The 58,690-nt window shown below is 49.0% G+C and overlaps 1 protein-coding gene and 1 long non-coding RNA gene across 3 annotated transcripts; both read left to right on the forward strand.

Annotated features, from left to right (window-relative positions):
* Window positions 1–5,917: 5,917 nt before the first annotated feature.
* LOC140399846 (uncharacterized) lies at window positions 5,918–16,131 on the forward strand. The gene is made up of 2 exons (XR_011937900.1): window positions 5,918–7,176; window positions 13,630–16,131. It is a non-coding gene; the product is annotated as an uncharacterized lncRNA (long non-coding RNA).
* A 7,509-nt stretch (window positions 16,132–23,640) lies between these two features.
* On the forward strand, window positions 23,641–45,657 carry LOC140399847 (phospholipase A and acyltransferase 3-like). 2 transcript variants are annotated; one of them, XM_072489308.1, is made up of 5 exons: window positions 23,641–23,801; window positions 24,628–24,733; window positions 37,790–38,058; window positions 44,322–44,441; window positions 45,471–45,657. In XM_072489308.1, exons 1-4 carry the CDS (start codon window positions 23,793–23,795, stop codon window positions 44,394–44,396), a joined length of 459 nt encoding a protein of 152 aa, XP_072345409.1. In that variant the 5' UTR covers window positions 23,641–23,792; the 3' UTR covers window positions 44,397–44,441; window positions 45,471–45,657. The 2 variants fall into 2 exon arrangements, with proteins under 2 accessions (XP_072345409.1, XP_072345408.1); XM_072489307.1 differs by lacking the exon at window positions 44,322–44,441.
* The last annotated feature ends 13,033 nt before the right edge of the window (window positions 45,658–58,690 follow it).

Below are 58,690 nucleotides of genomic sequence, written 5' to 3' on the forward strand. Positions count from 1 at the left end.
GCTGCAGGCGATTGAGGGGCTAAAGGAGGCGCAGAAGACCCAAGAGATGGAGCTCCATGGAGTGAAGGCAAAAGCTGCCGAGAATGAGGATGAAATACAGGGCCTGGTGGTGAAGACAGAGACACACGAGGCACTGCATAAGAGGTGTATGGAGAGGCTGGTAGCCCTGGAAAATAGCTCGAGGAGGAAGAACCTAAGAGTTTTGGGTCTTCCCGAAGGTGCAGAGGGAGCGGACGTCGGGGCATATGTGAGCATGATGCTTCATTCCTTAATGGGACCGGAGGCCCCGACGGGCCCCTTGGAAGTGGAGGGAGCATATCGAGTCCTTGCGAGAAGACCGAAGGCGGGAGAAATACCTCGAGCTATAGTGGTGAGGTTTCACCGCTATAAAGACAGGGAGATGGTCCTGAGATGGGAGAAAAAGACACGGAGTTGCAGGTGGGAGAATGCGGTGATCCGCATGTACCAGGATTGGAGTGCGGAGGTGGCGAGAAGGAGGGCGAGTTTCAATCGGGCCAAGGCGGTGCTCCATAGAAAGAAAGTTAAATTTGGTATGCTGCAGCCGGCGAGACTGTGGGTTACACATCAAGGGAAACACCACTACTTCGAGACGGCAGAAGAGGCGTGGACATTCATTGAAGAGGAGAAGCTGGACTAGACTGGAGAGAGAAAGAACTTTTGTAATAAAGCAGTGGTGTGATTGCATGGGACTGGGAATCGGAAGGGGGGGGGAAATTTTCTCTTTCCCCTTGATGGGGGGGGGGTATGGTGAACTGTGGGCGCCGGGGGGGAAGGAGAGAGGGAGCTGCGTCATAGGGGCGGGGCCGAGTGGGAAGCGCGGGCTTTGCTCCCGCGCTATGGTAATTGTGGCGGGAAAAGGGGGCGCAGGAAGGAGGGGGCCTTACACAATGGGAGGCTGAGGATAAACGGGGGAAGCCGAGGTCAGCCAGATTTTGCTGACTTCTGGAAGCAACATGGGGGGAGCAATCACGCTAGAGGAAGATCTAGCCGGGGGGGGGGGGGGGGGGGGGGGTAACTGGGTTGCTGCTGTTAAGGGGAAGGGGGAGCTGCTACGGGATGGGATGGTCGGGACGGGAGGACACTGTCGGGGGGATAAGCGGGTGCGTGGGAACCGGGTGAGGAGCTGGTCTAAAAAAGGGGATGGCTAGTCGACGAGGGGGGGCTGGGGGTAAAGAGCCTCCCAACCCGGTTGATCACGTGGAACGTGAGAGGGCTGAATGGGCCGATTAAGAGGGCAAGGGTACTTGCGCACCTAAAGAAATTAAAGACAGATGTGGTCATGCTGCAGGAGACGCATCTGAAACTGGCGGATCAGGTCAGATTACGAAAAGGATGAGTGGGATGCGAAAAATAGAGGGGTGGCAATATTAGTGGGGAAACGGGTATTGTTTGAGGCGAGGACCATAGTGGCGGACTGTGGGGGTAGATACGTGATGGTGATTGGCAGATTGCAAGGTGAGGCGGTGGTTCTGGTGAACGTATATGCCCCGAACTGGGATGATGCCAACTTCATGAAGCGTATGCTGGGGTGTATCCCAGACCTGGAGGCGGGAAAGTTGGTAATGGGGGGAGACTTCAACACGGTGCTGGATCCAGGGCTGGACCGGTCCAGGTCTCGGACCGGGAGGAGGCCGGCAGCGGCCAAGGTGCTTAAGGACTTCATGGAGCAGATGGGAGGAGTAGATCCCTGGAGATTTACTAGGCCTAGGAGTAAAGAGTTCTCCTTCTTCTCCCATGTCCACAAGGTGTATTCTCGGATAGACTTCTTTGTCCTGGGAAGGGCGCTGATCCCGAAGGTGGCCGGGACGGAGTACTCGGCCAAAGCCATTTCGGACCATGCCCCACATTGGGTAGGTCTGGAAGTAGGAGAGGAAAAGGAACAGCACCCACTGTGGAGATTAGATATGGGATTGTTGGCGGACGAGGGTGTGTGTGTAAGGGTAAGGAGATGTATCGAAAGGTATCTGGAGATTAATGACGACGGAGAGGTTCAGGTGGGAGTGGTCTGGTAAGCACTGAAGGCGGTGGTCAGAGGTGAACTGATTTCCATAAGGGCCCATAAGGGGAAACAAGAGAGCAAAGAGAGGGAGAGATTGTTGAGAGAAATTTTGAGGGTGGATAGGCAGTATGCGGTGGCTCCAGATGAAGAACTATACAGGGAAAGACGAAGGTTGCACACGGAATTTGATTTGTTGACCACGGGCAAGGCGGAGGCACAATGGAGGAAGGCACAGGGAGTGCAGTATGAGTACGGAGAGAAGGCGAGGGAGATTGGAGGGGTTAGGGACGAGGAGGGTGAGACGGAACGGGGAGCGGAGAGGGTGAACGGGGTGTTTAAGGCATTTTACGAGAGGCTGTATAAGGCTCAGCCCCCGGAAGGGAAGGAGGGAATGATGCACTTCCTAGACCAGTTGGAATTTCCGAAGGTCGAGGAGCAGGAGAGGACAGGACTGGGAGCACAGATTGAGGTGGAGGAGGTGGTAAAAGGGATTGGGAACATGCAGGCAGGGAAGCCCCGGGACCGGATGGGTTCCCGGTGGAATTTTACAGGAAATACGTGGACCTGCTGGCCCCGCTTCTGACAAGAACCTTTAATGAGGCTAGGGAAAGGGGGACGTTGCCCCGACGATGTCGGAGGCGACGATATCGCTGCTCTTGAAAAGGGACAAAGACCCGCTGCAGTGCGGGTCTTACAGGCCTATTTCCCTCCTGAATGTAGATGCCAAGCTTTTGGCCAAGGTGATGGCGACGAGGATGGAGGATTGTGTCCCGGGGGTGGTTCACGAGGATCAAACGGGGTTTGTTAAGGGGAGACAATTGAACACTAACATACGGAGGCTGCTGGGTGTGATGTTGATGCCCCCGCCGGAGGGGGAGGCGGAGATAGTGGTGGCGATGGATGCAGAGAAAGCATTTGATAGAGTGGAGTGGGATTACCTGTGGGAAGTGTTGAGGAGATTTGGATTTGGAGAGGGGTTTATTGGATGGGGTCAGCTTCTATACAGGGCCCGGTGGCAAGTGTGACTACAAATAGGCAGAGATCTGACCACTTCCGTCTATACAGAGGGACAAGACAGGGATGTCCTCTGTCCCCGTTACTGTTTGCGTTGGCAATTGAGCCACTGGCCATAGCGCTGAGGGGCTCTAGGAAGTGGAGGGGAGTACTTGGGGGAGGAGAAGAGCACCGGGTATCACTATACGCGGATGATTTGTTGTTGTATGTCGCGGACCCAGTGGAGGGGATGCCCGAGATAATGCAGACACTCAGGGAGTTTGGGGAATTTTCAGGATATAAACTGAGTATGGGGAAGAGTGAGCTGTTTGTGATGCACCCTGGGGAACAGGGCAGGGGAATAGATGATTTGCCGTTGAGGAGAGTAACAAGGGATTTTCGGTACCTAGGGATCCAGATGGCCAGGAACTGGGGAACCTTGCATAAGCTTAATTTAGTAAGATTGGTGGAGCAGATGGAAGAGGACTTTAGGAGATGGGACATGGTGCCCCTGTCACTGGCGAGTAGGGTGCAGGCGGTCAAAATGGTGGTCCTTCCGCGGTTTCTTTTTGTGTTCCAGTGCCTCCCTGTGATGATTACAAAGGCCTTTTTCAAGAAAGTGGATAAGAGCATTATGAGTTTTGTGTGGGCTGGGAAGACCCCAAGAGTGAAGAGGGGGTTTCTGCAGCGTAGCAGGGATAGGGGGGACTGGCACTGCCAAGCTTAAGTGACTATTATTGGGCCGCCAACATATCAATGGTATGCAAGTGGATGGGGGAAGGGGAGGGAGCGGCGTGGAAAAGACTAGAGATGGCGTCCTGTAGGGGAACCAGCCTAAAAGCATTAGCGACGGCGCCTTTACCGTTCTCCCCGAAGAAATACACCACAAGTCCAGTGGTGGTGGCAACGCTGAAAATATGGGGGCAGTGGAGACGGCATAAGGGAGTGACGGGTGCCTCGGTGAGGTCCCCGATAAGGAACAACCACAGGTTTGTCCCGGGGCAGATAGATGGGGGATTTAAAGCTTGGCAGAAAGCAGGGATTGTGAAATTGAAGGAGTTGTTCCTAGGAGGGACGTTTGCGAGTCTGGGAGCACTGACAGAAAAATATGGGTTGCCACCGGGGAATGCATTTCGATATATGCAACTGAGGGCTTTTGCGAGGCAACAGGTGAGGGAATTTCCACGGCTCCCGGCGCAAGAGATTCAGGACAGAGTGATTTCGGGGACATGGGTGGGGGATGGTAGGATGTCAGATATATATAGGGAAATGAGAGACGAGGGGGAGACGATGGTGGAGGAGCTGAAGGGAAAATGGGAAGAGGAGCTAGGGGAAGAGATTGAGGAGGGGCTGTGGGCCGATGCCCTGAGCAGGGTAAACTCTTTGTCCTCATGCGCCAGGCTCAGCCTGATACAATTCAAGGTTCTACATAGGGCGCACATGACTGGAGCAAGGTTAAGTAGATTTTTTGGAGTGGAGGATAGGTGCGGGAGATGCGCGGGAAGCCCAGCGAACCACACCCACATGTTTTGGTCATGCCCGGTACTGCATGGGTTCTGGCTGGGGGTGGCAAATGTGCTTTCAAGGGTGGTGGGGGTCCGGGTCGAGCCAGGCTGGGGGTTGGCGATATTTGGGGTTGCGGACGAGCCGGGAGTGCAGGAGGCGAGAGAGGCTGATGTTTTAGCCTTTGCGTCCCTAGTAGCCCGGCGAAGGATATTACTTATGTGGAAAGAAGCTAAACCCCCGGGCGTGGAGACCAGGATAAACGACATGGTGGGGTTTATAAAATTGGAGCAGATAAAATACGCACTAAGAAGTTCGGCTCAAGGGGTCACCAGGCGGTGGCAACCATTCCTCGACTATCTCGCAGAACGATAAGGGAAATGGGAAAGGTAGCAGCAGCAACCCAGTGGGGAGGGGGGAGGGGAGGGCCCTTCCGGGCCCTCAGGGGTTTTGTACAGGTGTTTGTATATGAGTTATTTATATTGGTTTTTGTGACTTTATTATTTTGGATATTGGCTAGTTTTTATTTTTGTTGCTGGCAGTTGCCGTCTAGTTAATATATTATTTATTCTTTTAAAAAAAACGGTCATCATTATTATTTATATTGTTTCAAAGTTGCAAAAGGGGAAAATTTTGTACTGTCTTTAAAATATATTTAAAAAAAAATAAAAAATAAATGGGTGTGTATATAAATATCTGTCGTGAGTACCTTTAAGAAATGGGTGTTTATAAATGGGTGTGTACATAAATATCTGTAGTGAGAGTACCTTTAAGAAATGGGTGTTTATCAGTGATGTCAGAGAGTGGGTGGAGCTGGGCAGTCTGTCAGCTTTTTACTTTTGTTTTAGGCTGTTTGCTGCAGGGTGTGTTTTAGTTTCGTTTTCAGAGCTGGATAGCTGCAGTCACAGCCAGAAGGGATATTAGTCTCTCTCTCCCTGTAATCTAAAAACTGTAAATCAATCCTTTGGTGATTTAAAACTAATAACTGCTCTCAGTAGTGACTTTAACCTGGATGTGCTTCTGTTAAAAGTTATTTTTTAAGTCTTATGGATAGAACATAGAATAGTACAGCACAGTGTAGGCCCTTCGGTCCACGATGTTGTGCCGACCATTTATCCTAATCTAAGTTCAATATAACCTACACGACTAGAGGCTTTTGGCAGTAACTTCATTTGAAGCCTACTTGTGACAATAAGCGATTTTCATTTCATTTAATTTAATTTCAATTTACTGCTGTCCATGTGCCTGTCCAAGAGTCGCTTAAATGTCCCTATTGCCTCAGACTCCACCACCTCTGCTGGCAGTGCATTCCACACACCCACCACTCTCTGTGTAAAGAACCTGCCTCTGACATCTCCCCTATACCTTCCTCCAATCACCTTAAAATTATGTCCCCTCGTGACAGCCATTTCCACCCTGGGGAAAAGTCTCTGGCTATCCACTCTATCCATGCCTCTCATCACCTTGTACACCTCTATCAAGTCACCTCTCTGCCTTCTTCGCTCCAGTGAGAAAAGCCTCAGCTCCCTCAACCTTTCTTCATAAGACATGCCCTCCAGTCCAGGCAGAATCCTGGTAAATCTCCTCTGCACCCTCTCCAAAGCATCCGCATCCTTCCTATGAGGTGACCAGAACTGGACACAATATTCCAAGTGTGGTCTAACTAGGGTTTTATAAAGCTGCAGCAAAACCTCGCGGCTCTTAAACTCAATCCCCCTGTTAATGAAAGCCAACACACTATATGCCTTCTTAACAACCTATCAACCTGGGTGGCAACCTGAGAGATCTATATACGTGGACCCCAAGATCCCTCTGTTCCTCCACACTTCCAAGAAGCCAGCATTCAAATTCGACCTTCCAAAATGAATCACTCCACATTTATCAAGGTTGAACTCCATCTGCCACTGTGATATGGTACGAATTAAGAAATGGCATGATGGGAAAACTGGTCAATGGGAAGACTGGTCAAAAGGTTTGAGACAATACCAGATAGACTGAAACTACTCATTCCAGCTCCCCAGGCCCAGGTAAAGAATGCTGCCCTAACCATTTTCAGAGCTGTATGGCCGTAGGCCAACTCTGCATAACTTGAAGTCTGAAAAGATCAGCGAAGGTCGAGCCATTCCAAAACACCGGACCTCAGCAACTCCTGATAAAACTAACTCGTCATAACCCAGGGCCGGAGGAATTTAAAACAAGATAAGTTCAGGAAGAAACAAGTCTATTCCGACCTTTCAATGTTCCCTCCGAGGACTAAATAATGGTATGAGTGATATGACCAAACATGGTCTGGTCTTTGCTTCCGTTTGTATTTCCGATCAAACTCCTGACCATACTGTTGTCACATAATCTTGATAAAGATAATGTATAAATATTAACTTAATTCTCCGCAAAGCGCGGAACTTATGAAAGACTGAGCAGTTTTTTTGACTGCCCTCTTGCTTCAAGTTTCAGCCATTACTGCAAGCAGTTGTTTTCGAAAATGAAGCTTGTTATTCTGTCTTAACGAGTGTGTTGAATTTTTCTCTCACAGAAGCGAAAATATTGACTTTCACAATTTGGCGCAAGCGAGCAGTTACCAATATCCTGAGTGAATTCTGTGGGGGACTGAAGAAGTGATCGGGCCAGACCCGGAGGAAAGAGACAGACACCGGCACAAGGTAAGATTAACCTTGGTCTCTCTCTCTCTTTCTCGGATTAGTGGTTCGACCCCTCATCCCTGACGGAAGCAACTAAAGAGGTGACGGTGCTCGAATCTAAATTGTACTTATTAAATTGTTAGTAGAGTACTGCGGGTCAGGGACCCCAATTAGGTCAGGGACCTCTTGCTTGTTTTACAGGTTTAAATTTGGGTCAGGGATCTCGATACAATTTGGGTCAGGGACCCTGAAATTTGATTTGGTACAAGGTTTTTTTTTTTTGAATGCCAGGGGCACATTTTATTGACATTATGGGACAGAGTTTAGACAAATACGGGGGGAATTCCCCTCTATTTTTCATGTGTTCTGAAAACCCTTCTCACGAACGTAATTTCCGAAAATTATCTGCAGCGCTGAACAATAAATTGGGTAACGATATTTGGCCACTAGGGGGCACTTGGAACTACGATAATTGCATTTCTGCTGAGAAAATCATTTGGCAGAGAAACGCCGGTTTTAAGTGGAAGTTTTTAATCTCAGAGTGGAGGAAGCAGTCCAGTAAGCGCCACGAACAATCACTATTAATGAGTTGGAGAGATAATGCCCGTAGAAAAGGGATTGATGATTGTGTGGATGGTAAAGCAAAGAATTGGGAGACTTTAAAATTGGAATGTGAACTTCGGGATAGAAAGCATAAACAACAGGGCGAAAATAAAAAATCTCCAACCAATAGGCAGAGAGGGCTAGCCAAGCAGACTAAACGAAAGGAGGATCCTCCCAGTTGCTCTGGCATGCCGATGTTTCCCGATTCAGGCAATGCGGAAGAGGAGGAGGATTTGACCCCTGGACCCCACCCTCATCCTGCACACCCTGACCCTACAATTCCACTGTCCCAAGTCCAGACTCCCCCTTATGGTCCCACTGCCAATGAAACTCCTGATAACGCATCCCCCGTAGCAACACGCACTCGGTCACATACGCAAGCCGTTACTATGGAACAACCCTTCACCTCTGTTAATCAGGCTTTTTTTGATTTATCACTCCAACCTAAGGAGGAGGAAACCTTTCCGCCACCACCTCCCCCTGCAAATTATCCCATTAGGAGTTTTATTAACCCCTACGCTGGTGATAATGACGACCCATTCATTGAGGTGTGGCGGGCTTTTAAACCCCACGAGCTATGTTTGACCATGGCCCAATGTCCCTCCTGCAAAGAGGACCCAGAGGGGTTCACTGAGTTTTTGAGGAGAACTGCGACCATGTACGGTGCTCCCGCACGTGATCAATATTCTCTGATTTATTCATCCCTTCCCCAGAATTAGGGGAAAGATGGAAAAATTAATTAGGACTTCATGGGGACACGTGGATGGCCTTCAGCGCCGCACACCAAACGGAGGACGATCCGCGCACTTTAATGTTCCCCGCACTAAAACGGGCTCTCTGTAAACCTGTGGACTTCGCCAAACTCCTTGAATGTACCCCCACTTCTAAGGAAGATGGTCCAGAATTTTTTGACCGCTTTTGTGGCGTGTACACTCTTTACTCCGGGGACATTGCTTTCAATGCAGGCACACAGTCTCCCCAATTTAATGCACTATTAATGCAGGTTTTGCCTGACCGCGTAGCATCCAGTATTAAAACTGATAACATGGACTGGTCTGACAATTCTAAACCTCACATGAAACGTGCTGTATCTTATTATTGGAGCAATGGCCGTAATCGTGAGACCTGTTACAAAGACACTTCGCCCAAAATTAAATCCAAATTCATCCAACGTCCCTCTCAAAGAAGAGCTCCTAAAGGTCAGAACTCAGACAGATTCCCGTTACTATCGCCCAGATTGCACGGACCCTCCTGAATTTGGTTACCGCCCACAGGCTCCTTACCCATTCACTCCACACACGGAGGATATCGACAGCGCTCCTGCGCGTCGTCCTCCTGCCAAATATAATGTCACTTGCTTCAACTGTCAACGTACAGGCCACTACGCTAGGGATTGTCCAGCACCCCGACGACAAGGTAGATTTCAACCCCGTCGGCAGACACCCTTTACTACCTCTAACCCCTACTGACTAGCCAGATCAAACTTTCCGGTCCTCTCAACAGACCACTCTGATGAGCCCACCGCTACGATTTACATAGAGGGCGTGCCTATCCCCTTCCTGATTGACACCGGCACGACTCATTCTACGCTAGACTGGACATTAATTCAGAAGCATAGATTTCCCCTTTCTGATAAGCATGTGGAACGTGCTGGTTTCATGGGAGAAGGTGCTGTTTATCCGCTAACGAAGCCGCTCTCTGTTCAATTTGAGGGCCGGGAATGTTGCATCCCTTTCACAGTTACCCGCGTCCTCGGTGTCAACCTGGCCGGACGTGACTTGCTGTGTCCCTTGCAGGTGGAAATTGTTTGCCTTGATAGCGGCATTACTGTATCAGCTATCCCGCAGGCCCAGCTTCGAAATGTTCCCCTTTTCACTGCTCCACAGTGGTGGTCGGTTGATTTTGATCCCTCACACTTTTCACCTCCCTTAGATATTCCCGATCCACATGTCACTCTTTGCTACGATCATACAGGATGCTCGCCTGATTTAGAGAGCATTTACCAAGTTACCCTCGGTTCTCTGCAATCCGTTTCCTTTGTTGGCCTCGCTAAGGGAAAAGAAGGGTCTGCCTTTCTTGTCAATTTACCCCATGGCCTCTGGCATCAGTCGGGACTTGTGTCACCCCACGTGACCCTTTCTGTGAACGAAGGCTACAGTGCCAAGTCCTTGGGATTTCTGGCAGCTGCACTACGAGGACAAGCTGATCCTTTCTTTAATGGAAGTCAAATCCTACCTGCAGGCACTTTAGAATATTTTCAACGCCCATTTGTCCTCATTGGCACACTGCACTACCATCGTTCAGTCCAATCAACGACTTCAGAACTACCCGCAGATTTATGGGCGGCCTCCAAACACGAAGTTGGTCTCACTAATGTCCCTCCCGTTGTTATTAAAGTTAAACCTGACATGCCCTTGCCCTCGATTTCACAGTACCCTTTGCGCCCCGAGGCTGAAGAAGGAGTCTCGGTCATGATTCAATCGTTCCTTCAACAGGGAATTGTGGTACCATGCCAATCGCCCTGTAACACCCCAATTCTTCCAGTTCCTAAGATAGGAAGACCATCCGAATGGCGTTTGGTCCAAGACCTCCGACGTATTAATCAGATAGTGGAACCCTTACATCCTATTGTCCCAAACCCGGCGACAATCCTGAGTAATGTCCCACCGGAAGCGACTGTTTTCACCCTTGTTGATTTACAACATGCCTTTTTTGCGATACCCCTTGCCCCTGAATCACAGTATTTGTTTGCCTTTACATTTAAGGGCAACCAGTACACCTGGACTAGGCTCCCATAGGGCTTCATTCATTCTCCAACCCTTTTCTCACAGGCACTGCACTCCCAGTTAGCGACATTAGCACCCCCTGGTGGCTCCACCATCATCCAATATGTTGATGACTTACTCCTTGCCAGCCCTGACTTCAACGCTAACCAGCGTGACACCATTTACCTGCTCATCCGTCTCCATTCATGGGGATATGTGATCCCGCCCACTAAAGTTCATAAAGGCCAACGGTAGGTCAAATTTTTGGGTGTCCTAATAAGTGCAACTGATCGCTCCCTTACTCAGGAACGCATTACTCCTATACTGCGGACCCCATTTCCTACATCGGCCAAGCAGGTGCGAGCCTTTTTAGGATTGGTGAACTTTTGCAGACAATGGATTCCGAATGTTACTGTCCATACTAAAGATTTAACTCCGTACTCCTCTCAAAATGCTCCTCTGAAGTTTGAACTCCCCGATTCAGCAAAGCAATCTTTTGTTACTCTCAAAGACGCCCTGGCTACCGCCCCAGCGCTAGGACGACCTGTCTATGACAGACCCTTTCAGTTGTACGTTAATGTTCTTGATGAATGTGCCACTGGTGTTCTTACACAAGAACACGGTGACCGGCGTCGCCCGGTCGCCTACTATTCTACGAAATTGGATCCTGTAGCTTGCGGTCTACCTCCCTGCACCCAAATTCTTACAGCTGTACATTTGTTAGCACAGGCGGCCCCGAATCTGACCCTTCACCAGCCAGTACAAGGGCACACCTCGCACTCTATTGTGGCTCTCCTAACGTCTCAGCAAACCCAGCATCTGACTCAAGCCCGCTTGAGCCGCTATGAGGTTTCACTATTGCAAAACCCCTACCTCTCTTTTCATGGGGCTTGCCATCATACTTGCCTTCATTGGCCGGGGCATTGAGTATAAGAATTGTCAAGTCATGTTGCAGCTGTATAGAACCTTAGTTAGGCCACACTTGGAGTATAGTGTTCAATTCTGGTCGCCACACTACCAGAAGGATGTGGAGGCTTTAGAGAGGGTGCAGAAGAGATTTACCAGAATGTTGCCTGGTATGGAGGGCATTAGCTATGAGGAGCGATTGAATAAACTCGGTTTGTTCTCACTGGAACGAAGGAGGTTGAGGGGAGACCTGATAGAGGTCTACAAAATTATGAGGGGCATAGACAGAGTGGATAGTCAGAGGCTTTTCCCCAGGGTAGAGGGGTCAATTACTAGGGGGCATAGGTTTAAGGTGAGAGGGGCAAGGTTTAGAGTAGATGTACGAGGCAAGTTTTTTACGCAGAGGGTAGTGGGTGCCTGGAACTCGCTACCGGAGGAGGTAGTGGAAGCAGGGACGATAGGGACATTTAAGGGGCATCTTGACAAATATATGAATAGGATGGGAATAGAAGGATACGGACCCAGGAAGTGTAGAAGATTGTAGTTTAGTCGGGCAGCATGGTCGGCACGGGCTTGGAGGGCCGAAGGGCCTGTTCCTGTGCTGTACATTTCTTTGTTCTTTGTTCTCTTTGTATTACTGTTCAACCTTAAATCCTGCTGTGTTCCTCGAACAGCCCCCAATAACCTTGCGGACCCGCCACACGATTGTTTGCTTCGGAATCACTTCCTTACCGCGCCTCGCCCGGATTTAACGGACCGGCCTATTGATAATCCAGATCTAATTTTTTATGTTGATGGCAGTTCCTCCATTTCTCTCACTGGCATCCCACAGTTGGGAGATGCCGTGGTAACCGACACTGACGTGCAGGAAGCAGCAGCCTTCCAGACCCCTGTCTCCGCACAAAAAGCCGAGCTATTTGCCCTTACTCAAGCATGTATTTTGGCCACAGATAAAAGTACTAATGTTTACACTGATTCTAGGTATGCCTTTGGCGTGACCCACGATTTTGGTCGCCTCTGGCAACAGCGAGGCTTTCTCACCTCTGCGGGAGCTCCCATTCGAAATGCTCTTTGGATTAAAAATCTCCTCGATGCTATTCAGCTTCCCCATCAATTGGCAATTATTAAATGTGCTGCGCACACAAAGGGGGACACTCCTGTTCAATTAGGAAATGCCCGTGCTGATTGGGCTGCTAAGGCTGCGGCTATATCAGCCTCTCTGATTGTTCCCAGTGGGGCTAATCAGGCTCTGAACCAGGTACCTGCATTAGGAACGAAGGGCATGCCAGACATAACTGAAGTTCATAATTTACAGAGGGACGCCTCTGATTCTGAGCGCACACTATGGAAGTCAATGGGGTGTTCACACTCCTTGACACAAGACCTCTGGCTTACTCCCGTTGGTCAAGTTTGTATTCCGAATTCTTTATTGCCGGTACTTATTGATTATTTGCATTCTTGTACCCATCTTGGCAAGGAGGGAATGGTACTGCTACTCCTGAAAACTTGGTGGCTCCCAGATTTGAATACAGCAGCGCAAACGCGGCTGGATCGATGCGTTATTTGCATGAAACATAATAAGGGTAAAGGCATTAAATGCCCTCCAGGAACCACTCCCTTGCCAGGTGGCCCTTTTGCCTGTATACAGCTTGATTTTATCGAATTGCCAAAAGCACAGTGGTATAAATATTGTTTAGTAATAATCGATGTGTTTAGTAAATGGATTGAAGCCTTCCCCACCACTAATTGTACGGCACAAACAGTGGTGAAGTTGTTGTTAACGGAGGTCATTCCTCGTTTTGGGGTACCCAAAATGGTGAGCTCAGACAACGGACCACATTTTGTGGCTCGGATCAACACTGAATTGTGCGAAGCACTCGCAATTAAACAGCAACTGCACTGCGCGTATCACCCGCAGGCTGCAGGAATTGTGGAAAGAGCCAACGGGACTTTAAAAGAAAAATTATCTAAATTAACTGAAGAAACTGGGTTAAATTGGCTAAAAGTATTACCCTTGGCACTGTTTCACATGCGAGTGACTCCCCATTCGCAGACCGGACTGTCAGCTGCAGAGATAGTCTATGGTCGGCCAATGAGGACTCCCTGGAATGCCCATGAAAAACCCCTAGAGGGCGTAGACATTCATGTGATGGGGGAACAAATGCAGAACTATTTGAAGCAATTAACACTTTCTCTGAAGTTTCTCCACTCACAGGTAAAACATGCACATCTCCCAGTGACAGCAGGGACAGCCGTCCCTCGATATCCAGTGATCAAACCCGGAGACCACGTGTTGGTGAAAAACTGGGATAGAAAGAAACTCGGACAACGCTGGAGCGGACCCTTCCTCATACTGCTGACTACACCAACTTCCGTCAAGCTTGAAGGACGTTCAAGTTGGATACATCTATCCGATTGCAAGAAGATAGTCTCCAACCCAGACGAGAACACAGGATAAAGATCTTCATTATAAGTTTTGGACTCTCTGGACTATTTAGCCTTAATGGCCACTCGGTAGTAAAAAAACGACCTAAATGAGACCTGCCTTCCAATACCAATTAATAATGTCATATCTTTATGCCGAAAAATTGAACGTAAGCAAGTGTTGGGTTTGTACCCACATCCCCGTCCATTCGAGGGAAGGAATACCTCTCCAATCCCTCCCCTTTCATATCACAGAGATGGTTGAATGGATCTTATGACAAAATCAAACAGGGAGCAGGGGAGATAGGGCGGATATGGAAATATGGAGACCTGCTGGCTATGACATGACTAAATTTTCAGCTTCGTATCAACCTACCTATAATCATGCCTTGACTCCACCCTCCCTCACTGTCCACTCGTATAATGTTCAAGGTTCCATGTGTTTTAATAAATCTGGGAAAGGAAAGTTAATGGGGCAAAGTAGGTGCAATTTTACAGTTGACTGGCAAGGACCGGTGCCAGGCATATCCCACAAGGGCATGTTTAACTGTGATTTAGGCAGCACGGTTGCATTGTGGATAGCACAATTGCTTCACAGCTCCAGGGTCCCAGGTTCGATTCTGGCTTGGGTCACTGTCTGTGCGGAGTCTGCACATCCTCCCTGTGTATGCGTGGGTTTCCTCTGGGTGCTCCGGTTTCCTCCCACAGTCCAAAGATGTGCAGGTTAGGTGGATTGGCCATGATAAATTGCCCTTAGTGACCAAAATTGCCCTTAGTGTTGGGTGGGGTTACTGGGTTATGGGGATAGGGGGGAGGTGTTGACCTTGGGTCGGGTGCTCTTTCCAAGAGCCGGTGCAGACTCGATGGGCTGAATGGCCTCCTTCTGCTCTGTAAATTCTATGATGGTCCAGGGTATGGAATATAACCTCTAACATTTCATGGGGACAGACATCCTCAATCCCCGGATGACATCCGCTGATGATTTTACGGCCTATAATGGAAACTATTTCATATGCGGCACTAAAGCATATCCATGGTTCCCCATTGATTGGCCAGGATCCTGCTTTTTGGGATATGTCAAATACGTCACCTACCCACCCTTAAGCACTCCCCCTCGCGAGCAAAAAGGACTATTTCTAAAACGGAACAGTTCTTTATGATGGCCTTTCCCTTGTACGGAACGGGCAAGGCATCCGACGAACTGATCCACATGGCCTCAGCATTGGAACAACTGGCAAACGTAACGGCAGCAGGAGCCAGGGGAACTGGACAGGCACTGGCTGAGGTCTCAGCTGAGCTGGTGGCTGTCCGGACCGTAGCATGACAAAATCGACTGGCTTTGGATTATCTGTTAGCCTCGCAGGGGGGAAAGTGCGCTATCATAGGTCAAGAGTGCTGTACTTAGATTCCAGATGGCTCTGAAAATATCACTAACCTGGCCGACCATATTAAGAGACAGGCTGCTCAAATTCAAGAGATTGGCAGTGAATTTCATGACTATAACCCGCCGGGTTGGCTAGGATGGTTGGGTCACGGATTATTTGATTGGATCTTTAAGGCCTTCATTCTACTACTACTAATGCTACTAGGGATAGGGTTGCTTGTGTAAATGCATTTTCAAACGAGTCATGGATATACCTATTTAACTAGTTGTCATGATATGACAAAAGGAGGGAATGTGATATGGTGCGAATTAAGTAATGGCATGATGGGAAAACTGGTCAATGGGAAGACTGGTCAAAAGGTTTGAGACAATACCAGATAGACTGAAACTACTCATTCCAGCTCCCCAGGCCCAGGTAAAGAATGCTGCCCTAACCATTTTCAGAGCTGTATGGCCGTAGGCCAACTCTGCATAACTTGAAATCTGAAAAGATCAGCGAAGGTCGAGCCATTCCAAAACACCGGACCTCAGCAACTCCTGATAAAACTAACTCGTCATAACCCAGGGCCGGAGGAATTTAAAACAAGATAAGTTCAGGAAGAAACAAGTCTATTCCGACCTTTCAATGTTCCCTCCGAGGACTAAATAATGGTATGAGTGATATGACCAAACATGGTCTGGTCTTTGCTTCCGTTTGTATTTCCGATCAAACTCCTGACCATACTGTTGTCACATAATCTTGATAAAGATAATGTATAAATATTAACTTAATTCTCCGCAAAGCGCGGAACTTATGAAAGACTGAGCAGTTTTTTTGACTGCCCTCTTGCTTCAAGTTTCAGCCATTACTGCAAGCAGTTGTTTTCAAAAATAAAACTTGTTATTCTGTCTTAACGAGTGTGTTGAATTTTTCTCTCACAGAAGCAAAAATATTGACTTTCACACTCAGCCCAGCTCTGCATCCTGTCAATGTCCTGTTGTAACCTGCAACAACCCACAACACTATCTACAACTCCTCCAACCTTCGTGTCATCGGCAAACTTACTAACCCATCCTTCCACTTCCTCATCCAAGTCATTTATAAAAACCACAAAGAGCAGAGGTCCCAGAACAGATCCTTGCGGGACACCACTGGTCACCAACCTCCAGGTGGAATACTTTCCATCCACTACCACTTGCTGTCTTCTTTTGGTCAGCCAATTCTGTATCCAGACAGCCAAATTTCCCTGTAGCCTACCATGGGGAACCTTATCAAATACCTTACTGAAATCCATATACACCACATCCACTGCCCGGCCTTCATCAATGTGTCTCGTCACATCCTCAAAGAATTCAATGAGGCTTGTGAGGCATGACCTGCCCCTCACAAAGCCATGCTGACTATTGAAGTGGTAAATCACCTATTCACACCAAAGAGTTGAGTCAAGTCAATTTACTGGCAAAAGCTTTTGGGAGAAAGCCAAGCACTCCACTGTGCTCGTGGTCACCTTCTCAATTGTACAATGGCTATTAGCCTCTTTTATTCATGTACATGGGTTAGTTCCTAATTATCTTGTGTGGGGGGGGGGGGTTACATACACGACCAATTAGGCCCCCCCCCCAGCAACAATTAGCTTCCAATCACATTCCTCTGAGACCATCCGTTATCTAATGCTCGCAACTCCTTGTTCACATTTACAAGGATAACAGGTGTCTCAATAGTTAACGGTCAGTTTGTCAGAATGACTCAGCAATTAATCGGAACATTGCAGATGTGTTAGTAGGTCAGTTAAAGAATGACTCGCCACTAACCCTACTTATCAGGTCATTGCAGAATTAGATTGCTGCGGTTGTCAGTCCACACTATTGCAGGCATAAGCTAATAATTAAACATAATAAAATAAAGTGATTAAATGAATAACAAAACAAAGAACAAAGAAATGTTCAGCACAGGAACAGGCCCTTCGGCCCTCCAAGCCCGTGCCGACCATGCTGCCCGACTAAACTACAATCTTCTACACTTCCTGGGTATGTATCCCTCTATTCCCATCCTATTCATGTATTTGCCAAGATGCCCCTTAAATGTCACTATCGTCCCTGCTTCCACCACCTCCTCCGGTAGCGAGTTCCAGGCACCCACTACCCACTGTGTAAAAAACTTGCCTTGTACATCTACTCTAAACCTTGCCCCTCTCACCTTAAACCTATGCCCCCTAGTAATTGACCCCTCTACCCTGGGGAAAAGCCTCTGACTATCCACTCTGTCTATGCCCCTCATAATTTTGTATACCTCTATCAGGTCTCCCCTCAACCTCCTTCGTTCCAGTGAGAACAAACCGAGTTTATTCAACTGCTCCTCATAGCTAATGCCCTCCATACCAGGCAACATTCTGGTAAATCTCTTCTGCACCCTCTCTAAAGCCTCCACATCCTTCTGGTAGTGTGGCGACCAGAATTGAACACTATACTCCAAGTGTGGCCTAACTAAGATTCTATACAGCTGCAACATGACTTGCCAATTCTTATACTCAATGCCCCGGCCAATGAAGGCAAGCATGCCGTATGCCTTCTTGACTACCTTGACTACCTTCTCCACCTGTGTTGCCCCTTTCAATGACCTGTGGACCTGTACTCCTAGATCTCTTTGACTTTCAATACTCTTGAGGGTTCTACCATTCACTGTATATTCCCTACCTGCATTAGACCTTCCAAATGCATTACCTCACATTTGTCCGGATTAAACTCCATCTGCCATCTCTCCGCCCAAGTCTCCAAACAATCTAAATCCTGCTGTATCCTCTGACAGTCCTCATCGCTATCCGCAATTCCACCAACCTTTGTGTCGTCTGCAAACTTACTAATCAGACCAGTTACATTTTCCTCCAAATCATTTATATATACTACAAAGAGCAAAGGTCCCAGCACTGATCCCTGCGGAACACCACTAGTCACAGCCCTCCAATTAGAAAAGCATCCTTCCATTGCTACTCTCTGCCTTCTATGACCTAGCCAGTTCTGTATCCACCTTGCCAGCTCACCCCTGATCCCATGTGACTTCACCTTTTGTACTAGTCTACCATGAGGGACCTTGTCAAAGGCCTTACTGAAGTCCATATAGACAACATCCACTGCCCTACCTGCATCAATCATCTTAGGACCTCCTCGAAAAACTCTATCAAGTTAGTGAGACACGACCTCCCCTTCACAAAACCGTGCTGCCTCTCACTAATACGTCCATTTGCTTCCAAATGGGAGTAGATCCTGTCTCGAAGAATTCTCTCCAGTAATTTCCCTACCACTGAAGTAAGGCTCACCGGCCTGTAGTTCCCGGGATTATCCCTGCCACCCTTCTTAAACAGAGGAACAACATTGGCTATTCTCCAGTCCTCCGGGACATCCCCTGAAGACAGTGAGGATCCAAAGATTTCTGTCAAGGCCTCAGCAATTTCCTCTCCAGCCTCCTTCAGTATTCTGGGGTAGATCCCATCAGGCCCTGGGGACTTATCTACCTTAATATTTTTTAAGACACCCAACACCTCGTCTTTTTGGATCTCAATGTGACCCAGGCTATCTACACACCCTTCTCCAGACTCAACATCTACCAATTTCTTCTCTTTGGTGAATACTGATGCAAAGTATTCATTTAGTACCTCGCCCATTTCCTCTGGCTCCACACATAGATTCCCTTGCCTATCCTTCAGTTCACTGTATGTTTCAAAAAGGTTGACTTGAGTTCATAGAATAAACATTGTTTTGCTTTCAAAAATACTTTTCCATTTCTGCTGTACCACACCTGTAGAGCGGGCCGTGTGCTCCCCATACCACAATCTAGTAAAAGTTGTGGGTCAGGTGAACTCCATGATACACTTTGGGGTTCTCTAAACCCTGGCCCATAACAGATGAGTCATAGCCACAGAAACCCAGGGAAACCGGGTGCTAATGGCCACAGAAACCCAGGGGAAAGAGTGCTAATGGCAGTCCCCAGAGAGGACAAAAGATGTGAAAGGTCATACAGCAGAGAAACTAACATCAGAGGGTGAACCGTAGATGTGGGGGGGAGGGGAAGAGGGAAGCAAAGAGGAGAAAGGTTAAGGAAAGGTGGATAAGATTGAGGGTGTGTGGTTTAAATATATATTAAGAAAGACAAGAAAGAAAGAAATGGTAAAAGACAGTTAAAATGAAATGGGATGAAAACAAAAGGGTCGAGGCGGGGTAGAGCTGATCATCTGAAGTTGTTGAATTCGATGTTGAGACCGGAAGGCTGCAGCGTGCCTAACCGGAAGATGAGATGTTGTCCCTCCAGTTTGCGTTGCGCTTCACTGGAACATGGCAGCAGGGCAAGGACAGACATGTGGGCCTGGGAGTGGGATCTTGTGTTAAAATGGCAAACAACGGGAAGGTCAGGGTCCTGAATGCGCACAGACCGAAGATGCTCAGCAAAGCGATCACCCAGGCGGCGTTTGGTCTCTCCGATATAGAGGAGACCACAATGGGAGCAGCGAATGCAGTAGACCAAATTGGAAGCGATGCAAGTGAAACATTGCTTAACCTGGAATGAGTGTTGTGGGCCTGAGATGTTAAGCATGGAACAGGTAAAACATAGAACATACAGTGCAGAAGGAGGCCATTCGGCCCATCGAGTGTGCACCGACCCACTTAAGCCCTCACTTCCACCCTATCCACGTAACCCAATAACCCCTCCTAACCTTTTCGGACACTAAAGGCAATTGATCATGGCCAATCCACCTAACCTGCACGTCTTTGGACTGTGGGAGGAAACCGGAGCACCCGGAGGAAACCCACGCACACACGGGGAGAACGTGCAGACTCCGCACAGTCAGTGACCCAGCGGGGAATCGCACCTGGGACCCTGGCGCTGTGAAGCCACAGTGCTAACCACTGTGCTGCCGTGCTGCCCACACAGGCAGTGTTACACCTGCGATTGCATGGGAAGGTGCCATGGGTGCTGGGAGAGGTACTGGGTATGGTGGAGGAGTGGACTAGATTGTCTCGGAGGGAACGGTCTCTGCGGAATGCTGACAGAGGGAGTGAAGGGAAGATGTGTTTGGTGATGGCATCACGCTGGAGTTGGTGAAAATGGCGGAGGATTATGCGTTGCATACGGAGGCTGGTGGGATGAAATGTGAGGACAAGGGGGACTCTATCCTTTTCTGGGAGGGAATGGAGGGGGCGAGGGTAGTGGCGCGGGAGATGGACCGCACACTGTTGAGGGCCCTGTCCACAACTGTAGGTGGGAAATCCCTGTTGAGGAAGAAGGAACACATTTTCGAAGCATCATTTTGGAAAGTGGCATCATCGGAACAAATGTGACGGAGGCGAAGGAGTTGATAGAAAGGGATGGAGTCCTTACAGGGTGCAGGGTGTGAAGAGCTGTAGTCCAGGTAGCTGTGGGAGTCAATAGGCTTGTAGTGGATATTAGTAGATAGTCTATTGCCGGAAATGGAGACAGAAAGGTCAAAGAAGGGAAGGGAAGTGTCTGAGATGGACCAGGTGAAAGTGATGGAGGGGTGGAAACTGGAAGCGAAGTTGGTGAATTTTTCCAGGTCCGGGCGAGAGCATGGAGTGGCACCAAAATAGTCATCAATGTATCGGTAAAGGAGTTGTGGGAGGGGACCCGGGTAGGCCTGGAACATCACCCATGGCACCTTCCCATGCAATCGCAGAAGGTGTAACACCTGCCCCTTTACCTCTTCCATGCTTAAAATCTCAGGCCCACAACACTCATTCCAGGTTAAGCAGCGTTTCACTTGCATCGCTTCCAATCTGGCCAATTGCATTCGCTGCTCCCATTGTGGTCTCCTCTATATCGGAGAGACCAAACGCAGACGGGGTGATCGCTTTGCTGAGCATCTTCGGTCTGTGCGCATTCAGGACCCTGACTTTCCTGTTGCTTGCCATTTTAACAAAAGACCCTGCTCCCATGCCCACATGTCTGTTCTTGGCCTGCTGCAATGTTCCAGTGAAGCTCAACGCAAACTGGAGGAACAACATCTCGTCTTCCGGTTAGGCACGCTACAGCCTTCCGGTCTCAACATCGAATTCAACAACTTCAGATGATCAGCTCTACCCCGCCTCGACCCTTTTGTTTTCATCCCATTTCATTTTAACTGTCTTTTACCATTTCTTTCTTTCTTGTCTTTCTTAATATATATTGTACGAAGTCTTACAACACCAGGTTAAAGTCCAACAGGTTTGTTTCGATGTCACGAGCTTTCGGAGCGCTGCTCCTTCCTCAGGTGAATGAAGAGAATCACCCGCGAATGGTCGCATTCCAAGCATTGTCTGGCATCTTTGAATTTGTCTATATATGTGTTTCTGGAACATACCTCTTCATTCACCTGAGGAAGGAGCAGCGCTCCGAAAGCTCGTGACATCGAAACAAACCTGTTGGACTTTAACCTGGTGTTGTAAGACTTCGTACTGTGCTCACCCCAGTCCAACGCCGGCATCTCCACATCATTAATATATATTAACCCCCCCCCCCCCCACATCTTATCCACCTTTCCTTACCCTTTCTCCTGTTTGCTTCCCCCTTCCCCTCCCCCCACACCGACAGTTCATCCTCTGATGTTAGTTTCCCTGCTGTTTGACCTTTCACACCTTTTGTCCTCTCTGGGGACTGCCATTAGCACTCTGTTCCCTTGATTTCTGTGGCTATTAGCACTCTGTTCCCTTGGTTTCTGTGGCCATTAGCACTCTGTTCCCTTGGTTTCTGTGGCCATGACTCATCTTTCATTCTCACTCCACAGTATAAATATTCCCCACTTTCCCTGTCTGTTAGCTTTGACAAGGAGTCATTGGACTCGAAACGTTTGCTCTTTTCTCTCCCTACAGATGCTGCCAGACCTGCTGAGATTTTCCAACATTTTCTCTTTCGCTTCAGATTCCAGCATCCGCAGTAATTTGCTTTTATCCCTCTCAATCTTGGTGATTGGTGTATGTAATAGGACAGCGGTCCTCAATCGGGGCTCCCTGTTTCCCCCAGGGTCTGGGGTCTGTGAGAAGGTTTCAGGGATTCAGCCCAGAGTCACGAGGAACTGATCGGGAACAAGCTGACAGAGAATCCCCTTAGCCAGGTGGAACCTCTGTGTCTCTGGGTCATTATAACCTGGTGATACATCAGGACTGGTCCACAGTCTCAGAATCAGATAACATGATGGGGGATCAGGAACCGGAACGTTCCAGAGTGGAAAAGGGGACAAGCAATGGGTGTGTGGGGTCAGATGGGGGGATTTGGGGGAGAGAGAGAGACACAGAGAGCGAGCGAGAGAGAGACAGAAAGAGTCGGAGGGAGGAAAGAGGGTGAGAGAGGAAGAGCAAGAGAGGGAGTGAGAGGAGGAGAGAGAAAGGGAGAGAAAGAGGGAGAGATGGGGGGAAAGGAATTGAGAGAGACAGAAAGAGTCGGAGGGAGGAAAGAGGGTGAGAGAGGAAGAGCAAGAGCGGGAGTGAGAGGAGAGAGAGAAGGAAGGAGAGGGGAAGGAGATCGGATGGGTGAGAGTGATGGGGAGAGGAATTGAGGAAGGGAGAAAAGGAGAGAGCGAGAAGTTGGGGGCACAGAGTGATGAGGGAAGAACGAGAGAGAGGGGGGGGCAGGAGAAAGAAAGAGAGGGAAGTAGAAAGAGAGAGAGTGGTTGGACGGGCCATGTCCAGCGAGGGGAGCAGGGACATGAGCAGCAGCAGCCCCAGTTTCTCACTGTCCAGTGAGAGCAGCAGTTAATTCCCCCGTAAATGGAAGGTGGGTCTGGGGAAGGGCAGTGGTTGTAAGCAGACTGAACTGGACTGGGCTGTCTCTCTTAAAACTTCATATCCAGCCCGGCGAAGGATCTTGCTAATGTGGAAGGAGGCGAAGCCCCCCAGCCTGGAGGCCTGGATAAATGATATGGCTGGGTTCATAAAGTTGGAGAGGATGAAGTTCGCCTTGAGAGGGTCTGTGCAGGGGTTCTACAGATGGTGGCAACCGTTCCTAGACTATCTCGCGGAGCGTTAGAGGAAGGTCGGTCAGCAGCAGCAGCAACCCGGGGGGGGGGGGGGGGGGGGGGGGGGGGGGGGAAGAGAGATGTCCTGGGAGGGAGGGGGGGAAGGGGGGACTGCCTGGGAGGGTGGATGAGCAAGAGATAACATGAAGAGTCGGGGAAACTGGCACGTACGGGTGAGGGCCAGTGTACAAAGCTGTGTAAATATATCATTTTGCGATGTATATATCTTGCTCTGCGCAATTTCTCGGTTTTTTTTGTTACGAGGAGGGGGGGGGGTTATTGTTTGTAAGGGAGAAAAATTGTGTTAAAAAACTTTAATAAATATATTTTTTTAAAAAACAAAAAACTTCATATCCAATCATATATCAGCCTCAGTGTGCTCAAAGCTGATTTGTCAGTTTTGATGAAAAATCTATGTATAGCCTGCCAAAAATCGTGTCAGAGAACATACGTTACAGAAAGCGAGAATTCTAAATGTCGGACTGGTTTGACCAACTGCTCCAGAAATATTCTCAAACTCCGAGAGAGGCTGTTTACGGTGTCTAACTTTTAATCTCACTTCAGAATCACTCAGGCAAAATGAGCTATGTAAGTTTGTCTTTAACGTTTTTGATCTTTTCCCGTTGTAACAACTTTTATCTCAGCTCTGGTTTGTGTCTAACAGGCTTCCTGTTGATGAAACTGTTCCATATCAAACCCAGATGTGTTGGCCCGAGTGTGTATTAACCGGTGTGTTTTTTTGTAGTTCACTCTGGTTTTCCCCTTGCTGCTCTGTCCCTTGTACCTCACAGTCTTTTTTGTGAGCTTTCGCCCCCCCTTCCTCAACACCCATTCCCTCACTTTCCTTTATGATCCGTGGTTCATCTGTGTCTCCCCCCCCCCCTCCCCCTACTGTTTTTTGGCTGCGAACAGGGGCGACATTCTCCGACCCCCCGCCAGGTCGGAGAATCGCCGGGGGCTGGCGTGAATCCTATGTCTGGATGTGCGGGTCTTCAGACTTCTGTACCTTCTGCCTGATGGAAGGGTCTGGAAGAAGACAATGCCTGGTTGGGAGGTGTCTCTGATACTGCTGTCTGCCTTCCTGAGGCAGCGGGAGGTGGAGACAGAATCAATGTGGGAGTGCAAGCTTGTGTGATGCGTTGGGCTGAGTTCACCACACTCTGCAGTTTCTTGCGATCTTGAACCGAGCAGTTGCCATACCAGGCTGTGATGCAGCCGGATAGGATGCTCTCTATCGCACATCTGAAGAAGTTTGTGAGAGTCGATGCAGACATGCCAAATTACTTTTGCTTCCGTTAAAGGTTCTAAATAAATGCAATTTGTCAGAGCAGTTGTTATTCTGGACCGTAACTGCAGGAACTTCACTTTCAAATGGTCAGGTTGATTTCTAATGTAAACCCCGTCTTCTTTCCAGACATCTTCTCACCCCAGACCTGGAGATTTGATTGAAATATTCCGAGTTGCCTACCAACACTGGGCTATCTATATCGGAAATGGATATGTCATTCACTTAACTTCAGGTAAAGGCTACTGAATTTTTCTACTTAGATTCAATGATCTTTTCTATTGACAGAATAAAATTATGAACCTGAAGTCTGTCCATAATCCATTATTTCCAATGGAGACTGCCTATGTAAACATCACACTGTAATTACAATATTTCACCAGTGGAGGTGCTGCTGTGTCACCATTGGAAAGAGGGTGTAATTACAGTGACACCGTTCTGAGACCTTGGGCTGGATTCTCCAATCCCCGACGCTGGAATCGCATTCGGCGAGGGGAGCGGAGAATCCCTGATGACACCCAAATTGGGGGGCCGCTTTCGCGATGCTCCGCCTTACCCACAGCCTCAGGACATTGCCTGAGGCCGCACCCCCCCCCCCCCCCCCCCCCCGCCGATGCGCCGTCCCCAACCAGCCAAGTTCCCAACGGCGTGGGGCACTGTGGTCTCACCCGTCGTGAACTCCGTGTGGCGGCTGCAGACTCATTCCAGGGCCGGCACAGTCCGGGGAGGGCCGATCCGCAGGCAGGGGGGGTTTCATTCAGGGCTGGGTGCACTGTGGAGAGTGAGGGGGGGCCCGTTGCGCGCGAGCAGCCGAAGGGGGTACTATTTTTGCGGTCCAGGTCCGTGGGCTGAGTCCGCCATGAACCCCCTCGCGCCGCCACGGACCCGGCAATGCTCCGGGACGTGTCGGCAGCTAGAGCTGGGAGCTCTACGCTGCCTGGCTGCTAGCCCCTCCTTCCTTCGCCAATGGCGGCAAATGTCTTGACATCAAGTTCTGGAATTCCCTCCCTAAACCCCTGCAGCGGACACAAGTGATGGAACCAGTGGGATGTTGTGACCTTACTCCCAATTATTTTGAGGTCAGCATTAATTAGACTGCATGCAGGTAAACTGGCTCAATGTGGGAATGACCTCCCCGCACTCCCTTCCTCTAGCCTGTCTCTGCTACTGTCTGAGTCCACGCTGACTAACTTTAAACCCTCTGTGATAATGTTAACCTCAGCTCCCTGAACTCAATAACCCAGCTTTGACAGAATCGTCCAGACTGGAAACGTTTGCTCCCTTCTCTCTCCCCAGAGGCTGTCAGACCTGCTGAGATTGTCCAGTATTTTCTGTTTTTGTTTTAGATTCCAGCATCCACAGTAATTTGCTTTTATCAATAACCCAGCTCTTCATTTCACTCCTCGTTGATACACCTTGGGATATTTAGTCTTAAAGGTAGCAGCGAACTGTAACTTGTAACTAATGGAGGCTTTTAATCAGCTTCAGTAACACATTCCCTTTAACTGTAACTAACTCCCTCTAACTGTAAAGACCCTGGATATTCAAACAACCTCAATAAACACTAAAAAAAAGCAAACACGTGTGTGGAATCTGAAACAGAAAATGCTGGAAGAACGCAGGTCTGGCAGCTTCTGTGGTGATAGACTGACCACCAACATTCATTACAAAGCCTACCGACTCCCACAGCCACCTCAGAATCACAGTATAATGCAGTGCAGAAGAGGCCCTTTGGTCCACCGCCACATGAAAGACCCTGACCTGCCCATCTAATCCCATTTGCCAGCACATGGCCCACAGCCTTGAATATTAAGACGTTTCAAGTACTCACCCAGGTACTTCTTAAAGGATGTCAGGTCACCCGCCTCTACACCCTCCCAGGCAGTGCATTCCAGACCATCACCACCCTCTGGGTAGAAAAGGTTTGAACTCAAACTCCCCCTAAGCCTCCTGCCCCTAACCTTGAACTTGTGTCCCCCTCATAACTGTCCCTTGAACTAAGGGGAACAGCTGCTCCCTATCCATGCCCCTCATAACCTTGTCCACCTCGATCAGGTCGCCCCTCAGTCTTCTCTGCTCCAGAGAAAATAACCCAAGCCTATCCAATCTCTCTTTATAACTTAAATGTTCCATCCCAGGCAACATCCTGGTGAATCTCTTCTGCACTCCCTCCAGTGCAATCACATCCTTCCTATAATGTGGCGACACAGTGCTCCCGCTGTGGCCTCACCAAAGTTCTATACAACTCCAACAGGACCTCCCTGCTTTTGTAATCCATGCCTCGATTGATAAAGGCAAGTGTCCCCTATGAATTGGTCACACCGCAGATTAAAATTACTGAGGCAGATAGGGAAAGGGTGACCAACAGACAGAGGAAGAGTAGGAAGGCAGTGCAGGGATCCCCTGCGGTCATCTCCCTCCAAAACAGATTTACCGTTTTGGAAACTGTTGGGGGAGATGGCTCACCAGGGGAAGGTGGCAGCGGCCAGGTTCATGGCACCGTGGCTGGCTCAGCTGCACAGAAGGGCGGGAAAAAGAGTGGCAGAGCTATAGTGATAGGGGATTCAATTGTAAGGGGAATAGACAGGCGTTTCTGCGGACGCAAACGAGAATCCAAGTTGGTATGTTGCCTCCCTGGTGCAAGGGTCAAGGATGTCTCGGAGCGGCTGCAGGGCATTCTGGAGGGGGAGGGTGAACAGCCAGCTGTCGTGGTGCATATTGGCACCAACGATATAGGTAAAAAACGGGATGAGGTCCTACAAGCTGAATTTAGGGAGTTAGGAGTTAAACTAAAAAGTAGGACCTCAAAGGTAGTAATCTCAGGATTGCTACCAGTGCCACGTGATAGTCAGAGTAGGAATGACAGGATAGCTAGGATGAATACGTGGCTTGAGAGATGGTGCAAGAGGGAGGGTTTCAAATTCCTGGGACATTGGAACCGATTCTGGGGGAGGTGGGACCTGTACAAATCGGACGGTCTGCATCTGGGTGGGACCGGAACCAATGTTCTCGGGGGGGTGTTTGCTAGTGCAGTTGGGGAGGGTTTAAACTAATGTGCCAGGGGGATGGGAACCGATGTAGGAAGTCAGTGGGGACAGAAACAAAAGGCAGGAAGGGAGAGTGTGTAAAGCATGACCAGAGAAAGCAGGGCAGAGAGCAAGGAAGGTCTACATTAAACTGCATTTATTTCAATGCAAGGGGCCTGACGGGCAAAGCGGATGAACTCAGGGCATGGACGGGCACATGGGACTGGGATATTATAGCTATGACTGAAACATGGCTAAGGGAGGGGCAGGACTGGCAGCTCAATGTTCCGGGGTACAGATGCTATAGAAAGGATAGAACAGGAGGTAAGAGAGGAGGGGGAGTGGCGTTTTTGATTAGGGAGAACATCACAGCAGTACTTAGAGGGGATATATCCGAGGGTTTGCCCACTGAGTCTATATGGGTGGAACTGAAAAATAAGAAGGGAGAGATCACCTTGGTAGGACTGTACTACAGGCCCCCAAATAGTCAGCGGGAAATTGAGGAGCAAATATGTAAGGAGATTACAGATAGCTGCAAGAATAATAGGGTGGTAGTAGTAGGGGACTTTAACTTTCCCAACATTGACTGGGACAGCCATAGCATTAGGGGTTTGGATGGAGGGAAATTTGTTGAGTGTATTCAGGAGGAATTTCTCATTCAGTATGTGGATGGACCGACTAGAGAGGGGGCAAAACTTGACCTCGTCTTGGGAAATAAGGAAGGGCAAGTGATAGAAGTGCTAGTGAGGGATCACTTTGGGACAAGTGACCATAATTCCATTAGTTTTAAGATAGCTATGGAGAATGATAGGTCTGGCCCAAGAGTTAAAATTCTTAATTGGGGCAAGGCCAATTTTGATGGTATCAGACAGGAACTTGCAGAGGTAGATTGGGGGAGACTATTGGCAGACAAAGGGACGGCTGGTAAATGGGAGGCTTTTAAAAATGTGTTAACCAGGGTGCAGGGTAAGCACATTCCCTTTAGAGTGAAGGGCAAGGCTGGTAGAAGTAGGGAACCCTGGATGACTCGAGATATTGAGACTCTGGTCAAAAAGAAGAAGGAGGCATATGACGTACATAAGCAACTGGGATCAAGTAGATCCCTTGAAGAGTATAGAGATTGTCGAAATAGAGTTAAGAGGGAAATCAGGAGGGCAAAAAGGGGACATGAAATTGCTTTGGCAAATAATGCAAGGGTGAATCCAAAGAGATTCTACAGATACATAAAGGGGAAAAGAGTAACTAGGGACAGAGTAGGGCCTCTTAAGGATCAACAAGGGCATCTATGTGCAGAGCCACAAGAGTTGGGTGAGATCCTGAATGAATATTTCTCATCGGTATTCACGGTGGAGAAAGGCATGGATGTTAGGAAACTAAGGGAAATAAATAGTGATGTCTTGAGAAGTGTGCATATTACAGAGGAGGAGGTGCTGGAAGTCTTAAAGCGCATCAAGGTAGATAAATCCCCGGGACCTGATGAAATGTATCCCAGGATGTTGTGGGAGGCTAGGGAGGAAATTGCGGGTCCCCTAACCGAGATATTTGAATCATCGGCAGCCACAGGTGAGGTGCCTGAAGATTGGAGAGTGGCGAATGTTGTGCCCTTGTTTAAGAAGGGCAGCAGGGAAAAGCCTGGGAACTACAGACCGGTGAGCCTAACGTCTGTAGTAGGTAAGTTGCTAGAAGGTATTCTGAGAGACAGGATCTACAAGCATTTAGAGAGGCAAGGACTGATTCGGGGCAGTCAGCATGGCTTTGTGCGTGGAAAATCATGTCTCACAAATTTGATTGAGTTTTTTGAGGGAGTGACCAAGAAGGTAGATGAGGGCAGTGCAGTAGACGTTGTCTACATGGACTTTAGCAAAGCCTTTGACAAGGTACCGCATGGTAGGTTGTTGCAGAAGGTTAAAGCTCACGGGATCCAGGGTGAGGTTGCCAATTGGATTCAAAATTGGCTGGACGACAGAAGGCAGAGGGTGGTTGTAGAGGGTTGTTTTTCAAACTGGAGGCCTGTGACCAGTGGTGTGCCTCAGGGATCGGTGCTGGGTCCACTGTTATTTGTGATTTATATTAATGATTTGGATGAGAATTTAGGAGGCATGGTTAGTAAGTTTGCAGATGACACCAAGATTGGTGGCACAGTGGATAGTGAAGAAGGTTATCTAGGATTGCAACGGGATCTTGATCAATTAGGCCAGTGGGCGGACGAATGGCAGATGGAGTTTAATTTAGATAAATGTGAGGTGATGCATTTTGGCAGATCGAATCAGGCCAGGACCTACTCAGTTAATGGTATGGCGTTGGGGAGAGTTATAGAACAAAGAGATCTAGGAGTACAGGTTCATAGCTCCTTGAAGGTGGAGTCGCAGGTGGAACGGGTGGTGAAGAAGGCATTCGGCATGCTTGGTTTCATTGGTCAGAACATTGAATATAGGAGTTGGGACGTCTTGTTGAAGTTGTACAAGACATTGGTACGGCCACACTTGGAATACTGTGTGCAGTTCTGGTCACCCTATTATAGAAAGGATATTATTAAACTAGAAAGAGTGCAGAAAAGATTTACTAGGATGTTGCCGGGACTTGATGGTTTGAGTTATAAGGAGAGGCTGGATAGACTGGGACTTTTTTCCCTGGAGCGTAGGAGGCTTAGGGGTGATCTTATAGAGGTCTATAAAATAATGAGGGGCATAGATAAGGTAGATAGTCAACATCTTTTCCCAAAGGTCGGGGAGTCTAAAACTAGAGGGCATAGGTTTAAGGTGAGAGGGGAGAGATTCAGAAGGGCCCAGAGGGGCAATTTCTTCACTCAGAGGGTAGTGAGTGTCTGGAATGGGCTGCCAGAGGTAGTAGTAGAGGCGGGTACAATTGTGTCTTTCAAAAAGCATTTAGATGGTTACATGGGTAAGATGGGTATAGAGGGTTATGGGCCAAGTGCGGGCAACTGGGACTAGCTTAATGGTAAAAACTGGGCGGCATGGACTGGTTGGGCCGAAGGGCCTGTTTCCATGCTGTAAACTTCTATGATTCTATGCCTTTTTCACCTCCCTATTAACCTGCCCTTCTGCCTTCAGAGATTTATGGACAAACACGCCAAGCTCCCTCTGTTCCTCGGAACGTCCCAGTGTCAGGCCGCTCATTGAATATTTCCTTGTTAAACTGCTCCTTCCAAAATGTATCAGCTCGGACTTTTCAGGGTTAAATTCCATCTGCCACGTTTCTGCCCAGTTGACCATCCCGTCTGTATCTTCCTGTAGCCCGGGACTCTCAGCCTCACTGTTAACCACCCGGCCAATCTTTGTGTCATCCGCAATCTTACTGATCACCCCCCCCCCCCCCCCCCCCCCCCCACACACATAGTCATCTATGTTGTTTATATAAATGATGAATAATAGGGGGCCCAGCACAGATCCCTGTGGTACGACACTGGACACTGACTTCCAGTCACTAAAGCAGACGTCTGTCATCACCGTTCTTGTCTCCTACAGCTCAGCCAATTTGAATCCACCTTATCAAGTTACCCTGGGACCACATTAGTTGTTCTCCAGTTCTCTGGCACCTCCCCGGTGGCCAGGCAGGAATTAAAGATTTGGGGTCAGATCCCCTGCAATCTCCTCCCTCGCACCCCACAGCATCCTGGGACACAATTCATTCGGACCTGAAGATTTGTCCACTTTTAAGCCTGCCAGCACCTCCGAAACCTTGTCACCCCCAATGTCAATGTGCCCAAGAAACTCCTAGTCTCCCTGAGGTACCCTCAATAATGATGCTTAGAGATTAAACTGTAAAGAAGGCTTTATTAAGCTAATAACTATGCTACAGATTTGGACGAGAGCTGACTGCTATACAGACCATGAGGCAGGCCTTTATGTATGGCTCCCAGATGGGCGGAGCCAGAGGCGGAGTCCCCAGGGTTCCAAGCCTGGTCTTAAAGGGGACATCACCTTACATGATGATAAGGCAGTAACCGTTCATCACATTCGCCCCCTGTTTAAAAAGGAGTCCGGCGGGGATGAAGTGCCATCATAGGTCCATCCGTCTCGGCGGCCGGATCGTCCTCCTCGATCTCCTCAGTTCGGGCGATGGTGCGGCGGGCACGGACGTCCCGGTTGAGGGCACATCCGGGAGCACAGCGGTCGGAGCTTTGGTCCGGGTCGGGGCAGAGGAACTAGGCAGGGCCGGGGGTAGCGGAGCCGGCGCCGGCGGGGTGTGTAAAGGGGGGGGGGGGGCGCACGGTAGGAGCTCACCAACGGGTGGTAGGGCCGGAAGGGGGTGTATTGTAGGGGGCGACGGGTCCTGCAGGGGAGCGGCGCGGGAAGGGGCGTCTGTGGTGGAGGATCCAGCGGGCGCCAGATCCCGGAGGGAAACCGTATCTTGCCTGCCGTCGGAGTACTCCACGTAGGCGTAACTGGGGTTGGCGTGGAGCAGTCGGACCTTTTCAACTAGGGGGTCCGTTTTATGGCTCCTCGCGTGCCTCCGGAGAAGAACAGGTCCCGGAGCCGTCAGCCAAGGTGGAAGCGAGACCCCGGAGGTAGACTTCCTGGGGAAGAGAAACAATCGCTCATGAGGGGTCTCATTTGTGGCCGTGCAGAGGAGTGACCTAATGGAGTGTAGGGCATCGGGTAGGACCTCCTGCCAGCGGGTGGTTGGGAGATTTCTCGACCGCAGGGCCAGAAGGACAGCCTTCCACACGGTCGCGTTCTCCCTCTCCACCTGCCCGTTTCCCCGTGGGTTATAGCTGGTCGTTCTGCTCGAGGCGATGCCTTTGCTGAGCAGATACTGACGCAGTTCATCGCTCATGAACGATGTACCCCGGTCGCTGTGGATATAAGCAGGGAAACCGAACAGGGTGAAGATGCTGTGCAGTGCCTTAATCACCGTGGCTGAGGTCATGTCGGTGCAGAGAATGGCGAATGGGAAACGGGAGAACTCATCGATCACGGTGAGGAAATAGGCATAACGGTTGGTGGACGGGAGGGGCCCCTTGAAGTCCACGCTCAGTCGCTCAAAGGGGCCCGAGGCCTTCACGAGCCGAACCTTGTCTGGCCGATAGAAGTGCGGTTTGCACTCCGCACAGACCTGGCAGGCCCTGACCATGGCCTTGACCTCCTTGGTTGAGTAAGGTCGGTTGCGGGACTTGATGAAATGGACGAGCCGGGTAACCCCGGGGTGGCAGAGGTCATTGTGGATGGCTTGCAGGCGGTCCTCCTGCGCGTTGGCGCATGTGCCGCGGGACAGGGCATCTGGGGGCTCGTTGAGCTCCCCTGGACGATACTTGATATCGTACGAGTAGGTGGAGAGTTCGATCCTCCACCTCAAAATTTTATCGCTTTTTTATTTTGCCCCGTTGCGTGTTATCGAACATATAGGCGACCGACCGTTGGTCGGTGACGAGGGTAAACCTCCTACTGGCGAGGTAGTGTCTCCAGCACCGAACAGCCTCCACAATGGCTTGTGCCTCCTTTTCGACTGCAGAGTGTCGAATCTCGGAGGCGGTGAGGGTTCGGGAGAAGAACGCTACTGGTCTGCCTCCTTGATTGAGGGTAGCAGCCAGGGCGATGTCTGATGCATCGCTCTCTACCTGGAAAGGGATGGTTTCGTCCACCGCGTGCATGGCGGCCTTGATGATGTCGGCCTTGATGCGGTTGAAGGCCAATTGAGCCTCAGCCGAGAGGGGAAAAGTGGTGGTCTTTAGGAGCGGGCGGGCTTTGTCCGCATACTTGGGGACCCACTGGGCGTAATAGGAGAAAAGCCCCAAGCACCGTTTGAGGGCCTTGAGGCTGCGGGGGAGAGGGAGTTCCTTAAGGGGGCGCATGCGGTCGGGGTCGGGACCTAGGACCCCGTCTTCCACGACATAGCCGAGGATGGCCAGCCGGGTGGTGTGGAAAACGCATTTGCCCTCATTATAGGTCAGGTTAAGGGCTCGGGCGGTCTGGAGGAACTTTTTGAGGTTAGCGTCATGGTCCTGCTGATCATGGCCGCAGATGGTGACATTGTCCAAGTACGGGTATGTAGCCCGCAAACCGTACTGGTCCACCATTTGGTCCATCGCCCTTTGAAAGACGGAGACCCCATTTGTGACACCAAAGGGGACCCTGAGGAAGTGGAAGAGCCGGCTGGCTGCTTCGAAGGCAGTATAGAGGCGGTCTTTTGGTCGGATGGGGAGCTGGTGGTAGGCAGATTTGAGGTCGACCGTGGAAAAGACTCGGTATTGGGCGATCCGATTTACCATTTCCGCGATGCGAGGAAGGGGGTACGCATCAAGCTGCGTGAATCGGTTTATGGTCTGGCTATAATGCACGACCATCCGTTTCTTCTCCCCGGACCGGACTACCACCACTTGCGCTCTCCAAGGGCTGTTGCTAGCCTCGATGACCCCCTCTCCCAGTAAACGCTGGACCTCTGACTTGATAAAAGCCATATCTTGGGCACTGTAGCGCCGGCTCCTGGTGGCGACGGGCTTACAGTCGGGAGTGAGGTTAGCGAATAGCGAGGGGGGTGCGACTTTCAGTGTCGCAAGGCAGCACACCGTGAGGGGGGGCAAGGGTCCGCCGAACTTCAGTGTCAGGCTTCGGTGGCTGCACTGGAAATCCAGTCCGAGCAGCAGGGGGGCACAGAGGTGAGGGAGGATATAAAATTTGAAACGGGTGTATTTGGCACCCTGGATCGAGAGATCCGCAATACAGTACCCCGTGATTTGTACCGAGTGGGACCCAGATGCGAGGGCTATGGTTTGGGATGTGGGATGGGTGCGTAGGGAGCAGCGCCTTACCGTTTCAGGGTGGATAAAGCTCTCCGTGCTCCCGGAGTCGAAGAGGCATGCAGTGTCGTGCCCGTTGACCTGGACCTGCATCATGGAGTTCTGCAGGTGTTTCGGCCGAGTTTGATCGAGGGTGATCGCACCCAGTCGCGGGTAGTTGGAGTCGTAAAATGGCCGTTGGTCGCACGTGTCGGGTCGAGAAGATGGCTGCCGACCAGATGGCCGCTCCCATGATTCGCACGAGGCTGATGACGCGTCAGAAGAGGACGTGTCGGGTCGGTGCGCAGCAGCATTGCGAGGCCTACGGGCCTGAGAGCCTGATTTTCGGGCCGGCTGTTCTTTGTTTTTCTGGCCCCTGGGTCTGGCCAGGCAGACCCTCGCAAAGTGCCCTTTCTTCCCGCAGTCGCTGCAGATCGCGGAGCGGGCTGGGCAGCGTGGGCGTGGGTGCTGGCCCTGCCCGCAGAAGTAGCAAGGTGTGCCCCCATGGTGAGCGGGTCACCGCGTGGCGCAGGCCTGTAATACGGGCGAGTCTGAGAAAGTCCGGGGGGGGGCTGGCAGAGTCCGCGGGGTACGTACCCAAGTTATGTCGGGCCACCTCCAGCGAGGAGGCGAGCGTTAGCGTCTCCTGGAGGTCTTTTGCCCCGTTTTCGAGCAGTTGCTGCCGGATGTAGGTTGAGCGGATGCCGGACACGAAAGAATCTCTGATGTGCAGGTTCATATGGACTTACCCTGTCACATCCTGATGGTCACAGTCCCTGGCCAGCGCGGTGAGTTTCTCAACAAACTCGTCGAGCGATTCCCCCGAGCGCTGCCGGCAGGTAGAGAGCAGATGCCGGGCGTGCACCTCATTGACGGGTTTGACAAACCACTTGCGGAGCAACTCAATCGCTTCCTCATAAATCGTCGCCTTTTCGAGCGTGGCGGAGATTCTGTGACTCACCCGGGCGTGGAGTAGACGCAGCGTGCGTGGCCCCAGGATGGGAGTCTCTGCGGAGTCCAGGTAGGCCTCGAAGCACCGCAGCCAGTATTTAAAAATTGCCTTTGCCTCCGGCGTTCGTGCTTCCAGATTGAGCTTCTCTGGTTTTAGGCCTGCGTCCATCCTGAATCTAGTTTAGCCTAATAAATTGAGGTACCCTCAATAATGATGCTTAGAGATTAAACTGTAAAGAAGGCTTTATTAGGCTAATAACAATGCTACAGATTTGGACGAGAGCTGACTGCTATACAGACCATGAGGCAGGCCTTTATGTATGGCTCCCAGATGGGCGGAGCCAGAGGCGGAGTCCCCAGGGTTCCAAGCCTGGTCTTAAAGGGGACATCACCTTACATGATGATAAGGCAGTAAGCGTTCATCACACTCCCTCAATTACAGCTCCTCACATCCTGCTTCCTGCAAGGACTCTGTCCCTTTCTCCCAGTTCCTCTGCCTCCGTCGCACCTGTTCTGATGATGCCACCTTTGAAAATGGAGCTTCTAACATGTCTACCTCTTTTTAAACTGAGATACCCCCCACACCACAGTGGTTGACAGATGATAGGGTCCCATGATAGGGTCCCCCTTTTCCTCACTTTCTACTCCAACAAACTCCACATTCAAAGGATCATCCTCCGTCATTTCTGCCAACTCCAGCATGGTGCCACCACCAAACACATCTTCCCCTCACCCCCTCGTCAGCATTCTGCAGAAACCGCTCCCTTCGTTGCACCTTGGTCCACTTCTACATCACCCCCAACACCCCAGCCCCTTCCCACAGCACTTTCGATGCAATCTCAGAAGGTGCAACACCTTCTTCTGTAGCCATGTAAAATGGCTGCGTTCCGATTAATCTGGCCAAAACCCAGTTTAAAATGGCTAACCCGAAAGACTGCTGGGAAAAGCAGCCAAGAAGACACAAGCAGGCAGCTGCAGACAGGTTTGCATATTCACCTCTGGGAACGTAGCCCAGATCGATACTCAGGGCTATCAACAGCCCTTCAACACAGGTATCCGCAGTTTCATTCAGGACTGTTTACACCTAATCAACTCAGACATCCAGTTAAATCGGCTATCCCCTGGAATTGCAACATATTAGCAATTGAATACCGGGCCAGACCTGTCGGCGCCTGCAGTGGCCGAAACAAAGACAGGTGAGCGACCACCCCCCCCGATCGGGGAATCGCCTCACCATTGGACACATCGACCCCAGAGACTGGGGACAGAATCCAATCACTTGGGACTCAGGGTCAAGGCCCGCCCCGGGAGGCGGGAAGCCCCTGGGCCCTATAAAAGTAAAGGTCCAAGTTCAGATCTCTCTCTCTCTCATCTTCGCCTGCTCGAGACCTTCGGAAGACCAGCCACCGGCAGCAGTAAGTTTGAATTCAACGATCGCTATCCGGTAGAGACACCTAGCCACCGACCTGTAGCAGCCCTTTTGAATCCCGCGGGCCAGATTTGATTGGACAAGCCATTCGTTTCCCTGACCTGGTGGGCTCTTCCTAAGTTAAGTATTGGCCAGTAGTGATAGGTTTGTTATATAGAAAGTAGTGTTAGGGTATTCATATTGCTTGTTGTATATAATAAATGACCGTTGTTTTAATCCTTACTAAGCGGTGTGCTGTATTATTAATCATAACCTGAACTTGAACCACGTGGCGGTATCATAAAGATACCTGGCGACTCATGAGCAAAGGTGACCTAAAGAGAGCAAATAGACTAAAGCTAGAAAGAGCAACACTTCTTTACACCCGTACTCCTCACTGTTCAAGGCCCCAAACACTCCTTTGAGGTGAAGCAATACTTTGTTTGCACCTCCCTCCATTTGGTACACTGGATTCGCTGCTCCCATTGTCCGCGTGTCTCTCCTCGGCCTGCTGCAATGCTCCAGTGAAGCCAACGCAAACTGGAGGAGCAGCACCTCATCTTCCAATTAGGCACCTTACAGCCCCTGGGCTCAACACTGGGCTCAACAACTTTAGACTAGGAACTTTCTCCTCCATCTTGACATTTTCTTTAATATCCCAAACAATTTTTGCCGCAATGCAAATCGCCTCCACTTTACTGGGGCCATTTGTCACGTGTTCCTCAGTTTTGCTTTCACTGGGCACTGACCTTTATGCTCCCGTCAACACATTCTGATATCTTACATCATGGCAACTCCTAGCACCTTCCTCTGGCATGAATGCTTCATCTGTCTCGTGACCACACATCTTTGTTTCAACCTCTTCCACCAATCACTGATATTCTACTCTGCTCCACCCTCTCTTGTACAGTAAATAATCCAACACATTTCTCTGTCTTTATCTCTGGCGAAGTCAAAAGGACTTGAAACGTTCGATTCTGGCAGAGCAGGCTCGAAGGGCTGAATGGCTTCCTCCTGCTTATATTTTCTGTGTGTGTTCGCTTGGTTTTCTCTCCCCACAGATGCTGCCAGACCTGATGAGTTGTTACAGAATGTTTTTAAACTCAATAAACTGTTCCATTAATATATCAAAACTGTCTCAATAAACTGCTGCTTTAATACATTTTCTAGATGGAGGATCTGGTGAAACATTGAGCAATGTAATGTCCAGTTCTACAATATTTGCTGTGGTTAAAAAAGAGCGTCTCTCTGCAGTAGCTGGATCCAGTAAATACCGTGTCAACAACACGGCTGATCAGATCAGGAACAGGTTTCCTGTTCGCCAGATACTACAAAATGCCGAAGCGCAAGTTGGAAACAGACAGAAGTATAACGTAACAGGAGCAAACTGTGAACACTTTGTCAAAAGGCTTTGTTACGGGAAAGCTGAATCGAGGCAGGTGAGTGAGTCAATCCCATAATCCACAGGTAATTATAGACTAGCAGGATCTTCTGGTCATGGACATTCTTCCATCTGTTGCTGAACAAGGAGACATCTGAGCAGTTACAGCAGCCCCAGGAGGAAGGGTGAGAGTGACACCACCCCACTGATGTAGAAACCCCGTTATTAAATCTGACTCCAGCTCAGATAACTGGCACTGTGTGAACTATAGAAGGTAGTGTAGTCAGGATCTGCGTGGGTCACAGGGGATGAGCGACCACAGGAAGATCGGGAAGGTGTCAAATCGCTGAAGGTTGAGGTTGCAGACGGGGTCTTGTTATGTATTTATATTTATTCCTCTGAGCTTCACAAAGCTCTGCTCTGTTATGTATTGCTGTATTCACCAGAAATGATGTCAGCAGTCACTCGCGCGGGGAAAGAGGCTGAGATGAAGCAGCCACCTAAGTGAACACACACCTGTAAATAAAGCTCGTTGTTTTTAACCCTCGGTGCTCCCGAGTGTCACTCTCTGATATACAAAAGCACCCATGGACCAGTTGAACCAGTAACATTCCTCGTCACAATGGACGTCTCAGCACTCTATACCAGCATCCCCCATGACGACGTGTAGCCACTTAAAATGGCTAACTCCCGATTCAAAATGGCGAACGGCAAAGGCTAATGGGAAAATCAGCCAACAGGACAAAAACGAGCAGCTGCAGGTTGACTGTGTATTCACCTCTGGGAAGGCCAGACAAGATCGATACCAGTAACCATCAGCATAACAAAACACCAGCCATCTGCATACTAATGAGCAATCCCCGGGAACAATGAGCAACATTTAGACACACAAAGCCAAACCAGACTCTTGGGCGCCAGCAGAAGGCGACACAAAGGGAGGTGAACGACCACCTCAAGACCGCCCATCGATCAGGGAACCGCTCCAGCATTGGAGAAAATCGAACCAAGTGATTGGGACAAAGTCCAATCACTTGGGACCAGGTACAGGGTCCGCCCCGAAAGGCGGGAAGCCCCTGGGAACTATAAGAATTGAGCCCAAGTTCAAGTCGCTCTCTTCTCTTCAACTGCCCTCCACCAGCACTCTGCTCTTCAGCTCTTCAACAGCCGCTTAAAACAGTAAGTCTTACTTCAACGCTCGCTACGAGATAGGCGGTCCTAGCTACCAACCTGTACCAACTTCGAATCCCGCAGGCTCAGAACCCGAACGAAAGGCCATTCATTTCCCTGACCTGGTGGGCCAGTTCCAAGTTAAGTATAGGCCTGTTAGTCGTAGAAGTAGCTTAGACGTAGAATTTATGCATGAGTAGTGATTACTGTGTATAATAAATGTGCTTTGATTTAAATCTTACTAAGCGGTGTATTGGATTATTGATCATTACTCGGACTTGAACCACGTGGCGGTATCATAAAGATACCTGGCGACTCAAGAGCAAAGGTAATAAAACAGAGCAATTAAACTAAGGCCAAGTTAGCAACAGACGGCATTGCTGCAACAGCCTCAGTGCTCAACACCGACAACTGCCAATCTCCAGACGCAATTCTGCAACTCATCCGCTTCATTCTGGATCACAACGTCTTCACCTTCGACAACAAGTTCTTCATCCAGACGCATGGAACAGCCATGGGGACCAAATTCGCACCCCAATACGCCAACATCTTCATGCACAAGTTTGAACAGGACCTACTCACCGCACAGGACCTTCAACCGACGTTATACACCAGATATATCGATGACATTTTTTTCCTTTGGACCCACGGCGAAGAATCACTGAAACAACTACACGATGACATTAATAAGTTCCATCCAACCATCAGACTCACCATGGACTACTCCCCAAAATCAGTTGCATGCTTGGACACACTCGTCTCCATCAAGGACGGTCACCTCAGCACTTCGCTTTACCGCAAACCCACGGATAACCTCACGATGCTCCACTTCTCCAGCTTCCACCCTAAACACATTAAAGAAGCCATCCCCTATGGACAAGTGCTCCGTATACACAGGATCTGCTCAGACGAGGAGGAGCATAACAGACATCTACAGACATTGAAAGATGCCCTCGTACGAACGGGATATGGCGCTCGACTCATCGATCAACAGTTCCAACGCGCCACAGGAAAAAACCGCACCGACCTCCTCAGAAGACAAACATGGGACACAACCGACAGAATACCCTTCGTCGTCCAGTACTTTCCCGGAGTGGAGAAACTACGACATCTTCACAGCCTTCAACGTGTCATCGATGAAGATGAACATCTTGCCAAGGTCATCCCCACACCCCCAATACTTGCCTTCAAACAACTGCGCAACCTCAAACAAACCATTGTTTGCAGCAAACTACCCAGCCTTCAGAACAGTGACCACGACACCACACAACCCTGCCATGGCAATCTGTGCTAGACGTGCCCGATCATCGACATGGATACCACCATTACACGCGAGAACACCACCCACCAGGTACGCGGTACATACTCGTGCGACTCGGCAAACGTTGTCTACCTCATACGCTGCAGGAAAGGATGTCCCGAAGCGTGGTACATTGGCGAGATCATGCAGACGCTGCGACAACGAATGAACGGACATCGCGCGACAATCACCAGGCAGGAATGTTCCCTTCCAGTCGGGGAACACTTCAGCAGTCAAGGGCATTCAACCTCTGATCTCCGGGTAAGCGTTCTCCAAGGCGGCCTTCAGGAGGAGCGACAACGCAGAATCGCCGAGTTCCGCACACATGAGTGCGGCCTCAACCGGGACCTGGGATTCATGTCGCATTACATTCATCCCCCACCATCTGGCCTGCAAAATCCTACCAACTGTCCTGGCTTGACACAATTCACACCTCTTTAACCTGGGGTTACCCCATCTCTGGATCTGTAAAGATTTAATCACCTGCTAATGCTCGCATTCCAAGCATTGTCTGGCATCTTTGAATCTGTCTATATATATGTTTCTGGAACATACCTCTTCATTCACCTGAGGAAGGAGCAGCGCTCCGAAAGCTAGTGACATCGAAACAAACCTGTTGGACTTTAACCTGATGTTGGAAGACTCTTACTATACAAAATAAAAACTGGCGACGAGGGCTTCAAATGATGATTGCCAGCTGCCTGGGAAGAGGAATTTGTCAAAGAAAAGCTGGGAAAAGAAAATTTAGAGAAGAAGGCTTTTGCATGTGCTCCAGACCGAACGGGCGAGGTGGACGTGAGTAACCATACTCTGCTGCAGTTATAGAGCTGGGTATGTTAAAAAAGAGGCTGAAACTCGGGTTCTTGCCGTGTGTGAAAGAACACTCGAGGTAGCTGCTGGGAACGCGTTTCAAAGTGTGCATACAGAAAACCTCCATTCGTAGAGAAAATGGCGGGAGTTTTCAACTATGATGAAAATGTGGAGCAATGGAGCTCCTATACGGAGCATTTTGACTATTTTACGCAGGCAAACAAAATAGCTGAAGATGTTCTGCTGCCCACTTTCCTGAGCGTGATGGGGGGAAAATGTGTAATCTCCTCCATAGTTTAGTGCAGCCTGAGAAGCCAGACCCTAAAACGTATGAACACACAGATACGCGTGTGTGTAACCTCACAGTCTCTCTCCCGAGCTCCAAATCTGCCTCCTCATTCTCTTGGGTGAAGATCGATGTGAAATATTCATTTAACACTCTACCGATGTCCTCTAGATCCACCCACAGATTCCCCCCATGGTCCCTAATGGGCTCTACCTTTTCTCAGGTTATCCTCTTCCCACTGATATACTCTTAGAATATCTTGGGATTTTCCCTACTTTTACCAGATAGATTCCTCATATCCCCACTTTGCTCTCCGAATTGCTTTCTTAAGCTCCATCCTACACTTTCTGTACTCCATTAATGCCTCCGCTGATTTCCTTCCCTTGCACTTATTAAAAGTCTCTTTCTTCCTTCTCATTGTATCCTGAATATCTCCGGTTATCCCTGGTTTCTTGGGTTTGTTACTCCTTCCTATTGCCTGAGAGGGAACATGCTGGGCTTGTACCCTCCACATTTCCACTTTGAACGTCTCCCACTGCTCTTCAGTAGATCTCCCCACCAGTAACTTGTTCCAATCTATCTTGGCCAGATCCTGCCTTATTTTACTAAAGTCGGCTCTCCCCCAATCCAAGACCTTTGCAATTTGTCTATTTCTTTGTCCATAACAAACTGAAATTGTACCATGTTGTGGTCGCTATCACTAAAATGCTTCCCCACCGTCTCATCAACCACCTGTCTGATCAAAATTTGAATGCCACTCTCCAGAGATTGGGGGACTATGGTCTGGGAGTCCGTAAGGACAAGTGTGAGTTCTTCCAATCCTCCAATGAGTATTTGGGACGTGATTGATTCCATGGGTCTTCACAAATCTCATTCAAAGGTTAAGGTTATCACAGAGGTGCCTGTACCTCATATTGTTCACCAGTTACATTCCTTCCTGCGATTGTTGAACAACGGTGGAAGATTTGTTCCAAACTTGGCAACCATTCTGAAACTGTTACATAACCTCTTGTGCCAGAACAAGGAGTGGAAGAGGTCAGATCAATGCAATAATGCTTTCATGCAATCCAAAACAGCGTCACTTAAATCTGAAGCTCTTACGCATGATGATCTTACTCTACCCCTACAGTTAGCTTGTGATGTGTCCCCTTACAGTGTAGGGGCCGTGCTCGCCCACATCATGCTGCTGAGTGAAGAAAGGCCCATTGCTTTTGGGTCTCGAACATTGAGAGAAGCTGAAAGGAACTATGCCCAGATTGAAAAGGAAGCTTTAGAGATCACCTTTAGAGTAAAGAAATTCCTTCAGTTCCTATATGGGAGAACGTTTAACTTGCTGCCAGACCATCGCCCATTAACAAACATTTTTTGGCCACACACGGGATCTGTCACTTGCAGCAAGTAGAATGCAGAGATGGGCACTGCTTTTGTCTGCACACTTATACCATGAAGTATCGACAATCAAGTCTACATAGGAACACGGATGGACTTTCAAGATTAATACCAGGTAGTTTGTCAGACTACTCAAATAGGAACATTTTCTACTTTGAACAAGGAGACAATACACCAGTCACTTCTAGACAAGTGAGGAAATACACTCGGAGCGATCCGATACTCCCAGACATGATGGATATGGTATTACGAGGGAAGACTTTAAAACTAGCGCCTAACCTGAAACCCTCCTCCCCCAGGAAATAGAGCTGTCAGTACCATCAGGATGTCCGCTGTGGGTCTCAGAGTGATCATTCCACCACCATTGAGAAAGTGAGTGTTAGAGAAGCTACATGAGGGCCATTGCACAGTTTTACGTATGAAGGAAAGAGCGAGGCGTTATTTCTGGCGGTCTGGACTGGAAGCAGAAATTAAAGAGAAAGCTGGAATATGTTCCTCTTGTGCAAAGATAAGAAAACTGCCACCCTTAGCAACGCTGCATCCATGGGAATGGCCTGAAGAGGCTTGGCAATGAGTGAATGTGGAATTTGCAGGACCTTTTGAAGGACACATGTTCTTGATGCTCACACCAAGTGGCCAGAGGTCACCGTGATGAAATCTAATTCATCAGAGAAGACTATCGAGAAGTTAGAAGTGTTTAATCGTTTTGGATTCCCTGAACAACTGGTAAGTGACAACAGACCTCAACTTGTCTCACAAGAATACCCAGCAGACAGGCACTAAGGGAATGCACAATAGCTTATTTGTGTTTGTATGAATGGATGTGTTGTTGGAGAAAGTGGTTAGCACTACTGCCTCGTGGCGCCAGGGACCCGGGTTCAATTCCAACCTTGGGTTACTCTGTGGAGTTTGCACGTTCTCCCCGTGTCTGCGTGAGTTTCCTCCGGCTCCTCCAGTTTTCTCCCACAGGTTAGGTTGGATCGGCCATGATCAATTGCCCCTTAGTGCCCAATGGTTATGTGGGGTTACCGGGTTATGGGGGGCTGGGCCTAGGTAGGGTGCTCTTTCAGAGGGTCAGTGCAGACTCGATGGGCTGAATGGCTTCCTTCTGCACTGTAGAGATTCCATGAAAAGGTTGATGTGAGGAATGGTGGGCCATGGTGGCTGGGGCTCCAATCCCTGGTTATTCCAGAGAATGGGAATGGAGAGCGATGACATCTGAACTGGAAGAGGCAGACTGGGAAGGTCACTAGGGGCCATACCTCAGTGACTCGGGAGATTATCTATCGCTGGGTCCCAGAGTCTCTGAAAACATCTTCACTGTGCTGCCTGTTTCTGTCTCTCTGACTGATACAATCTCTTCTCACAGGCAGAAAATGCTGTTGCTGCTTGTATTGCTGGTGCTATCGCGACCATTATAACTTCCGCGATGCGGCAAACTTAGGTTGTCCTCTTGAACGTTGACAGAAGCACTGACTGATGATTAACCGTATGTATTAAGTTGCTTCATTTTGTTTTTAAAAATTTAGAGTACCCAATTTTATTTTCCAATTAAGGGGCAATTTAGCGTGGCCAATCCACGTATCCTGCACATCTTTGGGTTGTGGGGGTGAGACTACACGGACATGGGGAGAATGTGCAAACTCCACACGGAGAGTGACCCGGGGCCGGGATCCAACCTGGGTCCTCAGCGCCGTGAGGCATCGGTGCTAACCATTGCGCCGCCATTAAGTTGCTTCATAAACTCCATGTTCCCATTTAAATCAACATTCTTTGTAATTATTCATTGAAGAATGTGAATAAATGATCTCCATTAAAGACAGGCCGATATTTCTCGAGTGCCTTTCATAACCTCCCAGTCCCCAGCGGTTCAGTTAATGGCGCTGTTTTGATGTGTACTAACTGTTTGTAATGAAGGGAATGTGACAGCTTCCTTTAGGCTCCAATACTGATCACCAATCCGGAGAATTTCCACAGCATCAGTCTGGCTGGGATATGAAAGGGTTTGTGGCGAGGGAGCTGGTGTTGGGATTAGACCGTGTTGTGAACACTCTGTCCGTGACATTCAATATGGTACAATCGTATCACATCAGGTGAGAACATCCCAAAATCCACAGGGAATTATAGATTGGCGGGAATCTGGTCTTCCTTTCGTCTTCGAGTCAGCAGCTGTCCATCCAAGAGTCTGAAACATATTGAAAGAAGCAGGTGAGAGGAGTGGGCGAGCGCAGTGGGGGGTGCGGTGGGGTGAATGGCAGAATTCTATCAGTTTAATCAGGAGGGAATTGAGGAACCTGACTGGGGAAATGCGGTGAGGTTAGAATTCCCTGGTTATTCCAGAGAATGGGAATGGAGAGTGGTGACATGTGAGCTGGAAGAGGCAGACTGGGAAGGTCACTAGGGGCCATGTACTCAATGACTCGGGAGATTATCTATCGCTGGGTCCCAGAGTCTCTGAAATCATCTTCACTGCGCTGTCTGTTTCGGTCTCTCTAACTGATACAATCTCTTTCCACAGATCGCCAAATCCCTGCGCTGTGGCTCAGTCTGTCAATGGCTGCTTGCGGTGTTGCTGTTGTTTCCCTGGCTCTCTCTGCAGTTTGTATTGCTCCTGTCACTGTTGAGGTTACTGTGGAAAATGTGCAAAAACTCTGTTCCAACACATCTCTCAATAATTACTTAGCAATAAAGATGATTTCTCCCGATCTGCCCCAGTCGGAGAGTTTCTGAAGTTGAACCATTTCTCTGGGATTCTATCCATGTAAGGTCAGTACACCACAGGGATGGACAGAAGGACAGAGCGGGGAATTGGAAAGGTGAGTCCGGAACAATATTAACTCACAATAAAGCAACAGGACACTGGGACGCAGGGAGAAACCAGGAAATAGGGGGAGCAGAAACTAACACGGAGAGTTTACGATTCACAAGAAGGAACGGTGACTCCCGGGGATGGATTTCTGGGTTATAGCAGGAAATCCACAAACAACAGCAATCGGGTGGGATATAAACAGAAAATGCTGGAAAATGCTGAGCAAGTCTGGCAGCATCAGTGGAGAATTCTATTTTTAATGCAGATTTCTAGCTTTCAAACTAGTTGGATGGGGTTTGGATGGATATTGATTGATGGATGACCAGATGTGACAAAGTAATCACCTCTGAGAATCTTATAAGACAGGATCTCCCCCCCTCTGGTTCTGTGACCGATTCTCTTCAATCTGGGCCCCTCTGGTTACCCACTGTCCTGCCAACTGGGAAACACTTTCTCCTCATCGCCTCTCTCCAAACCCTTCCTGATTTTGAACGCCTCCTCGATTAAATCTCCCCTTAACCTTCTCTGCTCTATGGAGAACAATCCCAGCTTCTCGCAGTCTCTCTCCACATTCACTGAAGTCCCTAATCCCTGGGGACATTCTAGAAAATCTCCCTCCGTACCCTCTCTGAATCCTCAACGTCCTTCCTAAAGTGAGGGGTCCAGAATTGGACTGAATTCTCCATTCCGGTTGTAATTGTCCCAGGGTAAATGGTGTTAGAACAAGTTGTAATCACTCGGGTGCATGAACTGCAACAAAGTGAAACCGGATGAACCACCCAGCATCAACCTCGGCAATGGAAATGACATCGGCAAACTCAACCCTGTCGAAGTTCTCCTTACTAACACTTGGGGACCTGTGCTAAATTTGGGAGAGCTGTCTCATAGACTGATCAAGCTTCCGGCTGACATAGTGTTGCGCCACTCTGGGCTCGTGCGCAGTCAATTCCAGCCCTGGAGTCCCAACACAAGTAAATTAACCAAGAATCCCTATACAACTTGCAGAATCTTTGGCCCTTTGACTGCTCAAGAGGTCATAGCTACCAGGTTTCTAAGTTGAACACAATAACTGCTTATTTATAACAGAAAGAAAGTTGAAATATGCAATAATTATAACTGAATAACTGCCAGTTACTACTCCCCCCTTTTACTGTCCCACCCTCTACCCAAACACACACAAGGCAGACACAGACAGAGGTGGGGAGAGGGGTAAAATAAAGGGAATTAAAATTAAATGAAAGACGAGTGTCCTTGTTTCATTGTTGAGGACGTTGCAACAGGCTGTCCTCACAGGATGCTTGAGGATCCAATGACACTGGTGTTTGGTGAGAGATGATCTCCTGGCAGTATCATTCAGTCAGTACTCCCAGACAATAGGTTTTCCTCTGGAGAGGCACTTTAACTTTTAGCAAACTGGACATTCACTCAAAGGAAGCGCCTCAGGCCTGTCCAACTCTTACTTGTTTCCAATTCCACCAGAATGACCAACAGCCTTACTGAGGTGAGAACAGAGTACCCCACACATGCTTTGAAAAGGGTTGTAAACAACTGACCATGTCTTCAGCTGGTGGCTGGACTGGATTTCCTTGCAGTTCAGTCTGGCTGTGGAGATCCATTAGATGATAGAGAGATTAGGCTGTGACCCTCCAGCTTCGGACATCGAAACAAAAGTTTAAAAAAAACACACCGGAAGGAAAATTCCAGATTCAGCCCTGACCAATCCGCAGCAGGCATTGATAAGGCCTGGCAATTCGAAAGTCCACTGAAAGACAGCCAAGTCCATCACAATATGTCAGCACTGATCTCCCTTGAATCTGCTGATCCGAAATATAAATGGCTCCTTGAAACCTTCCTAAATCAGTCCTCAGTTTACCAGCCACTCGAATTAAAGGTGTAGTCCATCTTAAAGGCATAGGCACATTAAATGGTCTATGTACAAAAATTGAAATAGCAGAACAACAGAAATTAAGGTAAAAACAAGGGACAAACAGGGATTAACAGGAGGACCCTTACAATATTCATACTCATGGAATCATGCCTTACAGATAATGTTCCAGACACCACCATCACCATCCTGGATCTGTCCTGTCCCACCAACAGGACAGATCCAGCAGAAGTGGCGGCTCAGTGATATACAGTTGAGAGTTGTCCAATCTGTAACCTCATAGCCCAGCATATCCCCCGCTCCACCATCACCAAGGCAGGGAATCAAACCTGGTTCAGTGAAGGGTGCAGGAGGGCATGCTAGCAGCAGCACCAGGCAGACCTAAAAATGAGATGGTAAACTGTTGAAGCAACACAGGACTACTTGTGTGTCAAACAGCATAAGCAGCAAGTAATAGACAGAGCTGAGTGATTCCACAACTAACAGATCAACTCTTAAGCTCTGCAGCCCTGCCACATCCAGGAGTGAGTGGTGGTGGACAAGTAAACAACTCACAGGAGGAGGAGGCTCTACTAATATCCTCATCCTCAATGGTGGAGGAGTCCAGCTCATCAGTGCAAAAGAAAAGATTGAAGCATTTGCAGACATCTTCAGCCAGAAGTGCCGAGTGGATGATCCATCTCGGTCTCCTCTAGAGGTCCCCAGCATCACAGGTGTCAGTCTGCAGCAAATTCCATTCACTGAAACAGCTGAAGGCACTTGATACTGCAAAGGCTTTGGGCCCTGACAATATTCTAGCAGTAGTACTGAAGACCTGTGCTCCAGAACTTGGTGTGCCCCTAGCTAAGCTGTTCCAGTACAACTACAACACTGGCATCTACGCAGTGATGTCCTGTCCACAAAAAGCAGGACAAATACAACCCGACTAATTACCACCCCATCAGTCTTACTTGATCATCAGTGAAGTGATGGAAGGGGTCATCAACAGCGTAATCAAGGACACTTCCCAGGAATAGGCGGCATGGTGGCACAGTGGTGAGCACTGTTGCTTCACAGCGCCAGGGACCTGGGTTCGAATCCCACTTGGGTCACTGTCTGTGCGGAGTCTGCACGTTCTCCCCATGTCTGCGTGGGTTTCCTCCGGGTGCTCCGGTTTCCTCCCACAGTCCAAAGATGTGCTGTTGGGTGGATTGGACATTCTGAATTCTCCCTCTGTGTACCCGAAAAGGCGCCGGAATGTGTCGACGAGGGGATTTTCGCTAACTTCATTGCAGGGTTAATGCAAGCCTACTTGTGACAATAAAGATTATTATTATGTAGTGCTTTGTGAGGTTTGTCATGAGACACATCAACTCTAATCTTCCAGATTGCCTTGATCCACTGCAATTCGCTTACCGCCATAACCGGTCTACAGCAGACGCTATCTCCCTGGCCCTACACTCATCCCTGGAGCATCTCGACAACAAGCAACACCTCCTCCACGATAGTCCTCAATATCGAGGCTCCACAAGGCTACGCACTTAGCCCCCGACTATGCTCCCTACACATACGACTGTGTGGCAAATTACAGCTCCAAATCCATCCACATGTTTGTTGATGACACGACCATAGTAGGTCGCATCTCAAACAATGACAAGTCATAGTTCGGGAGGGAGATAGAGAACCTAGTGGAGTGGTGCAATGACAACAATCTCTCCTTCAACGTCAGCAAAACTAAAGAGCTGCTCATTGATTTCAGGAAGCAAAATATCGTCCACGCCCCTGTGTGTGTTAATAATGCAGTGCTTGAGATGGTTGACAGCTTCAAATTCCTAGGTGTGCACATCACCAACAATCCTGTCCACCCACGTAAACGCTACGACCAAGAAAGCACAACAGTACTGATACATCATCAGGAAACTGGTATGGCAACTGGTCAGCCCAAGACCGTAAGAAATTGCAGAGAGTTGTGAACACCGCCCAGTCCATCACGCCTCCCATCCATTGACTCCATCTACACCTCCCGCTGCCTGGGGAAAGCGGGCAGCATATTCAAAGACCCCTCCCACCCTGTTCATTCTCTCTTCCAACCTCTTCCATCGGGCAGGAGATACAAAAGTCTGAGAACGCGCATTAACAGATTCAAAAACAGCTTCTTCCCCGTTGTTACCAGGGTCCTGAACGACCCTCGTATGAACTGAACTGATCACTCTACGCATCTTCTCTACTGAGTAGTACTACAGTCCGTATGCTTCACCCAATGTCTGTGTCGATATATTTACATCGTGTATTTATCGTATGTCCTATGTTTTTCATGTATGGAATGATCTGTCTGGGCTGTACACAGAACAATACTTTTCACTGTACCTCGGTACACGTGACAATTAATCTAAGTCTAATCTAAATCAGAGTGCGGGGAAGATAGATTCACCTGTGCCTTTCCACAGCATATTGGCGGGATGGCTCTTGCAGAGAGTTTGCACAGTCAAGATGGGCTGAATGGTCTCCTTCTTTGCTCTAACCATTCTAGGAGTGTGTGTCCTAAACAGGTAACAGCAGAGGTGGGGAATGGGCTTTAACCCAGATAGAGTGATGCTAAAACTGAAGAGGCTGTGTGGTGTTTGTCATAATATACATCTATGTATATAATGGAGTGCAGACAGGCAGTGATTGACACACAGGATGACCAGCAAGCACACAGAACAGAGCAGCCAATCACCAGACAGGACATGACCACTATAAAGCCAGAGGGCACCAGTTTTCCCGCTCTCTCGGGACCCAGCCTCTGAGACAGTCAGAGTTTGTGAGCTAGCCAGTGCAAACACCATGTGGTAGCTAGTAAGTCTGGTTAGGCTAGTATCAGGTCTCCAGTCAAGTCAGCAAAGTGTCAACCCACAGTTGAACATGTATAATAGTTTAGATGTTAAATAAAATCGTGTTGCAGCTTATCAAGTGTTGGAGGTCTGTCTCTCGCTACACTGCATCAAGTGCAGTCCACATCAACCCAGCCTACCCAACACATCAGTGTTTTGTGGTGATTGTTCCTTTAAGGGTGGCACAGCAGAAGAGGGTCATCTGGCTTAGGGGACTAATTGGGACTGAGAGTGGGTAATCACCCCAGGGGCTGGAATCCTCTCTTAGGCAGAAGACAAATAGAAGACATGTAGGGACTGGGGCAGCCGATTGGGCAGTTCTAGAGCAGCCGGGAGGACTTCTGGCCTCTCTACAGTTTCTCTGATTAATAAATACCTTTTGTGTTTCTAACAAAGTCTGTGAACGTGCAGCATTACAGGCTGAATACATGGTCAGAGTCACAGCAGCTAAGTCTCACAGTGTGAAAGGTGCTATATAAATGCAAACCCTTTCCCATCACGCGTGTATGGTGGAGTTGTTGTTAGACAAGAGGACCCAGCAGCAGGAAGTCAGGAATGTTCACAGGCGTTAACCTGGAGACAGCGGAGAATGACTGATGTGCTGTTTAGGGAAGTGTTCAGATATAAAAACCAGATCCTGCTGCAGGAAGTCAGGAATGTTGTCAGGAATTTTCATTCCAGAACTGAGAGAGGAATGACTGATGTGCGGATTGAGGAAGTTTCAGTTATAAGAATCTGTTTGTACCCGAGATAAACCGAAACTGAAGCCACGGCATGCAGAGAGCTGATTGGTCAATTTTATCCACACTGTTAATGAAAATGCAAAGATGGCATTTGAAACATGAAGGTCTGATGATAAAACCCAAGGAACGTGAGAAAAAGCAAAGGAACAGAAAGGATCCCATAAAAGTAAATGCTAAAATGAAATAGCAGAAGGCGTTCGAAGGGTTAACTGCAGACAAAGGTTCTTTAGAAGGCAGACAGCCATTATCACACAGGCCTCGAGATCAGGAAGCAGTTCAGGCTGTAACTAGATATCTTTAGTCAGAGAAAGTTTCAGAAAAGTTAAGTTTTAAGTTATAAAAAGAGAATTTGAGTTTTATACCCTTTAATAGAAGTTAATGAGTTTAGCAAGCAATTTATTGGAATTGTCAGAATCTTAATTTTGAATAACTTGAAACATTTAAGAATACAAGAAAATACAATACTTTCAAAAGATAAGGGAGTGAAAGGCTGGAATGCCCCAGTATAATTAACAGGAAACCTCCCTGCCAGTAAGCTGGCAGACCAAGGTCAGGTTTACACGAAGGCCCTCTCATGATATTACGAGTACTCGATGTGGAATCACATGGACAGAAAGGGTATTGCGATCAGGAGCAGAAGAAAATACTGTAGAATAATGTCATGTAATCAGCAAAGCTGTTTTAAAGGTGCTATATATCCCAGATCGACCCAGCCAGGCACTCTCACTCACTCTCAGCCTGCAGGGTGATCTCGGTCATGGGAAGGACTGAACATGAAAGCCGAGCAGAACCGTAGAACAGCCGGGAGGAGACCCACAGATAAAGGAGAGATTGTCGAGGGGGCCCAGGAAGGTCTGATCAGCCGACCAGGAGAATCCAGAAGCAAGGGGCGCTATCCTTCCCCCCCCACCCCCACGCCGGGTGGGAGAATCGCCGGGGCGCCGCGCGAATTGTGCCACGCCACCCCGACCCTCGCACACGATTCTCCCACCTCCCGGAAACCAGCGACGCGCGATTCGCACCGGGCCGCTCGGAGAACCGGCGAGCGGCGATTCTCCGGCCGAATGGGCCGAGCGGCCGCTACGATACGATAGGTTCCCGCCGGTGCCGTCCACCCCTGGTCGCTGCCGGCGGGAGCTCTGCGGGAACGCTGGGAGGGCGGCCTGTGGGGGAGGGAGGGAGGCTCCTTCACCGGGGTGGCCTCCGATGGGGTCTGGCACGCGATCAGGACCCACCGATCGGCAGGCCGGCCTCTCCTCCCACCCCCGGGCCTACCTCCTTCCGCGCGCGGCCCCAGAACAGCGGCGCCATGTTGGTGAGGGGCCGGCGTACGTAAGACGTTCCCTGCGCAAGCGCAGGATGGAGCGGCCCAACTGCACATGCACGGGTTGGCGCGGCGCCCATTTGGCACTGCGTAAGGACGCTGGAGCGGCGTGAACCGCTCCAGTACCCACAGTACCCCTGTGGGGGCCAGAATAGGTCGTGCCCGGGCCCTGTTCACGCCGTCGTGAAACGCGACGGCGTTCACGACAGCGCGAACACTTGGCCTCCAAATCGGAGAATTGCCCCCAAGATCCTTTTACTTTTCTGTAAAGACAGTGATTTTATCTTTTAAAAGAAAAAATAAAATAGCTTAAAGTTTAAACTTGAAACAGTGGTTCATTACAAAAGTCTACTTTACTTACCTAGCAACGCGGGACCCAGGATCGAGGCTACTAGGTGGTAAGTAGATAAAATTCTTCTATGAAGATACGGTTATCCCGGGGAATAACCTGAAACACTAGTTTGACCTGAATAGCACTCATTAGTAAGTCTGCATAGGAGTCGGGGAGTGTGAATCCCTGTCCACCATTTAGAATCTCTTGACCTTTGTTCCGTAAAGGGGAAACCTAAGAATTCTAAGAATAGTGGTGAGGTTTAAATATAACACATGAATACAGCCAGTGCAGGACGGGAGTGTCGTGTGAGGTACATTGGTCTAACACTGGCTGCAACTGGATACAGCTTAGATCACAAAGATACTCCAGACCTTGAAGTTAGTTTAATTAGGTTTATTGAACTAATAGCACAGTTAGCACAGTTCTCTGTGAGTTTGACTCTCTGCTAACTTAAGTGTGGTTACTCTGACCAGACTAGCTCTTAGCCACGTGGTGGAGGTGTGAGATTGTAACGACACCCTTGACTGACTCTCTAGAAGTTCATCAGTGGAAAGAGGCAGAGTGTGAGTGCCTCGTGTCTTTTATAGTCAGATCCCACACCTGAGTGTCCTGCCTGCTTATTGGTCATATCCTGTTCTCTGTGTTCATTAGGTGCCTGTCTGTATATCATTATGTGTGTGTGTGTGTGTCTGCATATCATGACATCTCCCCTTTGTTTTTATGTTTGGATGACATATGTGAGCGTATTTATAAGAATAGGCCAATATTAACATATATACATGCAGGGAATGTGAACATTTGTACATGTGAAGACAGCTGTTGTGATGGATATCACGTTCACCGCAGAATTCGGATTTAAAATATGGCATTAATACAAACTGCATTCTAATTCAAGATGGAATAAAACCACTCCAGCTAAAGGTCAGATAGAGGTTACCACCTGATGGGAGAGACTCCAAGCTGGTTCCTAGGACTCATTAGTATCAAACAATTAGAGGCTCTTCTTTGACAGACCATAAATTCTTGGAGACAAACTCCCCCTACCGAGAAGTATTCAAAATAAGAGAACAGATATACAAACATACAAATCCTTCTCAAACTATATCTTTGGACACTTACGATAACACCTTCACAAAAGAGTATGTTTTGATATCCGGAGAGAATGTCACCCTGATAAGAGGCAGGCACCAAACGGTGCCAATATATTTTAGGATTCCTGACAATTACACAGACACTACAACCATTAAAAGATCTATCAGTGCCCCATTACGGGGGAACCACCGGTTCGCCCCAGGAAGAAAAGGTGGAGGGTTTTCGGGGTGGCACAGGGCAGGCATACGAAAGTTGGGGGACCTGTTTGTGGACGGGAAGTTCGCGAGCTTGGGTGAGCTGGAGGAGAAGTGCGGGCTCCCCCCCGGGAAGACCTTCAGGTACTTACAGGGAAGGGCGTTTGCCAGACGGCAGGTGATGGAATTCCCACGGCTACTGCCACACACAGTACAGGACAGGGTGCTCTCGGGGGGGGTGGGTGGGAGTGGGGAATATCTCGGAAACTTACCAGGTGATGCAGGAGGAGGAGAGGCCTCGGTGGTGGAGTTGAAAGGTAAGTGGAAGGAGGAGTTGGGAGAGGAGATCGAAGAGGGGACGTGGGCAGATGCCCTAGGGAGGGTGAACTCTTCCTCTTCATGCGCGAGGCTCAGCCTCATACAGTTTAAGGTGCTGCACAGGGCACACATGACCGGGACAAGGATGAGCAGGTTCTTTGGGGGTGAGGACAGGTGTGTTAGGTGCTCAGGGAGCCCAGTAAATCACACCCATATGTTCTGGGCATGCCCAGCGCTGGAGGAATTTTGGAAGGGCGTAGCGAGGACGGTGTCGAGGGTGGTAGGATCCAGGGTCAAACCGGGCTGGGGGCTCGCAATATTTGGGGTGGCAGAGGAGCCGGGAGTGCAAGAGGCAAAAGAGGCCGGAATTCTGGCCTTTGCGTCCCTGGTAGCCCGGCGAAGGATTCTCCTTCAGTGGAAAGATACGAGGCCCCCAAGCGTGGAATCCTGGATCAGCGATATGGCAGGGTTCATTAAATTGGAGAGGGTGAAATTCGCCTTGAGAGGGTCGGTACAAGGGTTCTTTAGGCGGTGGTAACTGTTCTTAGACTTTCTGGCAGAACGATAGACATTGGTCAATGGCAGCAGCAGCTCGGGGGGTGGGGCTTTACTTTATTTTTGTTTATGTTATTTACACTGGAGGGTCTGAGGGGGTGTATATACCGGTTGTGTTAAGTCGGGGTGTTTATGTTAATTTATTATTTAGGTACGGGGGGGAAGGGATTTGGGGGGTTGCTTTTTTAGATTGTGTTTTGTACTTAACCCTGTTGGGTTCTTTTTTCTTTCTCATTTTGTTATTGATATTTTATGAAAACCTTTAATAAAAATTATTTAAAAAAAAAAAAGATCTATCAGTGATAGTACATCCAATTAGCCATTTGGCTATAGGTAATTAACCAACAATAAATGCCACGGTAACAAATGCCTTCCTGAACCGATAAGCAAGTTTAATGTATATAAGGAGAAGGCATTTTAGCAGAAGTACCTCTCTCTCTCTCTCTCTGAACCTGACCCCCTTTTAGGGCGAGAGTCAGTTCTGTTCTTAGGAAGCTTGTCTCGTCGGACAAAACCTCAGGTTATAAGTATGGTTTTGCACTAACTTCTTAGAAATGTACTAAGGAACTGATAGAGATGCTTTAAGGATTTTTCCATGTTTAGATATCTCATTCGATTGAGAGAAGTTAGTATGTTAGTAGATAATTAGAAGGACTGTTTAGTCCACTTATACTTTAACTCTGCAATTCAGTATGCATCTATTGGTAGTATTTTCACAATAAAGATACTTTAATTAAAATCATACTGTGTGAAAATTAATCTCGAGGTTGATCTCCTAGACACTCATTTAGGAAGCCTAAATAGGCATAGGACCCACGACCTCAAGAGGTATCGATTTAGTTATGAGTGACGAATCTGAACTCTCCCTATAAAAAGTAACTGAGACCTTGTTTAACTGTCTGAGACCTGGAAAAGCATTCTCCCTTCGTGAGATCTATTCTGAGTTTTGGCAGGAAAACTGGTTTCCCTCTTTTGATGGGTTAACCTAGGGCACAGGTAAGTAATAGAGCATTATCAGGTCCGGAATAACCTAAATCCACAACACTGTCTAATGCGAGAACACAGAACATAGCAAACAGAACAAATGTTCATAAGTCCAGTCTCTGGGGCTTGCGTCTGATCCTGGTCGACCGCCGGAGAGGTGGTGGTGGGGACGACAGCGCCTTGATGGGCGGGATTGAAGCCTGACTGGGGTGGCCTCGTGAGTCGAGGTATCAGGAGGTGGCAAGACAACAGAAGGAAACGGAGAAGAATGTGGTTGTGGGCAGGCAACTTTGCGCAGTGCCCGTCTGTTTCGTCGCACAACAGAACCATCAGCCAGACGCACAACATACGAGCGGGGGGCAGCCTGTAGAAAAACAACAGCTGGAGCTGACCAGCCTCCATCAGGGATCTTGACCCGAACAGTGTCTGACGGGGATAACACGGGTAAATCGGTGGCATGAGCATCATAGCCCTGTTTTTGCCGGTCTCAGAGCTGCTGCACCTTCTGCAGGACCGGAGGGTGATCCGGGTTGGGCATGTGTATGGCTGGAAGTGTCGTTTGCAGGTCCCTGTTCATCAGGAGTTGAGCCGGCGACATGCCAGTGGACAGTGGGGTCGCCCTGTACGCAAGCAGCGCAAGGTGAATGTCAGACGCAGAATCCGCGGCCTTGCAGATGAGCAGCTTCACTATGTGCTCCCCTTTCTCAACTTTTCCGTTTGACTGCGGATAGTGTGGGCTGGAAGTGACGTGTTTGAACTGATGCGACTGGGCAAACAGAGACCATTCATGGCTGCTGAAGCACGGGCCATTGTCACTCATGACAGTGAGTGGGATACCATGCCTGGGGAACGTCTCCTTACAGGCCTTGATGATGGTACGAGATGTGAGATCTGAGAGCTTCATGACTTCAGGGTAATTGGAAAAGTAATCAATGATTAACATGTAATCACGACTATTTGCATGAAAGAGGTTGATGCCAACCTTGGACCACGGAGAGGTTTTGATTTCATGCTGCTGAAGTGTTTCCTTACTCTGCGCAGGCTGGAAGCATTGACAGGTCGCCAGTAGACAGCCTGCCTGGCTCTGCGTCTGCACTTTTCCACACCCAGGTGGCCCTCATGGATTTGACGGAGCACCAAGCTCCGGAGACTGTGTGGAATAACAATCCGGTCCAGTTTGAGGAGGATACCATCAACCACCATCAGGTCGTCCTTTACATGAAAAATTGAGGGCACTGCCCTTTATGCCAGCCATTGGCTAGGTGTTGCATAACATGCTGCAAGAGGGGGTCTTTGGGTGTCTCCTCACGGATACGAATCACCTTCTCATCAGATGCCGGGAGGATGCTAGCACACAAAGAACAAAGAAAATTACAGCACAGGAACAGGCCCTTCGGCCGTCCCAGCCTGTGCCGATCCAGATCCTTTATCTAAACCTGTCGCCTATTTTCTAAGGATCTACTTCCGTCTGTTCCCTGCCTGTTCATATATCTGTCTAGATGCATCTTAAATGATGCTATTGTGCCCGCCTCTACCACCTCCGCTGGCAAAGTGTTCCAGGCACCCACCAACCTCTGCGTAAAAAACTTTCCACACACATCTCCCTTAAACTTTCCCCCTCTCACCTTGAAATCGTGACCACTTGTAATTGACACCCCCACTCTTGGAAAAAGCTTGTTGCTATCCACCCTGTCCATACCTCTCATCATTTTGTAGACCTCAATCAGGTCCCCACTCAACCTCCGTCTTTCCAACGAAAACAATCCTAATCTACTCAACCTTTCTTCATAGCTAGCACCCTCCATACCAGGCAACATCCTGGTGAACCTCCTCTGCACCCTCTCTAAAGCATCCACATCCTTCTGGTAATGTGGCGACCAGAACTGCACGCAGTATTCCAAATGTGGCCTAACCAAAGTCCTATACAACTGTAACATGACCTGCCGACTCTTGTACTCAATACCCCGTCCGATGAAGGCAAGCATGCTGTATGCCTTCTTGACCACTCTATCGACCTGCGTTGCCACCTTCAGGGTACAATGGACCTGAACTCCCAGATCTCTCTGTACATCAATTTTCCCCAGGACTCTTCCATTGACCGTATAGTCCGCTCTTGAATTAGATCTTCCAAAATGCATCACCTCGCATTTGCCTGGATTGAACTCCATCTGCCATTTCTCTGCCCAACTCTCCAATCTATTTATATTTTGCTGTATTCAGCTGCACCTGTGACTCAACCTGTGACTCAATTTACCGGATGACGTTCGGTGGTTCACTAGGCCCGGTGATGGAGCGGGACAGTGTATCGGCAATGATGAGCTCCTTGCCAGGCGTGTAGACCAGATCAAAGTTGTACCTTCTGAGTTTGAGGAGGATGCGCTGCAACCGAGGCGCCATGTCATTAAGGTACTTGTGAATAATGTGGACCAGGGACCTGTGATCCGTCTCGACTGTGAATGTCGGCAGGCCGTAGACATAGTCGTGAAACTTGAGAATGCCAGTGAGAAGGCCCAGGCATTCCTTCTCGATTTGTGCATACCTTTGTTCGGTGGGCGTCATTGTCCTTGATGCGTAGGCAACCGGTGCCCAGGATGAAGTGTCATCGCGTTGCAGCAGGACCGCACCGATGCCATCCTGGCTCGCATCTG

Source organism: Scyliorhinus torazame, chromosome 24 (genome assembly GCF_047496885.1).
Source record: "Scyliorhinus torazame isolate Kashiwa2021f chromosome 24, sScyTor2.1, whole genome shotgun sequence".
Lineage (NCBI taxonomy): Eukaryota > Metazoa > Chordata > Chondrichthyes > Carcharhiniformes > Scyliorhinidae > Scyliorhinus > Scyliorhinus torazame.

What these genes read in the sequence shown, in the direction of transcription:
- LOC140399847 (XM_072489307.1), top strand. An exon ending in TGTCATTCACTTAACTTCAG is followed by an intron (nt 24,734 to 37,789) that starts GTAAAGGCTACT and finishes TACATTTTCTAG; the next exon opens with ATGGAGGATCTGGTGAAACA. An exon ending in GGAAAGCTGAATCGAGGCAG is followed by an intron (nt 38,059 to 45,470) that starts GTGAGTGAGTCA and finishes CTCTTTCCACAG; the next exon opens with ATCGCCAAATCCCTGCGCTG.